The sequence below is a fragment of the Pectinophora gossypiella genome, chromosome 3 (assembly GCF_024362695.1).
Source record: "Pectinophora gossypiella chromosome 3, ilPecGoss1.1, whole genome shotgun sequence".
Taxonomy (NCBI): domain Eukaryota; kingdom Metazoa; phylum Arthropoda; class Insecta; order Lepidoptera; family Gelechiidae; genus Pectinophora; species Pectinophora gossypiella.
Genome location: NC_065406.1, coordinates 13,167,474 through 13,228,421, shown reverse-complemented (window position 1 = coordinate 13,228,421; position 60,948 = coordinate 13,167,474). Strand labels below are relative to the sequence as shown.

The 60,948-nt window shown below is 35.8% G+C and overlaps 3 protein-coding genes and 1 long non-coding RNA gene across 7 annotated transcripts in view; 2 read left to right on the top strand and 2 right to left on the bottom strand.

The window, feature by feature from the left end:
• The first annotated feature begins 266 nt into the window (after window positions 1–266).
• On the top strand, window positions 267–2,284 carry LOC126382199 (uncharacterized). Its single transcript, XR_007569044.1, has 3 exons — window positions 267–346; window positions 1,685–1,798; window positions 2,165–2,284. It is a non-coding gene; the product is annotated as an uncharacterized LOC126382199 (long non-coding RNA).
• Window positions 2,285–6,436: 4,152 nt separating this feature from the next.
• LOC126382129 (uncharacterized) lies at window positions 6,437–20,827 on the bottom strand. Of its 3 annotated transcripts, none has more exons than XM_050031892.1 (8): window positions 20,735–20,827; window positions 11,193–11,282; window positions 10,915–11,014; window positions 10,376–10,544; window positions 10,031–10,147; window positions 9,255–9,391; window positions 8,155–8,341; window positions 6,437–6,585 (listed from the first exon to the last, which is right to left on the bottom strand). In XM_050031892.1, the coding sequence occupies exons 1-8, from the start codon at window positions 20,737–20,739 to the stop codon at window positions 6,440–6,442; spliced, it is 951 nt and encodes a 316-aa protein (XP_049887849.1). In that variant the 5' UTR covers window positions 20,740–20,827; the 3' UTR covers window positions 6,437–6,439. The 3 variants fall into 3 exon arrangements, with proteins under 3 accessions (XP_049887849.1, XP_049887847.1, XP_049887848.1); XM_050031890.1 differs by lacking the exon at window positions 20,735–20,827 and adding an exon at window positions 15,265–15,417; XM_050031891.1 differs by lacking the exon at window positions 20,735–20,827 and adding an exon at window positions 12,874–12,997.
• Window positions 20,828–21,635: 808 nt separating this feature from the next.
• Window positions 21,636–29,911, top strand: LOC126382131 (uncharacterized). Of its 2 annotated transcripts, none has more exons than XM_050031896.1 (8): window positions 21,636–21,794; window positions 25,000–25,089; window positions 25,528–25,627; window positions 26,219–26,387; window positions 26,922–27,038; window positions 27,902–28,038; window positions 28,712–28,898; window positions 29,284–29,911. In XM_050031896.1, the coding sequence occupies exons 1-8, from the start codon at window positions 21,784–21,786 to the stop codon at window positions 29,424–29,426; spliced, it is 954 nt and encodes a 317-aa protein (XP_049887853.1). In that variant the 5' UTR covers window positions 21,636–21,783; the 3' UTR covers window positions 29,427–29,911. The 2 variants fall into 2 exon arrangements, with proteins under 2 accessions (XP_049887853.1, XP_049887852.1); XM_050031895.1 differs by lacking the exon at window positions 21,636–21,794 and adding an exon at window positions 22,530–22,688.
• A 21,690-nt stretch (window positions 29,912–51,601) lies between these two features.
• Window positions 51,602–60,948, bottom strand: part of LOC126382117 (gustatory receptor for sugar taste 64f-like) — a 15,403-nt gene continuing 6,056 nt past the window's right edge. Inside the window, exons 6-11 of the mRNA XM_050031864.1 lie at window positions 58,104–58,226; window positions 56,801–56,955; window positions 56,392–56,436; window positions 55,608–55,788; window positions 52,862–52,951; window positions 51,602–51,836 (exon numbers count right to left, since the gene is read on the bottom strand). Of these exons, the coding sequence (XP_049887821.1) occupies window positions 51,711–51,836; window positions 52,862–52,951; window positions 55,608–55,788; window positions 56,392–56,436; window positions 56,801–56,955; window positions 58,104–58,226 (720 nt within the window). The 3' untranslated portion in view covers window positions 51,602–51,710. The remainder of the gene's footprint in view (window positions 51,837–52,861; window positions 52,952–55,607; window positions 55,789–56,391; window positions 56,437–56,800; window positions 56,956–58,103; window positions 58,227–60,948) is intronic.

Sequence of the window (60,948 nt, the reverse complement as noted above, 5' to 3'; positions counted from 1 at the left end):
TTAAGGTATCTTTTAGTTACTTCTGGTTCTTAGTCCAAGACAACAGGATTGTCTGTATATATATATATAATGAAACTACTTCTAACCTCTACGACAAGCCAGCAGCTCCATACATACATTGTTTTAAATTTACGCGGTTATTATCATCATTAAAACACATGATAACGGGTTCTTATCGCGTTTAAAGCAGGGATATGAGACACGCACACACACAGGGGTAGACAGATATGTCCGTAGAAAATTATGGATCTATCTACTCCACTCCAATCTTATCAGTCATCCCGTGATCATGGCACTTGCAACAGTGTCGAAATATCGGGATTATCATATCCCTGTTTTAAACGCGGTAAGAACCCGTTATTATATGTTTTAACTCCATACATGCTACGTAAATGCGAAAGAGACGAACAGGTCGGATAAACCATAATGCATTATTTCTTACTCCAGCCGCTTACGACTATAAAGACCATCCCAGAGGGGGTGAGGTAACTTTAGCTCGGCACGCGATACGTATTGGTGCGGGGCGGACAGTTACCGTTCCCAATTATTATTTATTCTTTGCCTCTACGTGCATCACAAAGCAGATAATAATTATGCACGCATCGAACATTTGTTATTTTACAGGCTACTCCAGAAAATTGTAAGATTTTTTTTGTATAGTTTTTTTATAAACAATATAGGCTCACGGACCACAATCTCACCTGATGGTAAATGACGATGTGGTCTAGGGTGGATCACGCCTATTTCATCTAATAAAGCAATATGTAGTGAAATTTGACATGAGTATAATATATTATAAAAGCATTTAAAAGCAAATGCGCAATGCAAACAAATGTGAAATAGTAATATTGCTTCTTTAGATAATTGCTTTGATGTGGCCTTTTTCACCCCCCTGGTGTCGCTAATGTTGACTGTTCTATTAGAATAGGATCTAACATTTATATAGATCGGGAATCGAACCTGGACCTCCAAATCGTGAGCCTAAAGCTCTAACCATTAGACCACGGAAGCTGCTTTACATATTTGCGTAAACGATGCTTATTATTTTTTCAACACACTTGCTCGTAAAGTAGCTCTTATTCCACCGCTCTTTAGTACATAAAGCACCCTATTAAACCACCCGTACTGTAATGACATTATCATACTTATGCTTTTGATTACAGAGGTTAAATTTCACCATAGAATTCTTACATCTAAAAATTTATAAATATAATATTTATATTTGTGTAATTATGATTTAAATGTTATTTAAAAATATTTTAAATTGTAAATTTTAATTATTTAAAATTTTAACTTTTTTTAAAATTATAAAGTATTCTTTTCTTGAAATTATTTATTTTTGATAACTAATTACATTATAATACTATTATTATTAGGCTGTTTGGCTTTCGGCGCCAGTGTATTGCCTCTTTTTCTATCTGCGTATTGCTAATTCAACCAGAGATGATAGAAAATTAAATGCGTGAGCCATTAAATTGTCGTCTGTTTTCACAAAAATGTCACATATTTTACAGTCGTGTTTTGGAAATTGTGTTGCTTTTCCCCACGAGTGTGTTGAAAAACAACATTATGAAACGCGTGAGCATCTTTGCTCCATTATCGCCTTCAGCTCGGCCTGAAATCCAAGCTCGATTGTAACGACCAGCATAGCTCACTTGTACGTAATGCTTAGATTTTTTTGCAGATGATTTTTTATGAAGAATCCACAAAAGATTCTGATGTGAAACGTGGTAGCCTTAGAATAAGAAATTATGATGAAAATAACCTAACAACAATGGAAAAGTTCCTACAAACGGCGGTTAGTATTTCATAACTTACCTTATGCGCGACCGCGGTGGCGCCACCAATGTGTACGTTTTCGTTCTGTCACTCCATGTTCTTGCGCGCTTTATTTACCTAGCACTGTTCTTATGAGCGTTCGGGTAGCGTTGGACCGTCTGCGGCCCTCTGAGGCCGCGCGATGCATAGCGATAACAACTGAGTGTTTAGGCACATTTTAGCAAGCAGCGGTCAAATAAAATATTACCGTGGTAGGTATAATAAATTGTACTCGATTTATCTGTTATGAAGTAGCTATAAAACAATCTGCGCTTAAAGCTTCAATAAAGGTATTTTACATTGTATTACTATGAGCGATTACAATTTTGGTTTCTCTTTTCAACAGTCCACGTTCAACAAAATCTACATAGACCCACAGGCGTTGGACATTGAAGAATTTTTACCCAGTTCACTAATAGGCGGCAATATAAAATCCGGCGAACGCCAGTGGTGGTTTTTTAATCAGGTATTACAATATACAGGTGTTAGTAACATCGTAACGAAAACTTTGAGTGATGATTCAAACCATTATTCTGAATTGGCATCAAGTGGATTTTTCCGTCGCAAAAGTATGGAACTAAAAGTTTTCCGACTGAAAATTTCACTTAAATAACTCTTAAATTTTCATGAATTTTCCGACAGAAAGTTTCACTTGATTAATATCAAGTGAAACTATATATTATTTTCTTTTATTCTGAGTTAACACTCAGAATCATGGTCTGAATCATCCTCCTCAGTATTTCTTACGATGTCACTAACACTCTGTAATTCTGATACAGTTTCATGACCACGGAATTCCACTTACTAAGATCCTGACGCACCACTTTCGCTTCCTCCATTCTCATCAAAGACTTCATGTTTGCTCGTCGGTTTAGACTTTTGACCTAGCCTTTTATTCAAAACATCCTGGACCTGATTTCAGTCATGAAGGCCTGCTTGCCTTCCTCTTCCAACTAACTCTACCACTAAATAAATATTTTTCGTATAATCCAACTAGTAAGCACCACTATCCTTCGCTAATATTATCCAACCACTAGACCACGGAGGCTGTTGTTTGACAAATTATCAATTGAAAATTACTTATTATTTTCAGTGCGACTGGAAACCGTTTTCAGCTGAAGATTGAATAAAATAAAATGTAATTATTTTTTGTTGTAATTTTATTTTTGACGCTCCTGAAGCTTAAAGGAAGGTTTTATGAGACAAATAGTACGGGACCACCTGCCACTGACTACATCAGAGCGCAGAGCGTGAGGTAGACTTGCAGCTCTCGCATTAGGTTATGTCTCTTCTTCAAATCACATAGTCTCAAAATCATATACAGTATCCCAGGTAACCATGGTATGGGCAAATTATAAGGAGGGATGAAATATTATAACGAAAAAAAAATGATGAGTGTAGGTATCAACGTGGACGAATATACAGGTAGATGACGACCCAGGAAAGTGTGGATTGAATGAGTGTAGAAAGATGTGTGTGAAAAGTGTGAGTACTAAGATAAGGACTGACAGATATGAATGGAAGAGGAACACCATGTTGTGTCTACCCCACATAGAGTAGGTGGGCTTAGAGTGGGCCGGAGGAATAAAAAAAAATACTGTTGGCATAACTTACATTTTATCCCTATTAAGATTTTTTAATCTACAATAGTATACAATAGATCTAGAATTTACGTGACTGCAAGTTGCCGTTCAATCCCTTCGCCAAAACCGACCATAGATCTAAGACAGTGACTGCGAGTTGTCCTCCAATCCCTTTGCGCATTATATTATGGATGTGCTTTTTTTTTGACGTGACTTATTGTAGATTTGCCGCAGATGGCATTAACTACTTGGCCGGACAAATGGGGAGCGCTGAAGGCTCTCACCCGGTACAACGTTTAAGACAACAGGCCTGAGGGTGCCCAGTTGGGCGCGAACCTCGGATCAGGGCGTCGTCTGAGAGGAAAAATATTTGAAAGAATTAATCGACCCTAGTGGGTCGATAGCGATAAGCGCTGAATGAGGGAAATCGTCGACCACGCCGGCGGGGTGGGGTCGGTATCGGGGCCCATATGGATGTGGATTTTTTTTTAAAAGTAAGTAATTTTAAATGGAGTTACAATGAATTCAGGAAACTAATTTTCGAATTTATATTTAGATCTTATAATATTATGAGAGGAGCTCCGTGGCGCAGCGGTAAACGCGTTCGGTCTGCGATTGTTGAAGTTAAACAACTTTCGCAAAGGCCGGTCATAGGATGGGTGACCACAAAAAAAATAAAAATTCATGTCGAGCTCCTCCGTGCTTCGGAAGGCACGTTAAGCCGTTGATCCCGGCTGCATTAGCAGTCATTAATAACCACCAATCCGCACTGGGCCCGCGTGGTGGTTTAAGGCCCGATCTCCCTATGGATTTAAAAGGCCCGTGCCCTAGCAGTGGGGACGTTAATGGGCTGGTGATGATGAATAATATGATAACGTACGTTATTAGCGGTGACGGAAAACATCGTGAGGAAACCCGCATTTCCGAGAAATGGTCAGACAGACAGTCGCTTCTTAAAAACCGGACCTGTCAAATCTTCATGTTAGGTAAGCGGATCCTGTGAAAAATAGTGACAATGCTACGGAGATGATTTTAAACAAAAAATATCAATTGTGGATTATATTTTGTGGATTGTATTAGATTACCCGTAGTTCTTCCTCTCATTATGGATTACGGTCGTTAATTTACGTATGTATATTAAATGGAGGTAGTTTTCTATATAAAAGAATAACACAAAAAGTATGAAAACGTGACTCGTAGCGCCATCTATCTTTCTAGAGCGTTAAGTAATACGAAGTGTCTTCATCATGAACCTAGTTGCTTTCGAAAGTTGAAAGTACCTACGTCAAAATGAATATAGTTACTACTATGCGATTGAAGGTGGCAGCACTGTCGTTGCCATAAGAACTTCGAAATTCAAAATAAAGTATTTTAAGTTAACCGTCATAATTGCCGTGGCATAAAGTGCCTTTAGAAGATTATAACGACGCACCTAGGATGATAAGCAGCTAAACACATTCTTTTTTTTCTTTCAGCTCTCAATGCAGTAAAAACGAACATGTGTTTAGCGGTGATAGGTTGTCAGCTTTTCGCCCACGATTCAACACAACTCTCATCCATTTTACTGACATATTATTTTTTTTTAACTTAACGTGAATCTTAAACAAGTTTAATAGGTATTCAAATGTTTTATACCTATAAAGTCGACTTTTAGTTTTGAATTTGTCCTTTTAAAAGGACCCACGCGTTACGAAGATATGTACTTACCTACAATAAGACAGACCTTAGGCTACAATATATTATCTTATGTTATAAGAAGATATGATATGTTATACTGTTACTTATAAATAAATTTCAGGACTGACCATTGAACTTGGCACCCATTTAGATCTCACTTCTTTTGTCGTTGAAGTCAACAACCAAAGCATTTATCATAGTATTGAACTTGGCTCTCATTTCACATTTATGTTTTTGATTGGATTTATTTATTATTAGACTAATAGATACCTAATTTTATATTTGAACTTAGCAGGTTTTAATATAAAACTCGATTTTTCATGGTGTAGTGTTGCCGTGCGCTTAGGCTAGGTTAGACTAGCTTAGTCATTTTTGAGAAGATTTGTGCGAGACGTAGGTACCTGGGCCGCCACACGCTGGATCGGATTTGAAAAACAGGAACTTACGATTTTTTTGCCAAAATTAAATGATTGTGTTATACCAACCGATATAAAAAAATATCGCATCGCTTACAAAAACAGTGGGATGTGCATTATCACAGGTTAATTTTCTGTATTTAATATTCTGCCTTCGAAAACCACCAGATCCTTTTATTATTTGGACTTCATCCATCTTTCTGCTTGCTTCTATTTCGATTTTATCGTCCATTGAATAGACTTTTCTTATGTTTTACTTATTGTAGTCAAAAACGAATAAAACAGTCTTGTATAGGAGCAACAAATAATAAAATTTGCCTTAAGTATATCTAGGCAATCAATTTTTACTTTACAAGACTAAACTGATACTTCACTAAATCAATTATTTAGTGTTAAGTGAGCCTTTAAATAATCTAAGTAAAGTAAAAGAATACTTGTAGACTTAACAGTAGGCTGAGATAAGACTAAATAGTTTTGTGAATACTTAACTTGGTTTTGTGTATTCTAAATTATCTAAAGTAGGATTTGTTGACAACTATATAGTATTAAAGAAGGAAATGAATTTATGAAGTCCTAATAAGTCCTATTTGATTTGGATAAATCTCACTTTAGCTAAAGTTTAGACATATATGACTTAATCACAATTCTTGATTGCTACTTGGGTATGTTATGTTATTTTTAGTTACGTATTTTTGCGACGGAAAATTCCACTTGACATCAACCCTGAAACATGGTCTGAATTATCACTCCAAGTTTTCGTTACAATTACACAAACAATCTGTCAATATCAATGTTTTAGAGGTTTCTTCTACAGAGCTCTTTTATGTTGCAATCACTTTCTTTTAACCTCTTGCGGTCGAAAAAAAAAGATATTCGGTAAAAGGATATTCGATTTACAACTTTTAGGCAATTCAAATCCCGCAAGTCGTTTGCAAGACTTAATAATTATGAACCACTTTTGGTTTTTAATTCAGCGGAAAACACATCTAACAAAAATTGTTTGTATTCTTCACTGTTTACTTTGTACACTATCCTTACATTTGCTTTATCTTGTTCGACAAACTCGTTCGTGTTTATGCCTCTCTTGTCACCTGAAAAAAAGAAAATGCTTATTAAATTATTAATTTAAACAAATTGCCTAGTGGGCTACACACAGACATGTGTGTAGGAACTAAACAATGTAAAATAGAATTAAAGAAGTATTATCTGGGCGCATGTTAAACTATGTAGTACCTACCTACCAATTAAGTATAGCGAGTTAAGCGCATTCATTCACTCCTCGCATAAACCTGTACGGGTTTTCTGTTTAGAGGAGCGTCTTATTTTATTTATAGGGATTTAATTGTTTTTTTTTGATATAGAAATAAATAAAAGAAAATATTATCGGGTTTTAGATATATAAAACAGGATAAAATAGAAATAGTAGTGTTGCAATCGTCATCCCACACGGCAACTGCTTGGTTTGACTGTTCTGATCATTAAATAGTAACATCATCATCATCATCAGCCGTATGACGCCCACTGCTGGGCATAGGCCTCCCCCAAGGATCTCCACGACGATCGGTCCTGCGCTGCCCGCATCCAGCGGCTTCCCGCGACCTTCACCAGATCGTCGGTCCACCTTGTAGCGGGCCTACCCACTGAGCGTCGTCCGACACGTGGTCGCCACTCCAGAACCTCCATACTTAACTAAAACATGTTTACAAAATGCAAAATACACAACATCAACATCACACACTACCTGTCACACCTTCACACACAAGCACAACTCATGATTTGCGTAATTTTAAATATCAACCCATATCGGCGAACACCTATTTATTTATTATTTTTTTATTATTTATATATTTATTTGTAAAAAAAGGTACACCAACAGCTAATATAATAAAACATTAAATAAAATAAAAGTTACTTCAGGAATTAGACTGTTACATAAGCCAATTATAGGCATCTAAGCAGATAAAATTAAATATCAAATTGAATCAGGTATCGTTTATATGCACACAAAAAATTACAATCAGTACAAATGTGCGGCCCTATTGCTCGGAAGCAATTTCTTCCAAGCAACCACTACCAGGAGCCGTGAAAAACTTGGATGCCGGACGGTGAAGAAACATCGTAAAGATCGAATGTGTTGAAGTAAGACATGGAGAAGTGTGTGTGGATGGAACATTATAAAATCCACATGCAGTAATTATGAAAATACCTATACGAGTATAAGGAAAATAATGACGATGATGGTTGTAAATACCTATTGGTCGGAAGTATCAAGGGGAGACCTTTGCCTAGCAACATGGGATCAGTTAAGTTTTGATTACCGATTTTTTCATTCTTTGATAGATTCAAATTTACAATTACGGAATACAACATCGTCAGTCTCAAAAAAAAATCAATATAAGTACTTTGAATTTTTGTATTATTTTATTATCATAGGTCTACTGCGATATCGGGGAAAACCTGTATTATATTTTCTTTTTTTTTTGGTATTTAAATATTTTTAAAACACATAATAACGGGTTCTTACTGCGTTTAAAGCAGGGATTTCCCCTGCCCTGTTTTAATTATGTTTTAATTATGATAATAACCACGCAAAAGTAAAACTTTTGCTTTTTTTACTTATTTTTTTAATGTAGGTAGTATAGGTAGGGGCTCGTACTCACCACATAAAATAATATCATATTTGGAATACTTATATTCTTCTACCAAGTTAGGATTGATTACTGCAGCCACCACTGAAGGATCCAATGCTGCCCACCCGTCTTCTTGCGGAATGGCGATCCTTTCATACTGATTTTGAGCCCTCATTATATCTGTGTCTATGGCACCAAGGACGTCCAATCTCCATTCCTGGAAGATGTTTAAAATAGAAGCAATTATGGCTTGCTCGTTTTGTCTTCCGACCTGACCAGTCAGCGAATGATCAATGTAACGTAAATGTTATTGGCACTTCTTTTATAGTGTGGGTTGTAGGTGGAGTATCAACATCAGAAACCCTGTTGTCAAGATTATTGTACAGCCGCCAAAGGCCCCTAACATGACTCATGAAACGATTTACGTACTTCAGTAAGTTATATGACCAGGACCAACGACTTTACGTGCCCTTTCCGAAGCACTATGATGATCTCGTTACTTTCGGGCAATTGGGTGATCAGCCTGCAATATTCTTATTAAAAAAGGGTCACAAATTGATTTTGTATGATTTGTCCCCACCTCCGGATATTGAGCCCAACGCTGAACAGTGGATCACCGTTTCATTTTTAGCGGCGTGGGTGTGCTGCCACCAAAGGATGTTTTGGGGGTACTGAAGAGCACAGTTAAACCCCGGACACTTCATACAAATAACCTCATTTTACAAAGACACTACACAGTAGACATTAGCAACACGTGCGACTGTGTGTGTGACGTCTGAAGGGTGGCAATTACATACATACATAAACTCACGCCTATTTCCACCCCGGGACTATGGAATTCCATTTGCTCCGATCCTGACATACTTCTCTAGCTTCCTTCAGAGTAAATCGTATTGAACTTTTCTTAGGTTTTTTATTCTATGGTATAGTACCCCGCTAGCCACAAGTTGCTAGTGTGACTCTAGGGATCGACGTTGGAGGTTGTATATATGCGTCGATCTATGAAAACTTCGTTAGCGCGTTCTAGGACTGTATTGAATGCTAAGCGCGCTATCTGTTGGCTATAGGTGGAATTAGCTTGTCAACAAGTTGGGTCCGCCACATGCTGATGTTATTTAGTTATAACTTACTTTAGTGAAATTCAGAAATGCATAGGTCTGAGAGAAAGGAAACACGGACACTTTATCGGGTGTAGCGGATTGCATCACAATGTGGTAGGCTTCTACGTCCACGTGCGCATTGAACTCAGGTTCAGGATGATTGTCACCTGAAATCATTAAAAGACTAGCTTTACCACTCAGACTCCGCATCAAGGGTAAGCTGCCCACATAGTAGGTGGTTACATTCAGTATCATGGTGTCACTCCAAGATTCAATCATCATCTCCCACATTCGAAATACATTTCTCTGAAACGTGGGTTTCCTCACGATGTTTCCATCGCCGCTGAGCACGTGATAATTACGCACGCACGTGAGCACGTGATAATCATTTATGATTCAAACATGATTTCGAAAGCAAATTCAAAAATCATTGGTTTTGGCCTATGCTATGATTGATTGATTGATGATCTCCGACCGATTTCGGCCATGGCGACCACTTCGACTTCTAGTCGGCACGACGCTGATGCGCCCGAAGGTGGCTTATCTAGCCTTTCTTTACAGTGAACTCCCGCGCACAGTGAGGGCACGTGAGCACACCGTTTTGGCAATTATAACGAACTAGCTTTTGCCCGCGACTTCGTCCGCGTGGCGTGTTATAAAAGAGATATCTTTGTGTTGTGTGGGAGTGCATGTCAAATGTCAAGCATCTAACTTATGCACACACACACAGTCGTGATGCCATGTCGTATTAGTATCTCTAGCACAGGTGATCTCATGATAATATGAAAAGCCTAAAGACTACTTACCATTTATGTGACCTGCTCCAATGTACAGATGAGCTAGTCGGTTTAAGAAGCCAGGGTCCACCTTGATAGCCAAAGCTACATTTGTTAAAGCACCAATTGTGACGACCGTGAGTTCACCTGCAAATGTTTTTTTTTTCTATAGCTGATGGGCAAAGGCCAAGTATAACATAAAATAAAATTAGGAGCTGTCTGCAGAAATCGGGGCCATTATGTTGCCTAAGTCTGTGAACTTATATTACTATGAAAGTTTCACGGCGCATTGGCGCTTCTGCACTGTAATGTCGTGAAATGTAAATAAAATAAATAAACAGGAAATAAATATATTTCAAAAAAGAAGTAAACTACCTTCATATTTCTTGGACAGACTTATAAGAGCATCCACGGCATTTTGTTGCTGAGGGGGAACTAAGTCAGTTATTACTTCATCGACGTCCCCTAAACCATCCTTTCCGAAGTAATTTGTACTTTCTGGTGTAAACACGATTGAAGATTTGGATCCTCTGTATATCGGCACCTAGGTACAATAAGTAGAAACAAACTATTAATAAACAAATTAAAGAAAGAAAAAAAATATTTGAAAGATTTGAAAAAAAAGTGAGATTGGCAAATAAGCTAATGCTTAATTCATAAAAAAATCTAATAGGTTTTTAGAAGTAAACGTATCTGTGGTGAAAAAAGTGTTACTCTCATTCTACAGACGTTAAACAGTATTTATATATTATTATTATATTAATTCGGTAAAAAGTCACTTTTGTGTTAAAGCGTTTGTATAGCAATCATATTATTATTTTATATTATCTTCTTTTAGTAAACGCGATAAAATTCTAAGTCTATGCTTTATACCCATGTCTTGCATAAAGTTTACTTTAAAAAACAGCACTTACGTCTTGTCTCTGGGCAACTTTCAGTATTCTCTGATTGTTCCTACTAACGTTGTCTTCATTTGTGTTACCGTTTCCCGTTGTAAGAGCAATTAACTGTGGACTGGTAAAATTATATTATTCAATAATAAGAACATGTAAAATTTTCAAATACCGAAAGGCCTTAATTTTCGAATCTTGCGCAGTCCTAAAAACTAATACTCCCACTAATAATACTAAAACTGTTACTTTTACTGCCTTAAGAATTATTATTGACGCCCGAAATAGCGAGAAATACATACCCATCGAAATATTTTTCATACAGCAAAGCCAAGAATATGGCCATTGCATCATCCCCTCCTGCGTCATTGTCAATAAGCAATTTGCTTCTCCTGAAAAAAGAAAAAAAAATGTTATAGGTACGACAGATTCGTGTTTCTTGCCAATGTTGTGACCAAAAATGAATCACATAGGCTGTTAGGTACATTTACCTAGCAAAATGACAATTCATCCTAGCCTTGAAGACTCCTTCAAGATTAACTGTTAGTATAACTATTAGTGATGTGCCGGATCGTTAAAAATGTATATCCGCGGATACGGATCTGAATACGGATATTTAGTGTAAAGATCCGCGGATACGGATCTTTATTTTCTTAAACAAAAAGATTAAAGTTTTAGTTATTTCATTGTTATAAAAGTGATATTATATCTTGCTTTCATTATATTTGATTTTAAGAAATAAAAACAATCTGAATGGAATTTTATAGCCTTTTTATTTAATAATTCTACTTAATCACCTGTAAACGTTCGACTTGTTCTTCAAAGCACATACAATTCGGTATTTGACTGGGTCAAATGCAAATATAGGTAAGTACGTAGAAATAGAATCCAATCTAACATGCTCAAAAATCAATGTCATTTTTCTTTTTAATTTATTTTCGAAATTTAATTATGAATTAAGAAAGACTGTATTTCTACAGGACAGTATTTCCATACCAATTCTATAGAAAAAAGTCGTTCGTAAAAAGTACCTCATTTGACTAGGTTGTCAAGTTGCCTATTCTATTACATGAAAAGATGAAGAGCAAAAATATGTAGGTACTAATACGCAGATATTCCAAAACAAGATACTTACGCAGAAAAAATATTATTCCCGGATATGATCGCCTGTAATGACATTATAATAGTACTACTACTTAAACAAGATATACAGAAAAAATATAATCGCCGCATGTTATCGGCGATAATAACAACATTCCGGTATTGATTCAGCAAAATATATGCCATATTGGCTTCTCTTTAAACTCCTATTTCATAATAAATCAACCTATTTACATCCCAGCGCTGGGCACAGGCCTTCCCTAGATCAACCGGAGGTCTTATAGAGCTGCACGACACTGCACTGCAAGTTGGTGGAGGTGTTTTACGGCTAATACAAGTTTTCGTTAAGGATTCACACAAGATCATTGACCCGGCAATGCCTGTTCGGCGCGTCCTTGCTACGGGAGTGGGCGGCGGAGTGAGATGGTGGCTGAGTTCGGATAGGGATCCAGACCTACGGGGTATAACTTAGAACCCTTACCCCACGCTGTTCCACTGCGGGTGAGTACTCCACAAAATCATCATGGCAAATTTTTTTTGTTAATTTTTTTTAGCTTTTTTAGTCATTATCCACAAAGAAAAAAAAGGCCTATGCCCAGCAGTGGGCGTCGTACGGCTGATGATGATGATGACCCACAAAGCATAATAATAATTACATAAAAAAAACTAATCATCAGGGATACAGGCGTCTAAGAGCAAAAAATCTAAGAGCATCATGCCAACACATATGATATAACATACCTAACATTATTATAACATAACATAATATTATGACATATAACATAACATATATTAATGACACAACACAATATAACATAATATTATGTTATGTTATGTCATCATAATAAAAAATATTAATATTTTTTGAAATTTGGAACTTACGCGTTTGTAGACACCGAAAAAAACAAGAGCACAAATATAAAGTCTCTCAACATTTCCAATGAATTACCTACTGATAAGTATTCACAACAACGTCCGCTTTTAAACTGGACCGTTTGAATACTGATAATAAAAGTATTCGAACTGAACCAAATAATGTTATCATTGACGGGTTCGTAACTTCACATGTAGATAAAATTATAGATTAAAGTTACTGCTAAACCAGTTGTTCACCCTTATTGTAAAATTAAATTTATTAGGTATGTAGGTTTAAGGTCATAGGCAAAGAAGCTTTTAAAAATCTAAATTACATTGTATAACTCATGTTTTCGCTAGAATTATCCCGTTTTTCAATCGTATTCCACTTACCCATGTTGTACTGAATGTATGTGTCTCATTTTTATTATTAAATATTGAGCAATAAAGTGTATATGATTTGATTTAACAGGTCCAGTCCCATTCTTTGACTAGTGGAAATCCTTGCCTTATGAAGATATATAATAATACATAATATACAACACGGACGTAAAGTTATGATTTTCGAATTTGTTTTCGAGTTAATGTTTGGATCACAAATGATTATAATGAGTGTTCAGCAGTGAAGGATATAGTGAAGTTCTTGGTTTATCTTGCGATGGATGTACCTCTGACTACCCTAATTGGGATATAGTCGTGAGCTTGTCTCATGTTATGCGTTTTATGTTTTTGTTCACTGTCACTATGCTGGTGTAATAAGACTGTTAATACGTCTGATTGTTTTGATAAGGTAACGGGTTCAAGTTCAATGTCCAGTTGGTAAACAGATTTGATTTTGATTGATTTGAATCAGTTTATTTGTTGATAGAGAGTGATATAACGTCTAAAAAAAGTTTGAAATGCTTTATCTGTCTGTATTTTGTTGAACAGATAATTTTGTTATTAAATACTTCAAATGGGAACGAGAACCGCGATTTGAAATAGACGTGAGTTTATGTATGTATGTACATGAGCAAAGAATTAAGTTGTTTAAAATTAGGAATTTTAATTACTTAAGTATATTTTGTTTTTTATTTATTAAAGTGGAAGTGCTATAAGAGTAAGGGAAAAGAAACAAATACTGACGACAGAAGATGATAGATGATTGGACACTTAATAAGACACGACGAATTTATTAAAAAAAAACACCATAGAAGAGAAACTACAACAAAAGAGAGGAAGGAAAATACCAAGAGCTTACATGGAACAGATTAAAGATAAGGTGAACGTCGCATCTTGTAACTAAGTAAGTGAAAGAATTGGCCTTTGATAGACAAGAATGGAGAATGCTACACCGACAAGAGCGTGTTTCTTTAATAACTGACGAACAATATTACAATAAAAATACAGTATCTCGTAAATCTATCGACATAAAGTATTACATACCTAAAAATATTTTCTAGAATCATCAGTCTTACGGTGTCCAGAATCAAGTGCAATTAGGCTATAAATATAAATTATTACTTATTGTGACTCCGGTCATCGGCAACCATTACGCAGCTCTATAATTAATATTAAATACTTTATTTTAGTTCTAAAAGTAGCTCTATCTCTTTCTTGCACTTAACGCAAGTAAAGGATAAAGCTATGTTTAGAACTGCCAACCTAGCCAATTTAGCATTTGTGTCTCTGCACGTTGCACCCTTTAATAATAGGTTAGCTTTTGTTAGGTTTTGACGTGGGTTATTATTATACATTTTCCGCATATGGCATTGACAACTTGATCGGATAAAAATATACACTTTTCATCCGAAAAACGAATTGTTTATTTATTAATTATACAGAAGAAACATACAAAGAAAACAGACAATACAGGTAAGAAAAAGATATTTAGAGCTTATCTCTAAGAAAGAGATTTCTTCCAGCTGACTTAAGCTATGTGATAAGGAGACATGCAGTGTATATTACTAATTACTACAGATAGACATACCTACATAATGAAATATCTTATTGTTCAACACAACACGAGTTTAATTAAATTCAAATTTGAATTTGGAACATCAACCAACATTCTGAATTTAAAACCATTTAAAACTTAATCTAAAATGACAATTGTTATTTATTTTTTATATAATTTGTATTAAAAACTTTTCTAGAAATTCTTATGAAGCATAAACTTGCGTGTTTCAATTATTTTTGTCGAGAAGTGTATTATGATCTTAGTGCGTATAACTTGTAATACGAGATAAGACATTGTTCCCTATCAGATTTCTTTTATAGCATGCTATATAAGGACAAAAACCAAGTGCATTCTAGAAAAGGACTGTTGGTAGCATAAAAGGCAACTGATTTAAAAGGCGAATGACGTCCGAGTCTTAACTAAACTGTATAATCTATTCTTGTGTGTAGAATATGGAAGCGTAGTATTATCATACTTACTCAGGATACACTTTACGAGTATACACAACGACAACCACAATTACGGCTATAACTATTAGAACACAAATAGTCACTGAAATGTATTTAAAAATAGTCCTCTTTTCCATTATGTCTCACGCGTTTCTGTCTCAGATTGTAACTGTTGATATCGTAGATACAGTAGTGTTGTCTCTTTCATACTCACTACATTGCATTGTATAGTTGTCCTTCAAATGATTAGTGCTCAAATTACTCAGACTGTATAATAAATTATGCTATTAAATAGGATATTACGTACGTCAAGCAGTTGTAAAACTCTTTGAACACCAACGTGTGAAATGGTATAACTCTTATATTACTTATTAATAAGATAATATATTTAATTATGATAGTGGTTTTCTTTGTGGTTTGAATTTGTTTTCGTATTCATGTTTGGATCATTGTTGATTGTCATGTGCTCAGCGGTAAAGGGAAACATCGTGAGGAAACCCACATTCCCGAGAAAAGTATTTTCGGAGGTATGTGACCTAACCTGCATTATTAAAACCGTATTTTACACCGCATCACTCTCTTATCACACTGTTTCTCACACTATCACCCAAAAACCCTAAGAAGCCAAATGAAGAAGAAGTAGAAGAACAATTTAAAGAACTACCTATAAAGTTACGTACATTAAAATTATCTATAACATACAAAAAAATGTCGCTTCTGAAAAAATCCGGCCTGTCAAATCTTCAGGTCAGGTAAGCGGACCCCGTGAAAAACGGGATAATGCTAGCTAAAATATAAATAATGGCATAAGTACTTATTTGTGAAGTTTATAATATGTATAAATAATTAAACATACATATAATATGACTATGGAAGCGGGAAAACGTGGCAGATAGATACAAAAAGCTTTACAAAACACTTGTTGAACATAAAAAAATATAATATATATGTTTTTTTAATTCTTAATCTTATCGTATCTAAAATAATCTGCTTTACAGAACGGATATTGCACTTAGGATTTCATCCCAATACAGTAGATAAAGTCACTATCTGGTCCTATCCATTCTGTTTTGAAAACATTACTAGTAGGTAGGTAGGTATAGGATGTTTATTTTTACCCAACTACGGTAAATTAAAAATGAGAGTTATGTGTTTGACTATTAAATTTACAGCCTCTATGGTCCAGTGGTTCGGTCCGGAGGTCCCGGGTTCAAATTCCGGTGGGAAACATCACAATCATCATTTTATGGTCCCTAGGTTGGTTAGGACATTGCAGGCCGATCACCTGATTGTCCAAAAGTAAGATGATTCGTGCTTCTGAAGGCACGTTAAGCCGTTGGTCCCGGTTACTACTGACATCAGGGTTGATGAGGTTGGTCATACACCTCAGAACTCACATAATAGAAGAAGACTATTTAATGTATGTATTTATTTATATAAAAACGTCTGCACCTCCTAACTTCTAAACTACTTCGTGTCCCTAAAAGCGTCTAAATTCTTCTTATGTCATATGTAAGTAGTTGATGTAAAAGAAAATATGGCCATGGCCGAATAGGCTGGAATGATATATTATATATTACTAGTTGATGTAAAAGAAACTACTTTAAAAAGTTAGGTAAGGCGGTAAACGGTAATATCAACTCTGTATTATTTACAACCATGAAGCATAGGTAAATATGCCAACGGATTTTTTATTCTATACTTATCTTATTCTTTCTTATTAGTTAGATGATCATTCTGTAGTTACTGAATTGAACCGGCCAGTTTTAAGATCAATAAGTCAGCTGTTGTATGGTATCTTCCCAAGTAGCATTGGCGAGTCTAAAAAGGGGATATTAGATATCTAATAGAATGCGATTTGATTGTCTACCTCTAGAGTAAAATATCCCTCAAGTTATCTTCAAGAACGCTTATAGATAGCCTCTAGCCAAGTGGGCACAACCTTGTAGCTATTCATAAGAAGGAGTTAAGAACGCACGAATAGATAGAGTTAAGAGTTGAAAATTTTCAAAGTCTAAAGGCGTACTTCTAGAGTCTTTCTAAACTGTTTATAGACCACAATGTGCACTAGTAGATAGTCTATAGATAATGTTAAGAGCTAAACAGAAATCTTTGCATGTGAAGTTTTAAGACCAAATTTTCTTAACATTAACAGCTTTAAGATAATTTTTATTTGAAATAGACAACGATTCATAATGGCGCAGATCTCACAAGAGTAAAAGTTAATATTACAACATGGCGTTACAAATTTCTAAATTCCTATTTATTTACCGCTTATACGGGCTGATACTGTCACCTAGACATGAAAAACCTAATGCGGATGAAAGTTTCTCGTGGAATTTGTGTAAAACTCTCTGAAAATAAGAGCGCCCGCTTTAAATGTAATATTTAATTAATAATTTACCAAATAAAAAAATATTTTGTAAAAATAATATTTTTTAAATTAGATTCAAATGCTTTAACCATTTATTTCATTCATAATATAGTATTTTAAAACGTGTAGAATGATTTATTAGACATAATTTATTCATAAAAACACGAATAAATAGTTCGTTATAATAATGTAAAAACGTATCAAGCAATAAAAATGGCGTCTAGTTAAAATTGTCTAGAAAATCGATTCCTTTAGAACAAAGATTCTAAAGAATTGTCTGTAGTATGGCTCTAGATAATGACAAGACTATTTGTACTTGTTACATACTAAACTTACTAGTCGAAGAAAAAACAGGTTTATGAGTGATTTAAGATTGCCTATAAACTGTCATTTTTGTATACTGTTTTATCTCTTCGGAGTATTTCTAGACATTCATCAGAGAACTGTATTTTTTACGTTGTGAACAATTATGGATAGAATTGTGCAGAAGCAATCTATTGCATTAATTGACGAGGGAAAGAAAAATATTTTTATTTGTAAACAATGCGAAATATAATCTTAAGTCATTTAGATCTTTCGTTAAATTCAGTCTAGTATGGTTTAAAGAAGGCGATAAAATGTATGAGTGGTATTACATCTATCCAAAAATACTCAGACGATAACCTCTTGTATATAAACATAGTTATGTACTTTAACTCCCGTGGAGACACTTCGTGCGTATGCGTAACCCTGTGATATTAGCGTCAAAACGATATTGAATTCTCTTTTATAAATAAACCTACCATTTGTAACATTTTTCAAATTTTTGTGTTCATCATTATCCACCTTAGGATTTTGTATCATAAGTGGCTGCAAATAGTTTCTCGATTTGTAGTTCTGCCTACCCCTTCAGGGAATACGGGCGTGAGTTTATGTATGTATGTATTTTAATATATTTTTTTATTTAAATATAAATAAATTTAATGATAGACGTTCTGTACGTTTTTCTACCTCTTAGGTGAATTTTATTATTGGACTTACTTGCAATATTAGAGATTCCTAGAGTTTTAGTTTTTTTCAAATCTAGCATATTTCTTTTTTTTTACTGGTATATAATGACGATGACACAGGTCCGTTATTTTCTCCTGATATTATTCATTTTCCAAAATAGAACTCGCTATTGCAAAATAGAATTCACTTTTATCCGTGCGGCGACGGAGAAAGAATACGATTGTCGCCGCCCCCCTCTTCCCGTGGATGTCGTAAGAGTTGACTAAGGGTAATTCCAAACATAACACCTCTTTTAGCTGGTGGTAGACCTCGCCACCTGGTTAGCTACCACCCTCCCGCCGGAGCCAGGCGCCAAGCCACTTGCTGCGTTCCGTCTGTGCGCGGGAGTACCAGTGCCTTTGGGGGATGTAAGGGTATCAGTTGTGTTGCTTAGAACCGATTTGGTTCCTTAAGCGACGTCAGGCCGGGAAGCTCCCTCTGGAGGGTAGTGGGATTCGAGGCACGGTCTTGCCGGTGGCCGACCGCAGGTAGTTGGGGGCCCTGTGGTATTCCGTCAATCAGCACACGACCCTAAAATGATTTGTGACCGCAGTGCAGTAATAATAAGGTCGCTTTTTCTAAACTTCATTTTTGTGCATTTCTTTTGTCTATGGTGGTGGTTTGGTGGTTTGTCCATGGCAATCCGTCAATCAGCATACGACCCTACAACTACCAATAACAATCACAGTGAAGTAATAATAAAGTCGATTTTTGTTTGAATAAAAGTTATGATTGACAAATAAGTTTTAAATTTAAATTGGTGGATAGATTAATACCCCTCTTACAGGTATAAGTGGCAAATCGCTTCACCAGCCCCCTCCATCTCAAAGGCACCACCACAAAGATCACCTTTATACTCGGCGCTGCGTCAATTTGTACACATCCATGAATAATATAAAATGTTATGTCATTACGATCTAAGAAATTAACACATCCAAGGTCCTCTAAGACCTCTAAGTCGGTCCAAAGCATTTAATCTCTCGCCTCTTGAACTATATCTTGAGTATGAGGCAATATATCGGCTGAACGCTCACGCCAGGACCAGCTGGGAACCCCAAAAAATGAGATCGTGATCTTTAATTTTTTACTGTCTCCGTTGCATAAAGCCAATCGATCTAGTAAAATTGCACTTAGTTATGCTATTGTTAGGCAAATAAACACTGGAAACACTGTTTCACTAGCAAATTTTTAGAATAACTATAACATATCTATAAAAGTAGTTTATTTAGACTTTAGTGTCTCTCTAAAACAAAGATAAGAGTACCACTAGCTAAAATTGAATATTTGTAGAAAGTTATATCTTAAAATATACCATCTTATCTATAAAATATCTAGAAAATCGGTTCCTCTAGGCTTTATTCATTACTTATAGATAATATTGTCTTAAGATAATCGTCATACCTAGAAATGTACTTAAAATAAGTGCTCTATAGAGCAAATTATCTAAAAATAATCAAATATTAGTGAAGATACTCTATAAGAATACTAATACTTTATAGAAGCCATCTGTAGAAAGCCCTTGTCTAGAAATAAACCACGAATAGACTATCAATAGATAATTTTGTTTTAAGCCTCCAGACCGATGCTACTTGGGTTATCATTATAACTACTTGAGTAATGCTTTGTTTACATTGTGGTTATTAGTTTAGTTGTTAGTACAGTTACTTGTTAAATAACAAAGATGGTAAGTAGTTATTTACGTGATAGATCAATGTAATGGGTACAGATATATTCCAATATGCTGATCCTCTGTTAATTGGTAAAGGCAAAGAAGATATATAGATCCGAATATATTTGGAAAACCTAGTTAGTTTTTAAATACACTACGTATCCTTCTATAAACTGCACCCGCGTCACGGGTTCCACGTCGCGCACCGCGCGATTTATATCGACGGCTTCGACCAATAGGCAGGGAATTTAGCGACGTGGATAAATGTTGTACAGCTATTGGTCGAAGCCCTCGATATAATTCTGCTGCCCGCGCTGGTCTATACGAACAATTATTGCAGACTTTTTGATATTCTGCTTTTAATCCGTGTTTATCATTAACTTATTACAATATTCCTCTGTACGCTACGTTACGAAAATAATTCTTACCCCATAACAACTATGATGCAGCTGTTTCTTAGTTCTGATTATGACAAGCAATATTGACACATTTGACTCAGGCACCCGTCCCGAAACAACCACTGAGATAGTGTGAACCAAGTTCAAAGACACAATACGTTGTCAACTTGAATATCGAAGCACTCAAGTGTATGAATAAGCCAAAATATTCTTAAACAGGCAAGCTTAAGGTTTCATGTTGTAAGAAATTTGCATGTCACAAAAGTGAATGACGTTTTGAACCAATGAGAACATATCGGCCCTGATTCCGTCGTTGACGTCCTAATTTATTTTAAATTATACCTGTCATTTTCTTATCCTCCGAAAAGGAAAGGGACGGACTATTGACAACTGTTAATTTTAAAAGAAACCAAATAATCTCCGGATACATGCAACCCGTTCGACTAGGCGATTTATTATATTAGCCAATGTAAAATTTTGAGAGAGTTGTTTAAGTTTCTGCTTAAAATTGACGTGTGTTTCTGTAATTTTTATTTTACTGGAATCAGCAACATTATCGGTGCCTTGAGCTAACACACCATTGTCATGTACCTAGTGCTCGGAATACGTAATATTTTATTGACTATATTCTATTCTTTTGTCGTTTGGGTTGTAAATTAATAACCAATCACACAAAACTTGGTGTTAGTGTTTCTATTATAACACGTAAATAGTCCCGGTACACAACTGCATCCGCAATGAAAACAACGCGGCAATTACTTTAATCATCAGTCGTTATTTTAAAGTTCGTATTTCTATCCTTTTCACACTGACGTAAGTAGAAGAGAGACGGAAGCGAGTTCGATAGCGTGTACGGAATTTGACCTATGATGTCACATGTCATACGCCGACACAATGCCAGTAACAACAGAGTTTTCTATAAGAAGGACGCCTTTATGGAATCGAAACACCCATTCGTTTCAAAATTCGAAAACGTTTTGAATTTGAATTTTAAAAATTGAATTTTAGAGTATACAGACTTAGATATTTTAACTATGTTGAAACTGATGACTGAATTGATATAGCTACTGTGTTCGAGAATGACAAAACCGTAAGTGATGAATGATTACGAACAGTTATTTATTTGTTAATACTATTTTTTTTTAAATTATTTAGTCATATATTCTAGTAGTAAAGGAATATTTGTATAAACAAAATGAAGTCTTTATTTATGGAATATTAATCATTTTTCCTGTAAATAATTTACTTTAATAGTTAGTCGTTAACTAAGTATATTTTTAGGGCACGTAGAGTCAAAAAAACCAGCAAATATTATTGATCCGTGCGTATATCCACATACTGCTTATTTTCTCTGTCGCGGTTATAACGACAAGCTCTAAAACAGTATCCATGGAGAGGTCGTATGTAATATATATATTATTACAATAAACAATACAAATTCAAACAGTTGCAGACTATTCTATGCATCGATAGAGATTTTCGGTAATATATAATTATATAAAACCTCATAAACCCGCTATTTTAAAATCACATTCGGTAGAGATTTCTGCTGACAAAACGTATTTTATTAAATTTAATTTAGTCAATTAAGGTCGTAGTATGAACCTTATGTCACTAATACCCTGTATATAATAGATATAACAAAAATCAGAAAGAAGAGACAGAAAAAAAACATGAAAATTATAGTGTTTTGTAAATTATTTTCAACAACTTCCTTTCTTAATCATTACAAAACAAAAAAACACTTTTACAAGTAACTATAACCATGTGAACGCGCCAACAACATATTTATTTGGCTCAAGATCTAAAATTATTATCAGTATAAGACCGGTTATGTGCAATTGCGGACGTATTTGCAGATAATTATAATATTATAATATAACAAACAATATATTTTATATAATTTTACATAATATTATTTTTTTAAGAAAATGATGAAAGAGTTTATATTTGTTCTGTTGTGTTTTACGGCGTCAACAAGCGCGTAAGTTAAAACCTTTATTAATATAATAATAATAATAGAACTTTAATAATCTGTGCCCGTAATATAATTAAATAATTGTTTATCCCATTAAAAACATAAGTGTTAACACGTTCATTGTGTATGAACCACATATGAGGCAATAACTTTGAAAGTCATACGTGCATGTCCCATATGTGGAGCCCGAGCACTAGAATGGGAAAATCCGACGGCAGCTTTTCAAGTTGTCTTTTCTTGCCATAGTGTGTCGATGAACATAAATTCCAATGCGTTTATCTAAGATTCAATTACACAGAAAACGTGTTAATGTTTTGATATATAGGTTATCTTTGAGATATCGCGCAACAAAATTATTGAAATCAAAACAGGGCAATTAAAAAAAAAACCTCTATTTGTAAACTATCTTTCCGTAGTGGTTATCCTGTTAAAGATACCTATGTAATTTTAAATTGCACTTAAATAAAAACGAATAAGAGAGTAAATAGGTTTTATGTTTTATTTATTTTGTAGGTTTATAGTCGGTTTTTTTTGTGGGTGTTTAGTAAGTTTGGGTTCCCGTTACCCTGGGTTGGTGGGGCCTGTTTAGTGAGTTTAAATGTGTTATTTTTTTATATGTATATATAGGTACTTAAGATAAGATATTTATTGTATCGGCGATTGTAGCCAGAAATAAATAAAGAAAAGAAAGAAAGAAAATATTTATTTCCATATTGGACGCCACATTTACAAACAAATAGAAAAAGAAATAGTTCATCATTGTATTATCTATGCTTTTTTTTCTCGATATTAAATTTAGTTTTATCATTATAATGATAACGGCCTTCGTAGTTCAGTGGTTGAGCGACAGGCTCACGATCCGGAGGTTCCGAGTTTGAATCCCGGTGGGGAAATATAACAAAAACTACTCAGTGATCCCTAGTTCGGCTAGGACATGTCCGAAAGTAAGATGATTCATGCTTCCGAAGGCACGTTAAGCCGTTGGTCTCGGTTACTACTTACTGATGTAAGTAATAGTTGTTAGGTACATTGACCATGTCAAGGGCCTTTGGCGGCTCAGTAATAACCTTGAGACCAGGGTTGATGAGGTAATCCACCTTTTTAATAGTTTATCTTATTTTGGAATTCCTACTTATTTATACAGTTGGATAAGTACGTATCTGTAATAAAGTACATTTTTGTTTCGGAAATGATTATTTTATTATAGATCCATACAGCATGAACAATTATAAATCATTATTAATAATTAAAACAGCACAGTAAAGTTAGTTAAATTTTTTAGAAGTATATACAGTTGTATCAATAATAATTATCAAGGTTATGCATTTGACAAACGTTTTACTCAGTCTGAGTAACGGAGATACACGAAATGGAGATTTTTTTCTTCGTATATATTACGTATACTTTTAACCTTCAAGTGGGCGCGCGTAGTCGAATCGACCGCGCTTAGTACATTTTCGTTCATATTATTATTATTAACTATTTAATTTATTTGTCACTTTTAGTAGCCTGTCGCTATGTCATTGGGAGTAAAACAGAATAAACCGTGAATCGGGGCGCTCCCACCACTCCACAGATCGCATTTGTTTTAGTCCCGGTGCAGACAGATGCGGTGGAAATCCAATTAATTTTCGGATTATTATACATAGCGGGATTCTTGAAGAAATCACACGCCAATTTTAATTAGGTTACTAATTGTTTTTTTTTTCCATAATTACTTTTTTTGACAAATTATACTTTAAGGACAATAATAATTATATGTAAGTAAGTACAAATAAATAAATAATTATTAAATAATTAGTGCTTTATTTCCTTTATACATCCCAAACGTCTTTTCGGTTACGCGCGCCTGCTCCTATTACAAAAGACCACGCGCCCTTGAAGGTTAAACTAAAATCTTTCTGAGTGACTTTTCTGTCAACAAACTGCTGTGCAGCAGCAAACGTTGAGTCAACTTTTGTCCACCACTGTATTTATCACATTTATAGCCAGGACAACCATGACCGTAGAAAAAGAGCCCCGGGACAGAATCTGATAGAATTTTACAAAAAGCATCAGTGAAGGGTCTTGGACCAAGTTCAATACATTTTTGCCCATTGTCATTTTCATATCGCTTTACATTTGAATAAATGACAACTAGCCACATAATTATTAATGCTGAATTAATCGAATTAAGAATTTCATGATTGTTTCTTTTTATTTGCGATAATGTTTTCTTTTTTTACAGACTTATAAAGCGGTTTAATTAAGTATTTATTTTAATGTTAGTACTAGCAATAAATTGCACCTATTAATTTTTATCTTTTTATTTTTTTAGAAGGGGCAAACTGGTCATTGACAATGACGCTGGAGGAGATGATGCAATGGCCATATTTTTAGCTTTGCTGTACGAAAAGTACGTTGATGGGTATGTAATTATTTTTGGAATTGTTCTAATGCAGCCTCATCTAGTCTAATAATTATGATGCACATTTTCAACATAACAAAACATCGCGCCTGTATCCCCGATGTGGTTGGCAGAGGTTTGTACACAACTCCTTGCCAGCTATGTTACGTAGTGGTAGAGGTGTTCTACCCACCCCTACGGGGACTAAAGCGTGATTCTATGTTATGTTTGATAATGTATTTATCATTTCGTCGGTAACGTCTCGCGAATTGACGTCTCTACAATTTTTTGCTAAAATAATTTGTGTCTTATTGACAACAAAAAGTGCAAATTAGATTCGCAAAAAAATCTGATGCGTCAGTTAACAACGTCAGCGACGATTTGTTACGTGTTGGTGAAATCGTACATTGACCTCGCATTTCTCATGAAGAAGATGGTTAATATATTTATGTATTTCAGTCCACAGGTAGTGGCTCTTACAACCGGAAACGGAAACACAGATGAAGACAACGTTTGTAGGAACAATCAGAGAATACTGAAAGTTGCACAGAGACAAGATGTAAGTAGATTTTATTCAGGTAATACTTATGTATATAAATGTAAACGCGAAAAGAAATAAAAAAGATACGTTTAAATATTTCGAAGTTAAAGTGAAACTGAGCGGGACACGTTTGTCGGATGCATCAGGAGCAGTGGAGTGTCATCCCTGGGAATATTCTCACTTTGGTAACGTTCCCGGCAGTAAAAAGGCGCAATGCTTATGCTCGTCTTCTATCGTGTGGATTGCGAGGTGGATTATCAACCCCATCAACTCTCGTGTCAGGGTTAGTACTGAGCCGCCATAGGCCCCTGACATAACTCATGTAACGACTACGTGCTTATATCAGTAAATAGTAACCACGGCTTAACTTGCCTTCCGAAGCTCGGATCATCTTTCTTTCGGACAATCAGGTGACATTACATTTTGAATTAAATGGCTCGAAATAGGTATTGGATATTTTAAAAAGTTGGCTTGTGCTAGTAATCTGGAACAGGAAGGTGGTAAGGTCGGAATAGGAGAAGGTTACAGAAAAAAAAACGGGTTAAGCAAAACAGATATTAAAGAATATGTTACTTTTTAATAGCATGCAGTTATTTTTATCATACCTAGGTGCCGATATATAGAGGATCTAAGTCTTCACTTGTTCATACACCATATGCTCATTATTACTACGGCATGGATGGTCTAGGAGACATCGATGAAGAAGTAACTGACTTGGTACCTGCGCAGGAGCAAAGTGCAGTAGACAGCCTCATTAGGCTGTCTAAGAAATATGAAGGTAAGATAATTATTAAAAAAAAGGAAATTTTGATATTTATTGTTAGCAACAACGCTGAACCTACAAAATTTAAATATCGAACTCTAAGCTATGGGTAATAATTTCACATTGTTAACAATATTCCTTCGTAAACGTTATAGTGGTTATAAATTCTCAATTCTAGAACCTAATGTGGATTTGCCGCAGATAGCATTAAATACTTAGCCGAACAAATGAGGAGCGCTGAAGGCTCTCACCTAGTACAAAATTTAAGATAACTGGCCTGAGGGTGCCCAGTTGGGCCCGAACGTTTGCTTTGTACGTCGTCTTAAAGGATTACGAGTATAACTGAAAGATTTAATTTATTCTAATGGCCTGATAGCAAATTTCAATCGAAATCGTCGACCTCGCTGGCAGGGTCAATCGGCTTGTTGTCCCGAGATGATTGGCTGCCTCTATAGCTAGAGTAATAAATTCCTAGAGCGGATAAAATTCTGCCTTGTTAGCAGCTTAAAGAATGGTGTTAAAAATTCAATTGCCTTTTGTATTTTGCAGGTGAACTTACAGTCGTCACAATTGGTACTGTAACAAATGTAGCTTTGGCAATTAAGTTGGACCCTGGTTTCTTGAATCGGTTGGCTCATCTGTACGTTGGAGCAGGACACATACATAGTAAGTAGCTAGCTCTTTTGATATAATCAAGCGAGCATCTGTGGTACAGTGACTAAGCGTTAGGATGCCGATCCGGAGATCTTGAGATCGAGTCCCGTTGCGGAACATAACATTAAAATCGCTTTGTGATCCCTAGTTTGGTTATGACATTACAGCCTGATCACCCGATTGCCCGAAAGTAAGATTGTTCGTGTTTCGGAAGGCACGTTAACCCGTTGGTCCCGGCTACTACTTACTGAAATGTACATAGTCGTTACTTGAGCTATTTCAGGGGCCATGGGCGACTCAATAATAACCCCAGGTAATAACCTCACCAATAATAACCTTACTAGGGTTGATGAGGTCGTTCATCCACTTCACAACCCACACGAGAGAAATTAGAAATAGCATCCTCGACTTACGTTTAAAATAATTTGTGACAATCCGGCAACCTGTGACTTTCATACCTCTAACCTATACCTCTATACGTCCAATTTCTTTATTCACAATGTATGAATTGTGAACTTCCTTCATTTATATTCTTGTTTTCATTTTTTGCCTAAGGGCAAGAAGAAAGACTCATTCTTACTCTAAGAGGTCTCTCTTTTTCATTTTTCTTCTTTCGCGTGGGCTGGGGTATCAATACCTGACCTCATCAATCCTGGTATCAGGAGTTGGTTTGTTTTTTGGTTGGTTGGTTTTTGTTTCATTTATCCCTTTATCCATCTGTCAGCTGCCATTTTTACCACTTTCACTTCACATCTATCTTACTTCATTTAACTATTGCAACACAAATTCATCCATATTTTTTTTCTGCTCTACGATCACTTATTTACATTCACCCTTTTCGTCAAAGTCCTATTAAAATCTTTTGATAATTCCAGGTGAAAAGTACCCAAGAAGAGAGTTCAACGCCTACATGGACGTAGAGGCCTACCACATTGTGATGCAGAACGCTACACCTGATAAAGTCTCCGTGTTTCCGTTCTCTCAGACCAAAGAGTTTTTGAACTTTACTAGAGTAAGTTATTACTTCTGTAGACCAAATAACATGTTTACAGTTAGTAAATTACACACAGAAATTACACACGATAACCCCTATGCACATTGTAACATTTAGTTCAGACATAAGTAAACTAAGTAAAATAGTGCTAATATGTAAGCCAATTACAACTGAACACAACATTCATCATAAAGAACAACTTCTAGTCTGTTGACTCTCTTCGCAAGACTTCGAAAGACTTCACAACAATATACAGTCAATATGCCATTACGCTACAGAAACGATATAATACACAATATAGGCTAACGATATAAGGTCACAATAACTGACATAGAATTGAAACATAATAATTCTTCTTCTTCTAATTCTTTTATCCCCTGTTGGGATGTAGGGCTCGTATAACAGATGTTCACTCCTCGCGATTTTGGCATGCTCCCATGACATGCCAAGAGTTTTCAATTCCCAGTTAATATAGAGCGTCTCGCCAGGTGTCTTTAGGCCACCCTTTTTTTGCGTTTTCCACGCCCACACCAGGTCAGAGCTCATAATAATTGACATAAAAAGTGTCGTGAAAATCTTCATCAGTGGTATTGGGGTTGTTGATCATACAAGGGCCACATACTCAGCATAAGTTGCAGCATAAGTCAAATCAAGATTTACAAATAATTCCTTGCGTTTCACCTCCTTCCAGGAATGGAGAGAAAATGTCCTTGGTGGCATAGATACAGATATCATAAAGGCTCTGAATAAGTACGAAAGTGTCTCCATTCCGAAGAACGTGGCATGGACATCATTGGATCCTTCCGTGCTGGCTGCTGTAATCAATCCTGACTTGGTAGAGGAATACAAATACTCCAAGAATGATATTATTATGTGTGGTAAGTACATCATCATCATCATCATCTATAGGTATTACTATATTTCTAACCCTGAACCAAAAATCCCGATATCTTAAGTGCAGTTTTAATTAACGCAGTTGGCAGGACCATTATAGACGGCGCTACGGTTCACCACCTATCACGTTGGTCTAACAGAAAGCTCGGAGAGGTGTGGGTACTTAGTTCATCATGCGGTAGATGTACCTCCGACTACCTCAATTGGAATAGAGTCATGGTGTATGGTACATCTGATTACTATTTCTTTATAGCCGAATGATGTTGTGTTAAATATAATAGGTATAAGTTTTCCAAATTCAAAAACTGGGAACGACTTTTGAAGTGGAAAGAAAGGAGCAACCTAATTTGTACTTTATTCTTCTTTCAGGTGATAATAGGGCAATAAATACCAATGAGTTTGTCGCACAAGACAAAGCCAATGTAAGGATAGTGTACAAAATGAACAGTGAAGAATACAAAAAGTTTTTGTTAGATGTCTTCTCTGCTGAATTACAAACAAAAAATAGTTAAAATAATACTATACTTCTTTTAAGTTAGATAAACTCACTTTTTAATTTGTTATTATAAAGTTGAAAGTATTATCAATGTAAACATATTCAAAAAATAAAATAATTATTTAGTGAAAAATTTGTCTGCTACAAACACTAAAATTTTAGTTTTTAATGAAAATATTTATCTGACGCGTGGTATGTAGGTACGTATGGCTGAGGAGAAAAATTGGTGCTAAATGTAGTAAAATGTAGTGATAATAATAATATTATAAGAACAAAAATTTTATTGAAGAAAAAAATAACGTAAACTAACGCTCCATTGGTTAATAACTAACAAACGCTTTTTATTCTAAAGATGCGATATTAATATTATAAAAAGTATTTATAACAAATTATTTTAGGTGATGGAAAACACGGTCACTAGAATAATTAAACTTCTGTTGTGAACCGATTATTTAAGTGTTCCAAAATTCTAATAAAATATGATGTAATATCGGAACCAAATGTATTTTCTTTTTATACGCCTGATAGAACAAAACAAGTTATTTCATCGTGTTTAGTGACGTAGCGCCATCTGGCGATTCTTGCAGTGAAACATTTTCTACAGCACCATCTATTGACTTTCATTAATACTAACAAGGTTCTTGTTGCCGATGCGTCCTTACCAAGTATCAAACCCTAATAACTCACTGGATGAAATTAGGTAAACAGTATGCATGATGCTAGTAACATTTCATATAAACTGGCACCAGACTGGGAGCTAGAGCCACTTTACCTTTGCTTTTCTTTTTTTTGACGTGTCTTATTGTAGATTTTCCGCAAATGGCAGTAACTACTTGGCCGAAAACACTTTACCTTACGCTTTTATTAGGTACTTTAGATCTGTTAAAATATAAATAGAATTTTAATAATTTGTCCTCAAATAGAACAATTGAATGCTCAATAACACATTATACATCAATGGATGCTCACATCAAAGATTAGATACCAAAGCGTCAAAATAACGACTAAAAGTCCGCAAAACTATAATAAAACAATTTTTATGTTAGTCGTAAAATAAGAATTCGATTTCATTTATGGTTGCGTATGCTATAGTTTTTACGACATTTGGAGGGTTATAAGGATCACAATAAAAGAACATCACATTAGTAGTCATCGCAAGATTGGTGTCAACCATATTTGGTATTAAAAAAACACCAGTGAAGTGCGATTGGTGCGATGGTTCGCTTTGACTTTATCGTTGAAAAACTATTATCTCCATACATCAAGATAGATCGCGATTACCAACTGAAAATAAGTTTTCGAAACCTAAGGAAGGCTTATTTTAATTTATAAATTTAATCGTAAAATTTCGTGTCAAAGTTGTCTACATATTGCTAGGTGCTCACCTATTACGTTGGTCTAATATAAAGATAGGTGAAGTGTGGGTAATACTTAGTTTATATTGCGATAGATGTACCCATAACCCAATGAGGGACTTTAAAGGCTACGTCCCCCCAATAAAATATAGATGTTGCCTTCGTTTGACCTTCTAATTTTATGGATAACAGACATACTTAATGCATATTTTATCTTTGTTTTTTATTATTATTATACCCAGACACAACACCATCTTCCACCCATTATTATTCTGATCAAAAGAAGAGAAGCAATATTGCTTCTCTTTATTACTACCTATATAAGTGTTCTAGTGGTTAGAGCGTTAGGCTCACGATCTGGAGGTCCGGGTTCGATTCCCGATGGGGACATTGTCGAAATCACTTTGTGAGACTGTCCTTTGTTTGGTAAGGACTTTTCAGGCTTGAATCACCTGATTGTCCGAAAAAGTAAGATGATTCCGTGTTTCGGAGTTCACGTTAAGCCGTTGGTCCCGGCTATTAGCCGTAAAAACACCTCCACCAACCCGCAGTGGAGCAGCGTGGTGGAGTATGCTCCATACCCCCTCCGGTTGTTTGAGGGGAGGCCTGTGCCCAGCAGTGGGACGTATATAGGCTGTTTATGTATAACTGATCCAAATATCAAGCAACAATGATTTTTATATACGCCTTTGTCATTAAATTCTATTTTTGAATAATCATGTACGTACAGTCATGAGCAATATCATGTAACCACTTTAGAACCCTGTCGCACTATCATATTTGACATTTAATGAGACTTACGGTTGATTTTTTGTAAAAAGTTAATGTGACAAGGTTTCAGAGTGTATTCATATTAGTACTCGTGACCGTACCCGAGCAATGAGAAAATAGGCAAATTATCACGTCAAATGTGAACAGCGCCATCTGTATTTTAATTAGGGAACGTAGCTTGTAAATTTCCTGATTGAGATATAGTCGTGAGCTTGTGTTATTACTACGGGCTTCATTAAATAAAGGTACATCAGTATGTTAGTCAGTCATTGTTAAGCTGTGAAAGTTTCTCTATCAATCTGTGTTAAAATCTGATCCGCCTCTACGTTGATTACGTAAGTTGGCAAGTTTTCATCTGTATTAAGCTTAATCACCTCGTTTTGCGGTACGAGACACACGGTTCGTTAGATTGCTCTATGTTTTCTACATTAAAAAGACGTTTAAATTTTCTTAAATCTTTCCGAAATCTTTTAATAAATCACCCCTAAGAAGATAAAGGTGCTACTAATTCCTGTAATTACAATCTAATTTTATTTTATGTTATATCTGTCATTTTCTTATCCGCCGAAAAGGAAAGGGACGGGTAATCGACAAGCATAAAATTTATGGAACACACGTCAATTTTAAGCACAAATCTAAACCAACCGTCTAAAAATTTTACATCAGTCAATAACCCGACACAGTTAAGTAGACAGCACGTCAAACGGATTGCATACCAGCGACGTACCTTTTTGATTCGCCCGGGTTATTCATTCATTTACTCATTCTTCCTTAAATTAAGAGCTGTGAATCATCCGTCCCTTTCCTTTTCGACGGATATGAAAATGACGGATATAACTTAAAATAAAATTAGGCGGTGTCTGCCGGAATCGGGGCCAAAAACAGTATTAAACTCCACGCGGACGCAGTAAGATAAGAAGTAAGTAAATTATGGTCATTGTCTTTATTTTTGTGTGTTTCTTTCATGTGGCGTCATTTAACTGCCAATTTATATCTTGTTCTAGTTGTTGTTTTTATTGAATTCTATTTTTTATTAGTGCTTCAGAAGGTATTTAAGCCGTTCGTGCCGGGGTGCTAGCTGAAACACGTCCACCAACCCGCAGTGGAGTAGCGGTGATGCTCCATACCTCCGGTTAATTAACGGGAAGCCTCAGCCCAGCAGTGGGACGTATAGAGGCTATTTATGTTTCCTATTCGATCAGTTGTAAAGGACCCGGAGAAACAGTCTTTGAACGATGTGAAGAAACTTCTCAGTCGTATGTAGCTTTTATAGCAATATAACGTGTGATTAGCATAACTTTGAACAATTTACATAACGGTGGTTCAAGTTCCGAGTTGTCATAATGAATAAAACTTACAGCTTGATCACGATATTCTCTTTATTTATTTTTTTATTACACATAAATATACAGCGGGCAGCAGTAACTGTCAGTACTATTCAGAGGCGGAGGACAGGAGTCCTAGTACGGCTTTGAAATAGACTACTCTGGGCGCCATTCCACTCGCGTCAGACAGAGTACTGCGGGGCGTAAGACATGAGGGGTTTCCCTAAGTAGCATAGAGAATGTTACATCAACAAGAGCGTGGCTCTTAAATGAGTGATGTGACGTACTTATAATCTTATGCTTACAACTATATACCAAATTAGTGTAGTCAGAGGTACATCTATCACAAGATGACATGAGTAATTGATTTTTACGTTCATCCCCCTAGCATTATCCCGTTTTTCACAGGGTCCGTTTTTTACAGACGCGACTGACCTTCCAACCCGCGAAGGGAAATCCAGCCCAATACAGCTTAGATCACATACCTCCGAAAATGCATTTCTCAGGAATGTGGGTATCGTCACGATGTTTTCGTTCACCACTGAGCACGTGATAATCATTTATGATCCAAACATGAATTCGAATCAAATTCGACAATCATTGGTTTAGGCCTGTGTTGGGTTCAAACATGCGACTTCAAAGTGAGAGGCAAGCATTCTACCAACTGGGCTACCACGGCTCTGATAATTCTGAAAATGAAAATCTATACGACGTGTATCCATTAAATCATGAGGGGACTTCGGTCAGGCGAGCCATCGCCTTCAGGTGACACAAAATCGTTTGATGGCACGCATTATCTAAAATATTCGTACAGTTCGAATTTAATAATGTTAGCGTCTATAATAGTTACAAACCCTAAAGTTCTTTCAATTGAAACCTGATTTAACTATTGAGTCTGGAAATCTAGGCCGCAGGAGGATAAAGCAAATGGGTCTAGAATTTTAGTAGGAGTAAATAAAACAGCTAATCCAGTTTAATCACTAGTTATACGACTGGCGTGGTACAGTAGAACAGTAAAAATAAAACAGTAAGTACATTCCAATGAGTAAACTTTATGGAGAATAAAGATAGAGTTTTAAAAGAAAGTGTAAAATTAAAACCTAGCAAGGAAAAAGACATGCAGTAAAAAATATATACGTTTTTGTTTTATAGGTGAGAACCTATAAACGAAAAAATTAAATACTTTATATCTTAATACGTAGACATTGTTTTTTATTCTACATAATATCTATTTTAATTCTATTACATACAGAGTGTTAGTGACATCGTAACAAAAACTTTGAGGCATGATTCAGACCATGATTTTGAGTTAATATCAAGTAGAATTTGCTGTCGGAAAATTCATGATAAGGACAATGGGCGGAACTGGTACAACAAACTTCACTGATGAGACTCGCAGTGAACGCCGATGCAATGAAAGCTTATGCTTTCTCTATAATTCTGGCAAAATTCTATCAAATTCTGTCCCGGGGTTCTTTTTCTACGGTCATGTTTGTTCTGGCTATAAGTAAATGTGTTAAAATACAGTGATGGACAAAAAAAATCGACTCACTGTTTGTTGCTGAATAACTAAGTCTAGAGTACCAGGCCGCCTCTAGTGCAATAACAATATCGTCAAGATAGTAGATAATGTAAAAAGAATGGAGTGTAATATATGGAATGTACCCACTGTTTTTATTTTTCTATGACTGTGGATTCTTAACGATGATCCGGCCGGTAATTTAACTTACGGACTGGACTTTGAACCCACTAGCAGATGTGCTATTTATAAAACGATCAATTGATTTTTAAAATAGTAGTAAATAAATAAATTTTGAACTTATAGTCTAATGCTAAGGGTTTAATTTAGAGAGAATAATTAAAAAATGCCACGAGCATGCAAAATTACCTTTATTCCTTTTTTGACTTGTTGTCCGTCCGTCTGTCCTTTGCCTGTACTACAGATAACAACCAGCCAAATGACATGCTTTCAACGAAGCGTTAAATTCAACAAATTCTGAAAAAAATCTATAGGTATGTTTATGTGTTAGTTAGAATTTTTTTATTATTTTCACCACTGGCAGACTGTAGTAAAAAATGCTGATTGTTTTGCCCCTTCGCATAAATTCACTTTAAGTAATTACAAAGGTTACAAACACGTCCGACAATAAAAGATAGATCGATGAATATAAAATTTATTAAAAAGTAAAAAATTAAATTTTTTTATAACCTTTTTTTAAAAGGTATTTGTCTACAGAGTATTCTCAACGTATGAATCATTTTTTACCTACAGCAAAAATGCAAGCTTCCAAAAGCGTTCACTAAACGTTTCCCCCGTGTGACGAATATCTGTTTCACTTTTCCTCCGAGTATACGAGGCAGGTGCGGAAACCGAGCAATTTGCTAAACGTCGCTGAGAGTCGTAGCTAGGGAATGAAATCCCGACTCAAGATCGCAAATTCGAGATCCCACGGGATTGGAAATATCTATCCCGCGAGATCTCGAAATTTTCGGGATCTCGTCTATTTCATAAAAAAAAAAGTTTGGATGGCTGAAAACGATTAGTTTGTGAAATGAAGTAAATAAACTAATTATTTTTTTGAAACAAAACAGAAACCTTCAATATTACTAAATAAATAATTAAGTTTTCTTTGAAAATCAGCGTAATCCAAACAAAAATATAACTCAAAGAGATTTGGAAATCCCGTTAACCTCGAATGGAATATCGTCATAACATATTATGCTTCGGGATTGATACCGAAAAATTAGACGAGTACTCGCGAGATCGGGATCCCGCATGTAGGGATTACATTCCCTAGTCGTATCAATCTGCACAACTACAAAACTCAGTTCAATTCTTGTACCGGTACAGGTGGTCTTTGGAATTGCGTGTTCATTTCTTGGTTTGAATTTATTAAAGGGAAGCCTGCCTCTTTTTTATGTTAAAGCGGACTGCGATAGTTAATTCATTTTTAAACTAACAGCAGCTTGAGGAGCTCGGTGGCGCAACGGTAAACGCGCTCGGTCTGCGATTGTTGAAGTTAAGCAACTTTCGCAAAGGTCGGTCATAGGATGGGTGACCAAAAAAAAAAGTTTTCATCTCGAGCTCCTCCGTGCTTCGGAAGGCACGTTAAGACGTTGGTCCCGGCTGCATTAGCAGTCGTTAATAACCATCAATCCGCACTGGGTCCGCGTGATGGTTTAAGGCCCGATCTCCCTATCCATCCATAGGGAAGGCCCGTGCCCCAGCAGTGGGGACGTTAATGGGCTGATGATGATGAAGATTTTTTTTAATATAAGTTTTTACCTATTAATCCAATTTGCATGACGTCAAAGTAAGATTACTTTGTTTTTTTTTTTTAATTTTCTATGTCTAGTGATATTTAAGATAATTTACTAACATGGTTCTTAAGTTTGTTACTAACCAAATGGATCTAGTTGTTCGATATATTTTTTTTTAATACGAACATTCAATACCAAAAATTAAATCCAAGTTACAAAAGTTGCTAAACTAGTATACGGCACATGGCGGGCTTATTGTTGAAATTTCTTTCAGGCAACCAAATTCAATTTCAATTTGTCAAGCAATTTCATGGCAGGCAGGGATAAGGTAAGGAAAATATGCAAAGTGCGAAGAGTGGTGGTGTAATTGTTAATACGTTCGTCCCAGCTTGACAAGAGCTGCGGGTTCAAGTCCCGTCCGAGTCGGATTCTTTGGGAAATGCAGATTTAAGATGAAATTGTTATGTTCTTATATGAACTGACTAAAAAAATTGCAAGTTATTAAAAAAAAAACTGTTCAAAATCTATCTAATAAAAGTGTATAAAATTAAATATTTTGTTGTGTATAATTTGAAAGGTTTGGGCGCAGATTTCCAAAAAAAATATGCACGATTTTTTTGTTAGTCACAAATAGTGCATAGCAATTTTGAGCTTTCTACCTTGAAAATTGCGGAATGCTCCTTACCAACTTCCATCCCCCATTTTAGGGCAGTGTGGGGGGGGGGGGGTCAAAAAGTATGCCACTCTCCATCCCTTCACTATTTCCACTTAAGAAATCACGTCAATTCGTCACACACACACATTCACTTTCGCAATATAATATTAGTATAGATAACAACTAACAACCTTGAAAATTTGCATAAAATAGAACAAGATCTGTCAATTTTTGCCTAAGCACAATCTGAGCACTTCATATAAAACCCCTCGTTTTACACAGAAACTGCACATCGTACTCACGCATCTGTGTGTGTGACGGTTGACAAGGGGGTGAGGTAAACCTAGCTTAGCCGCTGGTGGGGAACGAAGAGATGCCGTTCTATACGTAGTATTATTCCTTATTCTATGATCAATTCAAATTCAAATGCCTTCATCCACTTTGCACAATGTCTTTCAGAAAACTAAATTATATTAAATACTAGCGAGCGACCTGCCCCGGCTTCCCTCGGGTGCAATGTTGAGGATAAAATGAAATTATTTACGACATCATATTAAAAACCTCAAAAATAACAGTATTTCGCCACTATTTAATGAATGTTATAAGTTACATTATTTACAAAATACATAAACCAAACACATAATATAAACCTTCCACTTGAATCACTCTATCTATTAAAAAGAAACGCCTCAAAATCCGTTGCGTAGTTTTAAAGATTTAAGCATACATAGGGATATAGGGACAGAAAAAGCGACTTTGTTTTATACTATGTAGTGATATTTGACACTAAGACAGTCACCTCGATTATTATACCTATATGGCAATACGGCTTACCACCTGTCAAGATGGTCTAACGAAGAGCTCGGTGAGGAGTGAGAACTTATGTGATCTTGCTATGGATGTACCTCTGAATACTCCAGTTCGGATATAGTCGTGAGTTTATGTATTGTTATGTTGTACTAAAGACGATACCGCAGAATAAATTTGATATGAAGAATAAATTTAATAAAATAAGAAAAGCAAAACATGAATCGGATCTTTAATTTCCTTTAGAATGGAAGGTAATATTAAATTTACTTTGTCTGAACTTAATCGAACTTTCAAAATTTCGGTTCTTTTCTTCGAAACGTGTTTCTTTTGAAATGTTGATAATAATAGACCGTTATTAATTCTTAGAAAAAAAACCGTTTCATTTGATTTTTAATTTCCCTGAATTTGAAAGAATATTATTTTGTATTTTATTATTATTGTTTGATTATCACGGAACCTTCCATATCACGGAACTTTGGAGTCCCGAACATTTAGAAGGCATGCGAGGGGCCGAAGCCAACACAAAGAGGCCATTTTAAACATTTTTAATCGAAAGGTGATGGTACACCAGAAAGTTTAAGCCAACAGACTTAAGGGTGCCCAGTGGGTGCGACTTCGGTTTATATTTTTTTTACTCTAAGGGGCTGATAGCCTTATAGTTTCCGACGCTCATGCGTCGAAAGAGGGGAATTTTTGACCATGCGTGCGTAGTCAGTGACAAAACAAAAGTGATCACAAGGCATAATAAAAAACAAGAAAAAAAGACAAGAATGTGCTATAAACTGACTTTCCCGCCTACAAACTTATACAACTAAAATTTTTAACAAAGAAAAACCGACTTCAAACGCAAAACTAAGAAGCAAGAAATAAATTTACTTCGCACAAAGGAATAAGTACGTATTTTCAATTAGTTAATTAATTTTATAGTTTTGAAGTCGGCGCCAAGTAAATGCTACAATAACCCTACTACAATATCAAATTACTATGTACACACATTATTGTCATATACCTATTTAAAAGCAATTACAAAACAATCGGTATTTGAAAAATATATGAATCGGTACCTCGTTGTAGCCTCGTTGTTGATGATAAGGATCATGGGACCACTACGAGAATACGAGAATCTCCTCATGAACAAAAAAAGAATTATCAAAATCGGTTCATAAACGACAAGTGATACGCGAACAAACATAAAAAAAAATACGGTCGAATTGAGAACCTCCTCCTTTTTTGAAGTCGGTAAAAACAAATACGTACAAACATAAACCACAAATATAAATAATACCTACACGAAACAAAATTACGTATCTATGCGACACATTTCATTGAAAACATTAATATCGTTGACGGATTGCTGCATGAACTTCCGACCGCTAATTTACATTTCATATTGAGCATTTGTTCAGTTCAGGGTATCGCTACACTGTTGTTACGAAATGTTTGAAAATATCCTTGAACATTGTTTAACACATTCAGCAACGTAATTATCATAGATATTGTTACAAGGATTATGTTTTTAGGGAATAAAGATACAAAGATAAAAATATATAAGTATTATTGTATTTTATTTTTAATTTTACTGGACTTGAACCCACGATATTGTAACGATTTGTTAATATATGTAAAAAAACATATAGGATTATTTGCAAAAAATAGCGATCGGCACATTGTTAATACCCGGAATAAAAATAAACTTGTTTTACAAGTCAGTCGATTACATAAGATTACTAAATCAAGGGGCAATGTATACGTTTTTACAATAAGATTCCAATTGACATTCAGAATTTGCCTTTCAACTGCTTTAAGACAGTAGTCAAACAAAAACTTTACAAAAAAGGTTATTATAAAGTTAGTGATTATTTAAAAGATATGAATGCATGGGATTAACTGTCTGAGAACTGATATTAGGCAGCTAAATTACTCAATTGTATATCAATATTTTATGTTTATTTTTATTTTTTTAAAGAACGTGTAGGGCCCTGTGCCGAGGTTTTTCTTGGAGCTTCTTTTCCCCGGCTATACAGGTTGTGAGAAGCTGCAGTAGTTTTAGGCGGATGAGACGTTCGTTATGTAAATTGACGATTCAAAGTGTAACTATGTTACCTACTGAATAAAGATATTTTTGAATTTGAATTTGTTAAATATTTTTAATGTTCTAACACTGGTAATAACTCTGTAACATAGCATTATTAACATTTTATAACCATCAATTGGGATCAGAGCTATACTCCGACGCCTCGCGGTCTCCTGGATTAATTCGAAAAAGAAAACAAAACAGAATCATTGCAAATTGAATTGGATTGTCTCTGCTTGCCCAAGCCGAAAATATTCGTGAGTTTATGTACATTTATCAACTGATTTTACATGTAATTGAAATATAATAATTATATGATATTTCTTCTGGTTCTCGTGTGGGGTAGGAGGTAGATGACCAACCTCAGCAACCTTCGCGTCAGGATTATTATTGACCCGCCAAAGGCACCTGACATGGTTCGTGCAACGATGTTGCTTTTAGATACATTTTTAATTAATATTATAAATGTTCAATAAAATAAAAATTGTTGTTGTTGTTAAATTGTTGTTGTTGTTGTATGGTTGTTGTTGTGTGGTTGTTGTTGTATTGTTAATGTAGTGTGAACATTTTATAATAGTAGTGTAGCATTCTAAAAACCAACATGAGACGGTATATTTTAATTTTCAAAATGTCTTCAGACACGTACCTTTGAGATGCGAGTGTTAATACCGTAATCTTTCCCTCTCAAACCACTTAACAAATACGCTACTTTCAGCGCTTACTTTATAGATATTAATTCTCCTTTTGCTTTAAAGACCCTTTACATGACGTGTCATTTTTGGATTGCAAGAATTCGGTATGTAAGGTAAAAAAAGTTATGCTAATTCTTAAACCATTTCGAAATTTCATTTCAAATACCATTACTTCTCTATGTTTAGCTTTTAAAGGCATTAAAAGTCATTCAAAAACTTTATATTTTGTTCTTTTATTAAATGTAAATATATAACTAAGTACTTGATTAATGCAAACATATTCAAATTCGTATTTTTATCCATAATCTTTCAAAAGTAAAGAATTGAAAATAATTTAACGACATACTCAAAACGTAATGAATTTTGCCATGGAAAATTCCACTTGATATCAACTCAGAATCATGGTCTGAATCGTCCCCATCAGTATTCGTTACGGTGTACGAGGTGGAAGTGATGTCGTAACGAATAATAAGGGGGATGATTCAGTTTATTATTCTGAGTTGATATTTAAATTAATTTATGAATTTTCATCGCAAAAGTAAAGAATTGAAAATAATTAAAAAAAATTACACAAAAAGTCATGAATTTTGCGATGGAACATTCCGCTTGATATTAACTCAGAATCATGGTCTGAATCGTCCCCGTCAGTATTCGTGTGACGTCACTAACATTCTGTATAATAATGTATTCATGTATGTATGTACGACGTATTTTCTGATCGGCCGTCATGTAAGTGCCTTTACGACGAAATTCTTCTTAAGATTGCCGCCAAATACCTCGTTGTGATGTATTTTGTTCGAGGCGAGAATTTTAAATTACGAACGACTTATCTCCTGAATAACGTCATTACTTTTATCGTTCAGCTTTAACTGAGCACACGCAACCGCGGTGAAGTACTCGTAACTACGGCTCTTGACTTGTAGAATAAGGAATAATACTACGGTTCCGTTCCTACCAGCGTCTGAGCTAGCGTTTACAGCCCCCCTCCGCCCCTTCGAACATAATTTTGTTTTTAATCGTATGGCGTCACACGTCACACACACAAATGCGCGTGTACGATAACGTCAGTGTGTAGTGTCTGTGTAAAACGAGGTTGTTTGTATGAAATGCCCGGGCGTGGTCCGGGTTAGGTTCCCGATGGATATTCTCAAAATCACTTTTAATGTCATTGCAGGCTGAATCACGTGATATTTATAATGATTTCGTATCAAGAGTGGAAAGATGTCGTTGTTTACTTGTGGCTCTGCCCACTCCATTAGGGATTATGAGCGTAACTTTCTGTATGCACGTAGGAAACGAAGTCATTCCTCTACTTACTAAAATCACCCAGAACATGAAAGCTAAGCTAAATCCGTCGCATTTGTCGTGCAGCGAAAGAACCGCCTTTTCATTTCTTAAAACAACCCGTACGTCAAAAGCCACTTCGCCTAATACTAAGGGAGGATGTTCTGCAAATGTCGCTTCGCCTATATTGTACATTTCCGCTCCAACTTGGCCTCTTTACGTGGATGGAAACCATCAAAGAGGATTTCCCTGTGACCTATTTTAGAGACCGAATTGCGTGATTTTATGTACTGGAATTGGAACCGATTGAGGAAATATTAGGCAACAATATCGACTAACCTGTCGATTGGTAGTAATCACCAGGATAGGGTAGCTTGCGGATCAGGCAGTCTTTCGATAGGTTCCATTGTGTTAAATTATTTTAACTGTATTATGTAATTAATTTCTGCATTAGCAGACGTTAATAACCATCAATCCGCACTGGGCCCGCGTGATGGTTTAAGGCCCGATCTCCCTATCCATCAATAGGGAAGGCCCGTGCTCCAGCAGTGGGGACATTAATGGGCTGATGATGATGATGATGTGATTAATTTATTATAATCTGAACGGCCTCTGTGGTCTAGTGGATGAGCGTTGGACTCACGATCCGTAGGACCCTGGTTCGAATCCAGGTGGGGACATATCACAAAAATCACTTTGTGATTCCTAGTTTGGTTAGGATATTACAGACTGATCACCTGATTGTCCGAATGTAAGATGATCCGTGCTTCGGTAGGCACGTTAAACCGATCGTCCCGGTTACTATTTACTAGTTATCGTTACATAAATATATTAACGTTACATACGAGTATAATATTAGTAATCGTTACATGAGCCACGTCGGGGGCCTTTGGCGGCTCAATCATAACCCTGACACCAGTGTTGATGAGGCTGTTATTCCACCTCACAACCCTCACGATTAATATCGGGAGTCTCATATCCCCATTTAAACGCGGTAAGAACCCGTCTTCTTCTTATCGTGTCGATGGCAAACTAAATTGTATCGGCCCAAAACATGGCAACAAGTATGGCGCTATCTGCAGCGCTCATCAGATCCTCAGTACAGGTGTTCGGGCACGCAGGACACGATGTAAGATGTTCCATCGTTTGGGGAGACGCGGTAAGAACCCGTTATTATGTGTTTTAACCCTCACGATAAAAATATTATAATCTGATAATATAAGTAGGTACCTACAAAAACTGAAAGAAGGTCACATTTTTCGCGGTCTCTAAATTTTCGAAGTTTTGAATGGAATTACTTGTAATCTTTATTACAGAACAGATAAGGTCCGTTTATTTGTAAAATTCAGATGATGCCATCATAAGAATGCGATGCTTAAGATTACTGGATTGTTCCCGTATTGTCCATTTATTACCCCAAAATAAACAATAAGTAAGCATGTTGTAAATAAAAGAATTTAATAATAAATAACAATTTAGAGCTATTGACGACGGTCTAGATTTAGCTGCAAAATTTCATTTTTAACCGTGTCGAACCTGGAAACTGACTGTGCAGTTCGCTTGTAGTTGGCATTCAGTTCTATCGACAGTTGGAATCTTTATTGAAGTGTAATTCAACAGGTTCGTTGGTTTCAGTGGGGTCAGTACATTATTTCTTCTTCGACTCATCTCCGTCAATCGTCACTTAGCACTCACACCTTTCACACACAATAATCCTTCTAGTTATAACCCATCCACACTTTTTTGGGGGGCCCCTACCACTATATCTATTTTTATTCTTCTTTCATAGTAACGTGCATATCATCCCATTCCTCTCAGACGACGCCTTGAGCCGAGGTTCGCGCCCAACTGGGCACCCTCAGGCCTGTTGTCTTAAACGTTGTACCGGGTGAGAGCCTTCAGAGCGCCCCATTTGTCCGGCCAAGTAGTTAATGCCATCTGCGGCAAATCTACAATAAGTCACGTCAAAAAAAAGCATATCATCCCCCTCTACATATGCCAATACCACGATTAATTCAACTGGTTCCTCTGTCATTGAAATTCTAGAATTTGAAATTCAAAATTTCACGTATGCACAAACTTAGATAAGTACTTAATTGTGCAAATTCGAATTTGCACGTCTAGATTCAGATGCATGCACTGTTTTGCTTACTTGTGCAAATTACCTAGAAGTTGTGCAAATGAGATTGTACACAGATTTAGTTAAGTTCTAAACATACGCGGAATAATCACTACGGAACATGATTGGTCTTTGTTATCACAAAAATATATTTTGGGTCTTACCACAAAATTGTGAACGTACGAGAAAATATAAAAGCAGAAATACATTCAACAGGCATCTAATTATCAAATAATTCTTTTGATCGCTGCTGTGCTGTCAAATACTTAAAAACATTTAGTTTTTGGGGTAAGACCGTCTAGCAGTTTTTTCTTTGGGTTGGAAAGTCACGCAGTTGCGTGTGTAAAAAATCGGACCTGACAAATCTTCAGGTTAGGTAAGCGGACCATGTAAGGAACGGGATAACGCTAGGGGAATAATGATTAAGACAGTCTTAACTTTTTTTATCGTCCCATACCATTTCTGGAAAGTTATTTATCGTCCAAAATGTTTTGAATTACACAAAAAGTACAACCATATGGGGAGGTGTTCTAACGTAATGAAAACGGAGGCGTTCCCATTACATGAACAGGCGATCCGTGTGTAATGAGCTAAAAATGAACAGAGATGCGTATTCGGAGAAGAGAGATAAAACCGATATTACGGCTTAACTGAAATTCGGTACCACTTTATGTTGAGTTTTGTAAAGAAAAATCGTGATAATGCGTTTAGATCTTTCTCATTATTTTTTTTTATTATTATTATTTTTATAATTATTTGATTCTATTTATTTATTCCTAACAATAAAACTCATCATCATCAGCCGTATGACGCCTGCTGCTGGGCATAAGCCTCGCCCAAGGATGTCCACGACGATCGGTCCTGCGCTGCCCGCATCCAGCGGCTTCACGCGACCCTCACCAGATCGTTGGTCCACCTTGTAGCGGGCCTACCCACTGAGCGTCGTCCGACACGTGGTCGCCATAAAGAATAAAACAATAAAAAAATAAACAATAAAACTACAAATAAACAACTAAGTACTCTAAAAACAGATGATAACAAAAAATAAACATCTTGTAAATGAAACAACATTTTTATTATATTGAGTTCTGCTTATATGATAAGAAACACCTCATTTCAAAGAAATCTTACAATACAAACTGGTTCCTGTTGTTTGCGACCATAGTTTGTTCAAAGCCTTTGAAGAAAACAATAGGTAAGACAATTGAGACAGCTACATAGGGGTTCTACTAACAAGGGTTCCCTAATCTTACTGTCGTTGTATCTACTTGTATTACAATTTCACTACTTCTCTCTAGTCCTGGAACGGAACTGTTTTTAATACAAAGTCTCCTAAGCTAGAATAATTAGACATAGTTAATGTAACGATAACATCTTCGTACATAATAATTTCGTTAAGTAATAAATAGCAATCAGAATCAACAGCATTTTTTAAAAAGGTGCCTTTAAAGCAACTTATAAAGCAACGAAACGAAAAGTTTAAGGCGGCAGTCTCCTCAAAATTTTGTCGCGAAGAGTTTTTGGTGACAATAGTTTCCATTTTTAGCAAATATCAAGTAAAGATACTTCGTCTTCATTGATGTGTTTAACAGATTCAACTATGTCACTGGCATTCTTTTCTATAGTATTTATAAGCTTCTTCTTTTGTAGTCGTTCTTTTAAAATTGTTTTCTTCAACATGAGATTATCTCGTTTCAATCTGTCGATTTCTTCTTTTAGTTTTGCTATTACTTTAAATCTGTTGCTTATCTGCCTGATTGCTTGGTGTTAGTTTCGGCGTTTTTACCATTCTGCTTACGAGTTTAATTGACGCAGCATGATTCTCCCTCCATAGTGAAATATGGGATAAACTCTAGATGATAAACATTTCAGAAAATACGAATAATCCTCTTTCGATTGGTTTCCGAATCCATTCCGCGCGAAGTGTAGGATTAACGATGAAACTTCCATACCAATTGTAGGTAAAAATCTGTTATTCTGTAAGTTGTGATTTTCAATATCAATTTATTGGAGGGTCTGACAAAAGCTCACTTGAATTTCAGTATTTCATTCGCTCGCTGCACTTCATTTGATGTACAAAATATACGAATTCCGTTCATGGAAACGAAAAATTCCGACGTGTTTACAAATTAGCAATAAAAATAACTTATTTAAATACTCATGTTTGGATCATAAATGATTATCACGTTCTCAACAGTGAAGGAAAACATCGTGAGGAAACTCTCTCTAGAAATGCATTTTCGGAGGTACATGACCTAACCTGTATTGGGCTGGTTTTCCATTCTCGGGTTTGAAGATCAGACAGGCAGTCGCTTCTGTAAAAAAACCGAACCTGTCAAATCTTCAGATTAGATAAGTGGACCCTGTGAAAAACAGCATAATGCTAGGGAGATATAATAATTATCATTTATTTATTTATTCAAGTCACGTAAGTCCTTCCCTGCTGGTCTTCCATCATGCTCAGGATATGTTAGAGCCGCCCGCACCCCGCGCCAGCGGTCTACATCTCATTCTCATGGTTGGGTAGAAGCAATACACTTTAGCGTCTGCGAACATCCCTAATGCGCTACAGTAGCGAGGCAACTCCAACAGCCCACTGAATACATTATTGTATTGGACTGTGAGTGAGTGGTATGCTTTTATGTACCTACTTACCTTTAGATAGTACTTTTTTCGACATTATACATAATGTTAGTGACATTGTAACGAAAACTTTGAGGTATCATTTACGCATGATTCGGAATTGATATCAAGTAGAATTTTCCGTCACAAAAGTATGGAACTGAAATAATAATAAAAAAAAAAAACAATCGTCAAGAGCCCTGCCTGGGCCAAGGGTTTTCTTGCAGCTTCTTTTCCCCGGCTATACAGGTTTGGAGAAACTGCAGTAGTTTTAGGCGGATGGATAAAGATATTTTTGAAAACTGAAACCCGAAAAGCTAATGTTGGGTACTTCAAACATTATTAAAAATGTTGAAAGCTTTAAAAATTATATAGGTTCCTATTAAAACTACAATCAAGGAGCAAAAGTTGAGTCAATGAGCGCAGCGAATTATTTGTAAACAGTGGTGAAATTATGAACCTTTAGTTGTCATGATTATAAAATTTATGTTTTTGTAGGTGTTTTTGGCCTATTACAGAAATGACATGTAACCAGGTCTTCAGTGTATCCAGTTAATTTATGAATACTTTGCAAGAAACTGTATGGACTTTTGCAGCTTATCGCGCATTACCTGGCACAATATAATAACAATATAACTTTTCACGGCACTTGGCATTAAAACTTTTGTGAAGTTGAATTGAAAGATGACATTTTTATACATTATTCGGAAACTCAAAGCAACAAAAAGGCTTAAAGAATTCCCGTATAACTTAAGAACATACAGCAACCCAGAACACACAAATGTAAAGCAAGAGAATAGAATTCCATTTGCTTCGATCCTGACACAATGAATGAAAATCCTGAATGGAATTCTATAGTCTCTGCTTACCCCGGTGGGAAATAGGCGTGAGTTTATGTATGTATGTAAAGCAAGAGACACACAGTTCGAACGCCTGTGTAACAACATTTTTTTTATTTTTTTTTCATTTAACATCATCTCCCTATCGTTATCACGTTCTTCACGGGGTCCGTTTACCTAACCTCAAGATTTGACAGATCTAATTTTGTGCAAAAGCGAGTGCCTCTCTGACCTTCCAACCCGAAGGAAAAATCAGCCCAATTACAGATTAGGTCACATACGGTCACGAGCATTAATATGTATAAACTTTTGTACCATGTCACATTAACTTTTTTGACAAATTGAACTGTAAGTCTCACTAAATGTCAGATATGTTAGTGCGACAGAGTCTTAAAGTGGGTACATTATATTGCTCATGACTGTACCTACGAAAAAATTTTTGAGGTGCCATGTGAGTTTCCGCACGATACTTTTTACCGCTAAACGCATGATGTTCTTAACTTTAATTCGAAAATCGTTCCTTTAGGTCCGTGCCTTAATAAATATACAGTGTTAGTGACACCGTAACGAAAACTTTTATTCAGACCATGATTCTGAATAATTGATATCAAGTGGAATTATTCGTTACAAAAGAATAAAAATGAAAAAAAAAACTTGATATCAACTCTGAATCATGTTCTGAATCATCCCCCAAGGTTTTGAGGTAAACCTAGCTCAGACGCTGATGGGGAGCGGAGAGTTGCCGTTCTATTTATATTATTAAGTACACATATATATTATTGCTTACTGGGAGGTCCACAATTTCGATATTGTAAAATACTGGAGAAAAATAAAAATTAATTATAAATTATATTATTCCTTATTCTATATGTCAGGTGAGCCATAGTTTACCAATCGTTAGCCAAACGCTAATTTATCATGCCCGTAGTCACGTATTATGTTGTGATCGTAAAACCGCGTGGTCATACATTATCACGAACGGTAATAGCCTTGCAACGTTTCTCGTGTCGGTAAACAAACACCCTGCTTAGATATTATTTTTCTTTTTTAGGGTTCCACACTGAATGGATTTAAGTACGTATATGGGTTGTTCTTCTTTTTTATCGACAATGATCTGTCCTTCGTTCTGCTTCTGATAAGTTATGTTTTAGAATTTTATTTCATGTTTTGATTGTCCAAAAATATAGTTATCTTATTATACTCAAAATACAAGCAAAATACTAATCGGTTCCTCAATTAGTTATTAACGTAGCTTGATCGTTTTTCACAAAAATATGTGACAGAGTGGTAAATTGAAATGCTGTCTCCGATGAAAAGGGCCACTCTGTCACAATATTTTTTGGAATGCGCCTGCAAAGAAAAGTATGTTACCAAGATAAAGAGAACCACTAAATAGTCCTCTACAGACACATCTTTATATGATGTTTTAAAATATTTATTGTCGGTATAATTTTAAAGATGTTAAATCCGATAAATCGAGAAAATGTCTTTTTATTGTCGATAAAAAAGAAGAACGACCCGCATATTAGACGGGTCTATAGCTTTTTGTAGAAATATATTTGCCAAATACTTCGCAAATAATTTATGTTTTTTTGGGTTTTTTTTTAATATTATATTTCTGTGTTTTGATGTATTTTAGTGGAAGTTTTTAATTTGACTGTTATATATTTTATTAACATTGTAACTATAATGAATTACATAATTTATGTTATAATTTAATTTCCTAACTAATTGTTCAATTGTCAGAAAGGGCACGTGAAGCAGTCGGTCCGGCTATTTATTGAAGTAAGTACGTAGTTCTTACACGAGCCATTTCAAGGGCCTTTGCCCACGACGGAAGAAGGTTGATCATAGAGTGTGAGGGTTTTGCTATCACGTAAATAAATAATTTAAAAAAATAAATATTATAAATAATTATGTATACAAATAACGTCTAACATACATATCATAAACAGCCTATATACGTCCCACTGCTGGACACAGGCCTCACGCTGCTCCAGTGCGGGTTGGTGGATATGTTTTTACGGCTAATAGACGGGACTGACGGCTTAACGTCTAAAATAAATATAAATATAACGTTAGCGTGAGTTTTAAATATGCAACAAAGTATCGTCTACGGAGATACGGAACCCTCGGCATGTGAGTCCGACTCGCACTTGGCTGGTTTTTTTAGACAAAGCGCCTAATCGACCTTTGTATCGCTGTCAGGGAATGAAATAAATCGTGTAAATGTATAAGGTAAAGGCGAACGGGAAACGAAGTGAACGGGAAAAGTTGGATTGCGTTAACAATCCTTCGTAAAACTTGTGTTCGGAATTGAAGGCGGTAGACAAATGTAGGGTTAAATTCATAGTTTTTCATCTCCAAAGCATCACGCCTGCATTCTCAGAGGGGTAGGCAGAGGTGTATAGTAATAGGGGGCGAGCCTATTGTCATTGACCGGGCACAATACTGGAAACCACGTGATATCACTTGTATGAATTCAAACTCATAAAGACGAATTAATTCCTTTATAACAAACATCATAGAAGGAAAAATTGAAGGGAAGAGAGGAAGGGGTAAACCTAGGAGAACATTTATGAAACAAATAAAATATAAGGCGCAGGTCGTGTCGTATCAGGTAGTGAAGGATTTGGTGGGAAGAAGAGAGGAATGGCGATTATTCCACCGACAAGAGCGCAGCTCTTAAATAAAGAGATCTCTCTCTTTGATTTCAACCCGGGACACTAGTGTTAAGCCCTGTTGGGCTATCACGAAAAATATATTCAAGTATATAAAATTAACAATTCAAGACTTTATACGTCTAGTCGTCAAAATATAAGCTTATAATTTAATGTTTGTTTTTTGATTACATTTGTGTTTTATATTGTTTACCAGCGACCCGTTCCGGCTTCGCTCGGGTGCAATACTGAGGAAAAAATTAAATTATTTACGACATCACATTAAAAACCTCAAAAATAACAGTATTTCTCCACTACTTAATGGATGTTATTATACATATATTATAAACCTTCCTCTTGAAACATCATCAAAATCCGTTGCGTAGTTGATTGATTTTTACATTCATCCCCCTAGCATTATCCCGTTTTTCACAGGGCCCACTTACCCAACCTGAAGATTTGACAGGTCCGGTTTTTTTACAGGAACGTCTGACCTTCCAACCCGCGAAGGGAAAACCTGCCCAATACAGATTAGGTGACATACCTCCGAAAATGCATTTTTCGGGAATGTGGGTCTCGTCACGATGTTTTCCTTCACCGCTGAGCACGTGATAATCATTTATGATAACATTTAAGCGTATACGTATAGGGAAATAGGGACAGAAAAAAACGACTTTGTTTTATACTATGTAGTGGTGGGGATATAAAATCAGATGTTTTTAATGAACTACTTGCAAAATTGTTTTTATAGCATTTATTCGTATTTTGAAACTTTTCTACTGTATTTTATTTTGTTATATAATAATAATTTAATGTTATACTATCAAAAACTCAGTGACGCGAATGTAAAACACATTCATCTACTCGTGTTAATCTAAACATAGAAAATATCAATCTTCGTCGTCTTTGATGGGTGTCTTGAAGTACCAAATAGATCCTGAATTACTTTGACATCTACTATCACAACAAGATCAGTGATATGTTTCAGGAATGTTCCCACTTTGGGAACATCCTCGGCAGTATAAAAGTGCAAAACTTATGTCAAAAGAGCTTTATAGCCTAACCTTTAGGCAGATAAGACATTAGTACAAGAAAGAACATTTTGAAAAAGAGAAGCAGCCAGCGTCCTTACTATAAAGACCCGCTATTATTATACTTGTACAAAATTTTCCTGTACCCAAAGGTTGCCTGGAAGAAATTGCTGCATGAGCAATAAGGCCGCCTGTTGTGCTTTTCTGTAAATGCTGTCTTTATCTCTGTATTTTGTGTCCATTGTGCTCAATAAAGTATTTTATCTATCTATCTATCTATAAAAACTTCAGTATACATCACACTTTCATTACGAAATGCCATTGCAGTGTTCATGGCCGTACGTTGCTCCACAAATGAAGCTATTTCGGCTAGCATTTTAAACGTGTTTCCATCTTTTTCTATTGTAATCCTTTTCACACTGGCCAAATAATTGTCATCAGCTTTACCCACCACTGCTACCGTAACTTTTGCTCCACCAAATCCATTATCCTCTATCACACTCTTGATGAACTCGAGGTGACGTGGACTTTTATCACCAATCGAACCTTCAAATACTGTTTCAACCATTTTTAATTCTATAAGTGTAGGTAGATGAAAGGAACAATGGAAAGAAAGAAGGTGATTGAAAATATAATTTTGGTTATATACCGCAATTAGGAAACGATATCTGAAGATAACATTTTTTTCAATGGGAAAAATTCCCATTCTGGGAACATTCTCGGGAACAGCAGATCACTGATCAAGATAGTGCACGCTACATGCTTCTACGAGTACATCACAGAACTATTTTATTCCAAATATCTACGCCGTTGGTGTAGTAGAAAGAAGAAGTGGGAGAACTGTAGACACATTTGCAGGCACTGCTGAAGGTGATGGCGAATTGAACTGCACCATCACCAGTTCGTAAGTCACTATAGTTCCTGCAACCTGAAACGGTGGTAATATCAGTGTTAATGTTAACAAAGTAGACAACATTTTGTGCATGTTTTTGTGCAATAAAGAATTATTGATTGAATGAACAAGGTAAGGATTGATTTACTAGATGTGGGAACAGGGGGGTTAAAAATGCCACATCGATGCAATTCACCTAAAACAGCAATATTGCAATTTGACATTTGCGCATGTTAAAGTAAGTGCGCAATGCAAACAATGATGTGGCCTTTTTAGGGGGGTTTAGAACAGGGGTTCAACCAATAATAATTATGTCGGAGCCCACACAAGACGCAAGAATGTTTTCAGCAGGATGTCTATATTGTTTTATTTTTCTAGGTTTAATTAGATAAAGACACAAAAGGATTGTCATAATTCTTCTAGAATAAAAAAAAACAAATTAAAGTAAGATTATAATATAAAAAACATACAATATACAGGTTGTTAGTGGCATCGTAATGAAAACTTTGAGGGATGATTCAGACCATAATTCTGAGTTGATATCAAGTGGAATTTTAAGGTGTATTTTTTTCAGGTGTATAAAACGAAAATAATTTGAAAATCATTAAACTATTCATTGATATTTCGACAGGAAAATTCCACTTGATATTAACTCAGAATCATGGTCTGAATCATCTCCCTCAGTATTACTGATTGCACCGTCTGTGTCTATGATCTACCAGTGACTTATTTTTTGATCTAGTGAACTCAGATTAGAACATTAATCAATACATAACAAGGTACTGATAAGGTAAGGTCTGATGTAGGTACGTAGTCGTTACATGAGTCATGTCAGGGGTCTATGGTGGCTCATTAATAACCCTGGGTTAACGGGGTTGGTAATCCACCTCGCAACCCACACAAAAGAAGAAGAATACATAACAAGAAATCACTACGCTCTTTTACGCCCTGTTTTGAACTAGTGGATGCGGTTTATTTTGATTACTCCCACTAGTTCTGGTGCACAGTTCTGTTTTGTGTTTTAATTTATTTTTGATCGTAGTAACACAAATTACACGTACCGACAAAAGCAGTCCTCGAGTGACAATAAAGAATTGTAGACCGCTTAAAGCAACAACGTCTCCATTCACTTGGTCCAAAAATCTTTGTACCTGTAACAAAATAGGGTGTTTGACTTGGTCAAAGATAAATTATAAAATGCGAATCTAGAAAAAGAAGCCAGTCTAAGATGACCAAATATCAATCTCATTTTACTTTTCGATATACCTAATTTCGATTTTTATTTATGAATTTTAAGTAACAATGAGTACAACGTTTGACCGCTTTTATGATGACGTCACAGGACAGTATTTCCGTACAAACTTCAAAGAAATCTTTCGTTTTGACGTTTCGTAAGAAATATCTCATTTGAGTAGGTTGTCAAGTAGCCTCAATAGGCTACTTAAGCAATTTTAATTTATAAGAAATCTTCATAACGCAAGCTACTGTAGAAGCCTTGAACCAGTGTCAATATGGAAGTCTTCGGAATAAAACTGATGGGGTGGGAAGAGCCACAAGTAATCTAAGACAACTTGCAACTACTGTTGATACGATGTCGTAAGCTGGATATGATAAACCTTATGGTGATAAAGGATCAGCCTATCGCTCATAACATTAGTCCATCGTGTTAGAGGACACAATGCCTCTGTCGGTTAAAAAACTAAAACTAAAATAAAACCAAAAAACAAAAAAACTAAAATGATATAATGTAAGCTGCCAAAATTCACATAAAAATAATACATAAAAAACATGGATCGTGATGTCTCAAAGATAACTTGTCAAGACATCAACGTTAAATTATTAATGGGATCCTACTTTTTTTTTAATGAAGAAGAAAACATGAACATAATATGACATGAGTTTGTCTCAACGCAAAATATAATCTAAATTATAACATCAGACAAACACAAACAACAAAACTTATTTCAAATTTATTTTATTTTGAGTTCTGTTTATTTGTTTTAGTTTTATTTTAATTTTATTTGTTTTGTTTTATATTTTTCTAATATTTTTGTTATGTAACTGTTTTGTTTATGGTGTAAATAAACAACAAAACATCTACATTTTACTTTTGTTTAGCTTGTTTTAGCTTTGCTGTAAGTCCATTGCATGCTGTTGTCACCTATAATTAGGGTAACAATTACCATGTCATTTTATGAAAATCTTTACAGAGATTTGTTGTTAACTCTGTTGGTGACCTTTAATAAATAAATAAATAAACTTAACTTATAAAGGGTAGGTAACTTACAAGGAAATAATAAATTGCAAACATAAAAACGGTCAAACGTCGTACTCATTGTTAGTTGAAGAAAAATAACATTAATTTTTGATTAACTTAGACAGGTTTCTATTTCTAGAATAGCATTTTATTATATTATATTCTACTCTAAGTTTCGATAAACATCCCTTTCATCATGATAGAAAAAAAACACTCATACTTTTGAGTGATTTTTCTCAAAATCATGCAACAAGTCGACGTATCTCAAATTTTTTTGCAAAAGTAATTTGTGTCTTATTGACAATTGTAAAATATGCAAATCAGTTTCGCCGAAAATTGCAGATACGTCAGTTCGCAACATCAGCGACTATATTATGGGTTTTAGACAACACAGCGTGAATCATTATGTTCTATATAAAATAAAAGCGTCTCTTCAAAATAATGGTAATCATTCCACACAGCGGAATGTAAGGCGATGCTTTAATTTCAATATTCCATTATTGCATTCGTCCAGAAATCATCAAATAAATTGCTTTCGTTATTTTTGAACCGAAAGAAAAAGCTCAATGACGTCATAATTTGTGCGTCAATTTTTGATAAAAGCAAAGTAATTGCTCATCCATTATAATGAAAAGTTTTCTATAAGTACAGTCATGAGCATTATAATGTATCCACTTTAGGACTCTGTCGCATTAACATATTTGACATTTAGTGAGACTTACAGTTCAATTTGTCAAAAAAGTTAATGTGACATGGTACCAAAGTGTATGTACATATTAATGCTCGTAACCGTACTATCTGGATTATGAATACACTAGGGTAGTTTCCAACTAGTCAAATCAGTTACTATTCACTATACGTCGAAACACGAAATTACTATGGAATTTGTCTTAAGTATATAAATTCAAGAAAAAACTACAAACTGACGCACTTAATAAATAAGTTAAGTAAGATAAGTACTTAGTGTAAATTAATAAATAAGTTAAAAAGAAAAGGAAAATGATTTTTGTCACCTTTAGATCTGTCTGTATTTCTCTCTCTCTATTATACTATCTCATATCTCTTTTAATATTTTTATCTCTGTATTGTCTGTATTTAGTAATCAGAATTACATAATTTATCTTTGACCTAGAAAACTACCTTTTTGTACTTATAAATAAATGTGCTACTTAGTCAAATGATATACTTTTTACGAAACGTCGCGTCAAAACGAAAGGTTTCTTTGGAGATTGTATGAAAATACTGCCTTGTAACGTCATTAATAAAAATGGTCAAACGTCGTACTCATTGTTACTTGAAGAAAAATGAGATTGATTTTTGATTACCTTAGACAGGCTTCTATTTCTAGAATAGCATTTTATTATATTATATTCTACCCTAAGTTTCGATTGTGCATTGAATCAGAAATATATTATGAAAAACTAATTCAAGTAAGCTTACGACTATGTCCCAATGGGGTAGTCAGAGGCACATGCCGAATTCTGTATCTAAAAGTACGTGTGTGTGTAAAGGTTATTAACGGTAATAAAATGCCATTTAACATGGCATACCTCAACACAGTACACTGGTGAAGGCACGTCGTATAAAACAGGAGCTGGAACGTTAGAAGCCGAGTTCACTTGGGACGCAATCAGCGACACAGCCACTGAACGGGAGATGAGGAACACCAAGGAGAATATAAAGTATGCTGCTGCTTCGTAACCTCCGAGGATATGGCTTTTGTTAAGATTTCTGGAAAACAGTTTTTTCATAGATGTAGGATATTTTTTTATCACAACACCAACACCCCGGACACTTCATACAATAAACAGACAGACAGTTTTATACAGACACTGTTTTTTTTTATTTAACATTGATGTTATCGTACGCGCGCATCTGTGTGACGTTTGAAAACTAACCGAGGGGGGTGAGGTAAACCTAGCTCAGCCGCTGGTGGGGAGCGGAGAGTTGGCGTTCTATACGGAATATCTATTATTCCTTATTCTATGCCTATGTATCAAAGATCATTGACTGGAGGACTGCGGACAGAGGTTATGGAACAGGCTTTGTTAGTAGAGAGTTCTATATAAACTGCTCTAAATTACCAAACATAAGCTATAATAATAAACTTCAATTTTGCTGTTGAAAAACTATTGTCTCCATACATCGACAAGGTCGTGATTAATTTACATACTGCAAATAAGTTTGTATATTGATACTGATATTTTTTTTTGTGATGGAATAACATCTTCCGGATTTATTCCCTTATTGATTTGAAGAAAGAAGAAATTGAAGTACCTAAATGTGAGTGACGCCTGTCATTTGAAATTGATACTTGTGTTTTGTAAATCTTACCCTTTTGGACGTACAGTGCAATCAAGAGTATCTTTGACACCATTCCTGAAAAAATAAATAAATAGTAAAATAAATTTTATTTGCAGCTACAATTATAGATACAATTCAAGTTTACTTCAAGTTTTCAGTCTTTATCATCTTTATCATAACGAAGCAAAACTGAGAAAAACACTTTTAAAATAATCATAAGATATGCAACCGCTAGGACCGATCGTCGTGGAGATCCTTGGGGGAGGCCTATGCCCAGCAGTGGGCGTCATACGGCTGATGATGATGATGCAACCGCTTTGGTTACCAGATTTATAAACACCTTCATTAACGCATGGTGAATCACCATGTCATGGTGTACGTACATTCCAGTGGGCATTTCACTCTTAAGCAAAATGTTCACATGTACCTGGGTACTTACTCCAAAGTATTAAAGAGCTGCAAACAGATAAAGAACAGGTTGTTGGCGAACGAAATGAATATGACACCGCTGATAACGTCATCAACCCTTCGCACAAGTTGCGTGACGCGGCAGTAATCCTCACGAGAAGTCTTCCAGAACACTTCTGGTAGATACTGAAATAGGATTGAAATTATGTTACTCTTCTTCTTCCTCTATCGTGTGGGTTGTGAGGTGGATTACTAACCCCATCAACTCTGGCGTCAGGGTTACGATTGACCCACCAAAGGCCCCTGACATGGCTCATGTAACGACTTCTAACTTACATCAGAAACTAGTAACCGGGACCAACGGCTTAACGTGGCTTCCGAAAGACGGATCGTCTTACTTTCGGACAATCAGGTAACCAAGCTAGGGATCACAAAGTGATTTTTGTGATATTTCCCCACTGGGATTTGAAGCCCGGACCTCCGGATCGTGAGCCCAACGCTCAAATCACTGGACCACGGATGTGGACCCTTGTGACAATAGTAATAACAAAGCGACATAACATAACATCACGTCTGTAGGGTAGACAAAGTATATTTATTCACACCCACTTCTCGCCAGTCATGATTGTATCCTAGGGGGTGAGCCAATTGCCATTAACCGGGCAAAAATCTTGTTAAACACGTCATATCAATTATATACAGGGTGTTAGTGACAACGTAACGAATACTAAGGCGGATGATTCAAACTATGAATCTGAGTTAATACCAATAGTAGAAAAATTCATTTCCGTCGCAAAATGTTTAATTTTTTTTTTATTAATTTCAATTCCATACTCTTGCGATGGAAAATTCCACTTGATATTAACTCAGAATAATAAGCTGAATCATCCTCTTCAGTATTCGTTACGATGTCACTTACACCCCGTTCAAGTACATAGAGGTAGCCATACAAGTAGATATGAGTGTTAGTGACACCGTAACGAATACTCAGGGGGATGCTTCAGACCATGATTCTGAGTTGATATCAAGTGAAATTTCCTGTCGTGAAAATTAATGTTTTTTTTTAATATTTTAATTATTTTCATACTAACTCATGCTTCATCTTACTTTTGACCAAGGGTTAGGACCCTTGGTCAAAAGTAAGATGAAGCCGATTCAGATTGTAGCAAATCGAACATTGATTTGATTCTGATGTACCGGGTAAACAGCCAAAATGGCGATCCCCGATTTGTGACATCAAATGAAGTTCGGCAGCAGGCATTTCTTTAAAACATCCTAGATTAATTTCGAAAATTGTGATGCACTTAAAATAATCTAAAAAGTAAATGATCTACCTTGCCCTGTGCTGCAGTTAGTTTCTTATTAACTTGTTCCAAACGTGAAGTCAGGTAGTAACTCATACAAATCACAAATAAGTCTGAGAAGTTCCATATGAACGTAGATTGGAAGTGTAGGAACTGAAACAGAGTTGACAATAAATAAAAAAGTAAAAAACTTATAATTAGAAGAAAGAAGGAAGATTTATTAAAATGTTGGACACCACATAGAACACACTCCATAGATAGAATCAAACAGGAAAGTCCAAAAGTACTGCTTTTATAAAAAAACTATTACTAGCTCTTGTCATCGCAACTTTCAAAATAATAGAAGTTTTGCCAATGCACAGAATTAAAACATTCAGTAAAAAGAAAGAAAGAATAGACTTAATACCACTTAGACGGCGTTCGATAAGAGTAAAATTTTAACGATGAGTGGGCAAATAAATGTTAGCATCGACGGAAAAATCAAATGAAGCTTTTATAAATCATGCTATAAAAAATAAGTTAAGTACTTAGAGAATGAAAATTTCACATTTCTTGAAAAAATACCCCAACATTTTGGCTTATCTTGTCTTTGTGGAAAATATCAGCACTGGGATATAGATTAAGTCGGATCACTTAATGGATGGTCCACATAATCTTTCCCTGGAATCGATTCCACGATTTTCCCCACATCGATGTGGGGAGATGGCAAGTAGATAACTTTTATTCAGTTTAGCCTTAAAAAGGTTTAGTATAATACATTCGTTTCAATTGATTTTATTTAATGGAATTCTTAAAAGAATGTGTTTACCTAAATAATTGTGATGGTCTATCTTTTTAATGCTCAACGACCTTCAATAAACTAAAATTTCAATATACATTAATATTATTAAAACAAAAAAAAAATTAAGTTTATTTGAAACCCGAATACGGAAAAGTCACGCTTTGTGAAAAAACAAGAAAAATCAAGAAAAAAAAACAAGAAACAAGAAAATTGTTGAGTAAAAAATAACGCTGTCTGTAAAATTTTCATTCTTAATTTGTAAAACAAATTGGGATGTTTGGTATGGTGATACTTGAAGAGCTAGAAAAACAAAAAAAAATATTGTTTTATCCTTTTTTTTTTTTTTTTTTTTTTTTTTTTTTTTTTTTTTTTTTTTTTTTTTTTTTTTTTTTTTTTTTTTTTTTGACGTGACTTATTGTAGATTTGCCGCAGATGGCATTAACTACTTGGCCGGACAAATGGGGAGCGCTGAAGGCTCTCACCCGGTACAACGTTTAAGACAACAGGCCTGAGGGTGCCCAGTTGGGCGCGAACCTCGGCTCAGGGCGTCGTCTGAGAGGAAAAATATTTGAAAGAATTAATCGACCCTAGTGGGTCGATAGCGATAAGCGCTGAATGAGGGAAATCGTCGACCACGCCGGCGGGGTCGGTATCGGGGACCTGAAGTGTTTGGTGTCGCGAGCTGATTGGCTGCCTCTATGGCTAGAGTAATCGGGTCGTCGGGATCGTATATTACGTCCTTCGGACGCCGATACTTTTCAGTACCGTCCCTAAGCGGAATGTACTCGGAAGCCGCAACTACCAGGGGATTTGGGTGGTGCGGAGCAGAATCGAAAAAACGTTTGGAAGCTAATTTGAGCCATTGGGCAATGGTTGGCAGACCTAGGTCAATGTGCAGATTTTCATTGCGAAGGAACCACGGAGCTCCCGTGGCTTTCCGCATGAAACGATTTTGTATTACCTGTAGACGGTGGATTTGAGAGGGACTCGCATGAGCGAAAACTACCCCTGCATAGGTCATGATCGGACGGATGCAAGTCGTGTAGATTTTCACCTTATTCCTAAGGGACAATTTACTTCGCTTGTTAAGGAGACAATGAAGACGGCCCATTACAAACGCGGCGCGATCGCGCACACGTTTGATATGGGCCTTGAAAGTAAGACGTCTATCTAAGACTACGCCGAGATATTTGACTTGCTCCTCCCAAGGGATCGGCTTGCCAAACATCTTAATGATTTTAAGTTGACGGCGTGACCGTGGCGTGTTATAATAGCCCTTTGAAAAGTACACTGCTGCACTTTTCTCCGGGTTTACCTCGATTCTCCATTTGCGAAACCACTTGCCCAAGGCATTGGCCGCGCGTTGGAGGATTCCGGTCATCATAACTCGACCACGGCACGAAGAATAGATGGCTGTATCATCCGCAAATAAAGCTAATTCGGTATTAGGGGATTTGGGAATGTCACTAGTATATAATGAAAATAGTAAAGGGGAGAGGACGGAGCCTTGTGGGACTCCGGCATGTATCGGGTGCGGTGACGAGAGCGTCCCCTCCACGCGGTAGCGAAAGGTTCGATTTGAGAGGAAGTCTCGTATGATGTGCACGAGACGGTCTGGCACTCCCAGTGAATAAAGCTTGTATATCAAGCCGTTGTGCCAGACTTTGTCGAACGCTTTCGCCACATCGAAGAAGAGCGCTCCCGTAGCGACAGGTTTTTTTAAGTTTAATCTACTAGAGATATGTTCAACAATACGGTGCACTTGTTGAACGCAGGAGTGTTTGGTTCTAAAACCAAACTGCTCTGGTGGAATAAGACTATTGGATTCGGCGTAGTCCCGTAATCTAGCAAATATGAGCCGCTCATAAACCTTCCCCATGGAATTGAGGAGACTTATGGGGCGGTAACTCGAAGGTTCGTTTTTAGGTTTCCCAGGCTTTGGTATACCAATTACAATTGCTTCTTTCCACTGCTGTGGAAAGACGCAGTTGCTCAAGGCGACGTTGAATATTGCCGTTAGTAAGCAGATGAGGGGAGCACCGAAGTTTTTAAGGACACGATTCGTGATACCGTCTGAGCCAGGGGCTTTTCGGG

Bases quoted from the DNA above. Each gene is read 5' to 3' on its own strand.
- LOC126382129 (XM_050031890.1), bottom strand. From the start codon at position 15,371: ATGGAAAAGAGGACTATTTTTAAATACATTTCAGTGACTATTTGTGTT. The intron at 11,283-15,264 runs GTAAGTATGATA...TTCTTTTTTCAG, and splicing joins ACTCGTAAAGTGTATCCTGA to GAGAAGCAAATTGCTTATTG. The intron at 11,015-11,192 runs GTATGTATTTCT...TAATTTTACCAG, and splicing joins TATGAAAAATATTTCGATGG to TCCACAGTTAATTGCTCTTA.
- LOC126382131 (XM_050031895.1), top strand. From the start codon at position 22,636: ATGATGAAAGAGTTTATATTTGTTCTGTTGTGTTTTACGGCGTCAACA. The intron at 26,388-26,921 runs GTAAGATAATTA...TGTATTTTGCAG, and splicing joins GCTGTCTAAGAAATATGAAG to GTGAACTTACAGTCGTCACA. The intron at 28,899-29,283 runs GTAAGTACATCA...TTCTTCTTTCAG, and splicing joins GAATGATATTATTATGTGTG to GTGATAATAGGGCAATAAAT.